The following is a 66,160-nucleotide window of genomic DNA, read 5'->3' as shown; positions in this document are numbered from 1 at the left end:
GCCATCAAGTTCACAGAGGTGTCCTAGCAGAATAACCACCGGTGTAGTTCCATCACAAACATATGAACATGTTTCACAGTATTTAAAAGGTGTACTATGTAACACATTCTTCAGTAAAATATCCAAAAACCACTAGGCCAGTGTTATATATTTTGTTCAGTTGAGTACTTACAATATCCCAAATGTTTCTAATTATTTGTAAATCGTGAGAAACTGTTATTTTAACCAAGGAACCGGGACGTGTGAGGGAGTCGCCTGTCGATTGCGTCATATCTGCGTTACCCTTGGTTTCCAGTTTTATTCTGCAGAAACGCTTTACTTAGCCTGACGTCGTCATACTCAATTCTAGTCAGAATATGAGTCTGATACTGCTCCGTTGGGCTGTGATTATGGGGCGTGTTTCAACCGAACCAGGAAAGATCTCAATTGGATAGACCTACAACCAATCAGAGCAACGGAGCGACGCACAACGTTAGTTGTCAAATGTCAACAGAACTCAACTGCACTGTGTTGCCATGTCCGCGGGTTGAAGCGACCCCAATTATGTGATATACAAACCCAGGAATGCGATTTTTAGCTGCCAGCCCTGCCAAAATAACACATATTTTACCCCCCAAATGCCTTTTTTTCCCTGGAGAACCCCCCCTGGAAAGCTATTGGGCTTGTTTTTGGCTAGTTTTGAGGAACGTTAGCAATTGGGCGGGTTTTGTTGTAAAAACTTGGCAACCCTGTAACTGCACGCACGCTGAATTAAGTAGCCTAACGTTAGAAGAACAAGATTAGTGTAAACGATCTTTGCCGGTGTTGTAAAAAAATTATTTAAGGATACACAGAGTACTTAACAACACGATCATCATTTCTGAGAGAAATAGTAAAGGTGAATGCATATACGAACAAGTTCTCCGTTTAGGATTAGAACAAATTGAACCCAAGCGGCTTTTGATGACGTGGATGATTACGTTACTGTTGATCATCTGTCCATCATCGTCTAAAGCCCGCCCTGACAATTTCATTGGTCCGAACAGTTTCTGTTCGGGCATAATTACTTCTCTACCTATCAATTCCAGACCGAACTGCCCGAGTAAAAATGTTGTGGGCGGGGCTAAGTTCGGCTGGCATCCAGGCTACGCTTTACTCTCACTGCAGTGTGAACAAGTGTCATAGCAGCCGCCGAGCAAATGCATAAAGTAACTTAATTTTTTCAACACACTCAGATGTATCTAATATGATGAACAGAGCTGCGTTAACTCATACTCATGACCGGAAAAGCGGAAGTGGCGACTCTGGCATAATAAAAGTCCTGCTGCTCGCGAGGCGTGTGTTGCGTTCATCTTAATAACAATCGCTCCAGCGGCCTTGCTCAGCTCCACAACACTCGGTCCTGCTCTGCTTCAGACTACAGTAACGTTAATAATCACATCCATGAACATGATTTCTGCCCGAGTCTTATCCCGATTCTTTTCCACCGGCTGTGAGGTGAAGACCACATGTCCCAAGATTCTGCGCTCAAACATGGCGTCATCAAACTACGCCTTTGTTTTGAACAGGCGACCTCTAGCAGACAGAAAAGTTACATTGTGCACCTTTAACAACCCGAAAGTGATTTTGTCTTCATTTTGAACAATATATTACTTCATACGTCGAAACGTTGCAAATTTTATGACTGAAAAGTGTGCTTGTGCTATGTTTCTACAAATACCTCATTTTGATATACAATGCAGATATACATTTTTAACTGTGGCTTACGTGTCTGAAAAAAAATTGGGGATACTAAATATTTATTTATTTCAGTCAGTGGTCAAAATATCCTTGAAATATCACTTGTTATTGTCTATTAATTAAAATAAAGGATATGATTTTGAAATAAAATGCAACAAAAAGTATAGAAAAAAAATTACTTTTTCTTATAACAAAACTTAAAATAAAATATAAAAGAACAATAGGTAACACTTTACAATAAGGTCTCATTAGTTAATGCATTAACTAATATTAACAATAAGCAATAGCTTCATTTGTTGCATAAGTTATAATTATTCTTTGTTAACGTTAGTTTAAAACTTTTGAATTTAATATGTTATTAAATGTTGAAATTAACTACGATTAATACATACATTAGAGGTATTTTTCATGGTCAGGTTAACTAATGGAGCTTTCATGTAAAGTGTGACCGAACAATAATCACAACATTACAAAGCATATGGCATGTCCAGATTAAAATGTTAAAGGTTGAAAATAGCCCATTAAGTAGGTATTCGGTGCTGCAATGAACATAATAACCAATACAAATATCTGAATGGCTGTTTAAAACAAAATAAAATTACTGTTCAGAAACAAATTAGTGCAGCTGCTTTGTTAACAGACTTCGTAATAAGTGATTATTCACGGTATTTTGAAGTGGCCACAATAACAATATTGTGCATGTTCATTATCCTGATATCGTGTACACTCAATACAGACACATGTTACTGCGGTGTAACGGCGGAACTTTCGGGAACGGTTACAATCGTGTCCAAAACATGTTACAGTAGGGTGACCAAACGTCCTGTTTTCCCAGGACATGTCCTGTCCTGGCCCTAATATAACAATTTTCTATCCAAGGGGATACCTTAAATGTATTGAAATTAATAAGGAATCTTTGAGTAAACTTCGAGTATCATTTGAGTAAGTTATCTCATTACCGGGCCGAGTGTCCTGGTTTCCGGTAATCAAAATATGTTTTTTGTATGTGTGCACATGTTACAGGACACACATACAAAGATTCATACAAACAATTTAGCAAATTTTTCCATCACCATCGTAAACTCGACTCAATTTGACCACTGATTCGGGGGTAAGTTAGGCTCAAGGCCGCAAGAAGGCCTAATCACAATTTTGGATGTGATTTTTGCTTTTACATAAGTTCAATAAAAAAAAAAGAAGTTAATATTGAGTGACTTACATTTCAAATATGGTGTTTCTACTTCTGTTTTCCCAAAAGCAAGCCAAAGCAGCATCACCCATCGTCTCCGAGGAACAAACAGTGGCGGACGGTGTGAAGTAATTCCGTGATGAATCATAATGTTTTTGAACGAATCGGTTGAGTTGATTCATTGACAAGAGAATCAATCGTCGGTGTAACGACGTGACCTGGCTGCAAATAAAGAGTCACTGGAAAAATTGGACACTTATTTAGTACTACACCGAAAAGAAAGCAATAAAAACAGTCGACAATGCATATTTTTTTAAATAATTTTATTTTCAAAATTGAATAAGGGGAGTAAACGGCACTGTTCGTTTAAAAAGGTTCCATTATTTCTCTGTTAAATGTAAGAATGGCCTGGCTCACAAAATGAACCCAATACAGCACACTGTTTTCAGATATCACAGATTTCTTAGTTTAAAAATTGAGTGTAGGAAAACCGAGCTATGCTCTGGTACCTGACGGAGCTCTGAAATTTGACCGAACCTAACAAATAGTGAAAGTTGAAACCTATTTATAGGTATATTTAAATAATTTCCTATATTTCCTCTGTATTAACGTGTACTGACCAGATAGATTTCATGAGCCAAACACGAGTGCTCTGCAAAGAACATCACACGTACAAAGATTAAATGATAGCAAGAGAACACTGATAGACATTCAGAACTTCTAGTGCGTACATCAGAACTACAGAACACTTAACATGGTTCACCACCTCCTTTTCCACTGGGCGCTTTTTAACGTTTCAAAAGCAAATTCAACAAGATCTCTCTCATTTTTTTCCTCACAGCTCTTTGGGTTAACTACTAAACGCCAGCTGAGTTGCATTGAGCACCCCAGACAATCCAGAGGTACAAAGAGGGCAACCATTATGACAGATCCTGTTTTTTTTGTGGCTCTTTATGGTAAATGCAGAAGAATGCGTGTTATTGAATAGGTCACTATCACAAGATCAAGTGAGGAAGAGAAAGAAGGGGCAAGATTGATGTCGGTGTTTGATTATTCTGAACCAACCTGAGGAAGCCGTAGTATTTCTCTGTTACCTTAGGGCTGACATAATACAAATCAGTGCAGAAAACAGAAAAACCACCCCTTGTACTCCAAAACATCACCGCATGTGTCAACAACCGACATCTGATGCCAGTGCGAGAGGATGCACTATGCATCAGAAGGCCATTTGTGACCCAGACTGGACGTCTTACTTTTTAAGCAAGACAACTTTTTTTTTTTTAAACGTATTACCTTCAAATGCTCCAAAACATAAGTAGGAGTCTGTAGCATAAATCAAAGGCCTCTCCAACTCAGACAAAGACCTTCAAATAACCACTTCCTGGATCCAACTGCATTGTGGGGAGAAAGTTCAACTGGTCCTCCAGTGTGTCACAGTTTGTTTAAATCCTTCATTTGAGGTTACAACGTGGAGTAAGCTTGATATTCTGTTCCCTTTCCTAGCAAAAGGTGTATAACAGTTGTTTTACACATACACTATAGCCTGCATAAATTCTCTGTTCTGACCTTGCTGTAGAAAAATAAGAACATCTATTTTTTTTTCTCAATATATTCCTCTTTAAAAGTTACTATAAAGCTAAGTGATAGTTACATTCAATCAATAATCTCGCCTCGCTCATTCTAGCCATGCTGTTCGGTCATAAAATTACTTCTACATGACCACAGTAGCCATAACCAACCCAGAGATTCAATGGGGAAAAGAACAAAAGGATGAGTTAGATTACATACTGCATTATCATAGACTACTATCGGGTGGATACTGCAACATGAACTGTGATTGGACCAGCACTCCGGGTGGGAGGCGTCAACATCCCGCACAAACCGAACATTCAGACTGGCACTTTCATATATGGTGAGGTTTGATACGGAAAATATCGGAATGAACCGGTCTACTTGTATTAACCTGAAAAGGCAATATTGCTCATTAGTGCACTAAAATGTGACGATTAATAATTGAAAGAATAACATGGTCTTGTCACAAGTCAAAACTGCTACTCTCAGCTTTTGTAATATAAAATGGTCACACTTTATATCAGATGCATTTAACTACTGTTAAAAAATGTTTGTTGTTAAAATGTACTTATTGTGTTCATGTATATTTTTTCCGCTATTGAGGTGAGATATGAGTAAGTACGGTTAGGTTAAAGGTTGGATTGAGTAGTAAGGGAAGGGTCAACAGTGTAATCACACATATAATTACAGAAATTGTAATTACATGCAGGTATTTTTAAATATAAAGCAAAACGTAGTATTTTTAAAATTTAAATTAAATATAAGTAAATAGTAGAGACAGTTAATATAAAGTGGGACCTTTAAGGTATCTTAAAAAATATATATAAATTACTTCTTTGTGTGCAAGATAATTTAAATGTATTATAATTTATAATATAATTTATATAATTTTAGTTTGTGTTGACCTATTTAACTACAGAAAAACATTCATGATGGCTAACAACGTCCGATCGACTGTCTTGTCGAACAAGCATAAATATCCGTCAAACAGTCTAAATGTCGAATTAATCTACAATCTGGCAAATTTTAATTGTAATATAATAAGGGCCAATAGACAGAATCTGATTGTCAACACTAGGCTTGTGTTCTGTGCTTTGGGCAAAGAGCTAGAAGTTGCTATAGTGCCTATGTCAGCGTTACAGAGGTAAGTGAACATATACATTCCTGCTTCTCAAGAGTGTCTTTCAGAGTGGAAGAAGTTTGCAAATGTCAGCGTTTGTCGATGAGTGGAAACCCGAGAAAGGGGGAAAAAACTCCTGCATTAAAGCTGTGCAAATATGTGATAATCTCTAAATGATAAACATGTTTGGTTGTCTATAGTTCTGGTTATTCAAACCAGCTTAGTGAACCATACCGAAAACACTGTATAACAGTGTAAACAACCATGTAAACCATTGTAAAACTAGAGGAAGCTATGGCTTAGCCTTAAGCTAATTTACCTGTATTAAGATCAAACACTATGTGAATAGATTTTTCCTCATCATAACCCTGCTGAGTACCGTAACTACCGTCGGTACATAATCCAGCTGTAATGATTCTGCGCTAAACAGTCCGAGCACCATTTCTATATTTTTGCCTAACTGTTAGATATAGTAAATCCGTAGCCTTTTCTTTAAAGTATTTACAAATGTATAACATCTCTAAAATAACTATAGTTTTGCGATTACTAAGGTGTCACCTGCATAAAAGATCGCCTGTTCCTTTAACAGTTTTACTAAAATACGAAGGGCGTTTTTAAACCAACTGTGACACAGCCTGTGGATCCAGCATTGCCTGCTTGGCAGACACACACACATACGAACACGTGCGCAAGCACATACACACACACTCACCCCCGTCCCACTGGAAAAAGGAAGTCTGTGAAGAGATCAGCCATTATGTGTATTAAGTTTAGCTTTTTTTCCTTTGAATATTAGAAAAAAAAAAAAAAGTATATTCAAAGCTACAAATAACAGACTACGCTTTTCATCTCATGCATCATATAAAATATTAGTTTCTCTTTCCTTTTGTCCATATATTTACACATTATTTTACAGGTGAACTGTACAATAAAAGTGGAATCCACGCGACATTCTTAAAAATATTTTCTGACCCATAATTACTTCGACGAGTAAAATGAGGAGGAAAGAGGAAGAGAGGCAGAGAGAAAGAGAGAGGCGCTTGTTGTCCTGCGGGACTTCTTCGAAGTCTTGAAGCACTCTTTCTGCATAAATTAAACCTGTGAAAGAGGGATGACGGCACACACTGGGCACACGAGACAAAGGGGATGTGATGGTGACAGTTCGCGGAAAACCAACCGGGGCGCCGCTGCTCCTTTGCCAGCCAGCTGAAAGTTCGGCGTTCGTGGTCGGACCTCTCCCAGAATTCAGTGCAAGCAGCCGTCGATCAACTGCCTATAGGTCGAAGAGGGCGTGGGGTGAAAAACGACACCCACTTAGGTCTGGCCCTTCACCTATAAGCAATGGAAGGGTCTCTGAGAGGGAACAGTACAAATACTGCTGTTTTTTTAGCTCCGAGCATCCCCCTCAGAAGCCCCCCAGCCTGCAAGACTGCTCAATGGAGATTTGGTTGTGTCCCTGATGTGCCATCGGCTACTGAGGTGGCGCATTGGAGCGGTCCGTCATGCTGTCTGATCGATGAGCTGCCAGTTGCTGCTGTAGCTGCTGCTGCTGTTGCTGCTGAAGCTGCTGCTGCTGCTGTTGCTGCAGCTGCTGCTGCTGTTGTTGATGCTGTTGTTGCAGCTGTTGCTGCTGTTGTTGATGCTGCTGCTGCAGCTGTTGCTGCTGCTGTTGCAGTTGCTGCTGCTGCTGTTGGGTTGCAGCTGCAAAGGTGCCTTGCTGCTGCAGAGGAAACGCTGCCTGAAGGATCAGCTGGGTAGACTGGTTGCCATGTAAGAGCCGAGGGGCCTGCAGGAGGAAATATGCATGTGGTTAGGATGTAGCAATATTGAAATCCTGCTGTTAACACGATAAGATGATCATTATTTTCGTATTATGGCTGATAAGCAATATGACCAACCAAAAAACTGGTGGATTGAGGCATCACAACATTATAATGTACCATATGAATTATGAATAAATATTCTGTTTGAAACAAAAAAAGTGCTCAAAATAATAGATGAAGAAGCTCTGGGATGCTGAATAGATTTGGGTTGATACACGAGAGTTGATGTGTGGTATGAAACAGAGTTTACTGTGCATTTCAATTAAATGCATATTTCAAATATATACTGTTCAAAAGTTTTGGTCAGTATTTTTTTAAAATAAATTAATACTATTATTAAGCGATGGTGCATTGAATTGATTAAAAGCCAAAGGAAATACATTTATACGTTCTTTTGAATTTTCCTCATTCATTCATCAAATAATCCTGAAAAAATGTGTGTTTCCGCAAAAATATTAAACAAAACAATATTTTTCAGCATTGATTACAGCATATTAGAATGATTTCTGAAGGATCACAACCCTCTACGCACACCTTGGCAATAGAATCACCAATGGTTAGTAATTTTTTTATTTTACTTGCCAGAGTTTTTTATATTTTATACTATATAGTGAGTATATAGCCAACTTGTGATGGTTAGACGACTGGGTCAGAGCGTCTCCAAAACTGCAGCTCTTGTGGGGTGTTCCCGGTCTGCAGTGGTCAGTATCTATCAAAAGTGCTCCAAGGAAGTAACAGTGGTGAACTGGCGAAAGGGTCATGGGCGGCCAAGGCTCATTGATGCACGCGGGGAGCGAAGGCTGGCCTGTGTGGTTCAATCAAACAGACGAGCTACTGTCGCTCAAATTGCTCAAGAAGTTAATGCTGGTTCTGATAGAAAGGTGTCAGAATAAACAGTGCATCACAGTTTGTTGCGTATGGGGCAGCAAAGCCGCAGACCAGTCAGGGAGCCCATGCTGACCCCTGTCCACCTCCGAAAGCGCCAACAGTGAGCATGTGAGCATCAGAACTGGACCACGGAGCAATGGAAGAAGGTGGCCTTGTCTGATGAATCACGTTTTCTTTTACATCACGTGGCCGGGTGTGTGTGCGTTGCATACCCAGGGAACACATGGGAAGAAGGCAAGCCGGCGGAGGCAGTGTGATGCTTTGGGCAATGTTCTGCTGGGAAACCTTGGGTCCTGCCATCCATGTGGATGTTACTTTGACATGTACATACTACTACCTAAGCATTGTTGCAGACCATGTACACCCTTTTCATGAAAACGGTATTCCCTGGTGGCTGTGTCCTCTTTCAGCAGGATAATGCGCCCTGCCACAAAGCAAAAATGGTTCAGGAATGGTTTGAGGAGCACAACAAATTTGAGGTGTTGACTTGGCCTCCAAATTCCCCAGATCTCAGTCCAATTGAGCATCTGTTGGATGTGCTGAACAAACAAGTCCAATCCATGGAGGTCCCCACCTCGCAACTTACAGGACTTAAAGGATCTGCTGCTAACATCTTGGTGCCAGATACCACAGCACACCTTCAGAGGTCTAGTGGAGTCCATGCCTCGATGGGTCAGGGCTGTTTTGGCAGCAAAAACACAATATTTCATATATTGGTCATAATGTTATGCCTGGTTGTTGTATACTACAGGAGAAACCGGTATATATTCTGCTTGTTCTTAAAAGCTGAATAATTCCAAATGAACTCTGTTGATTTGACAGGAAAATACAACAAAGAATATTTACTCGCATTGATTGTAGAGGGTTGGATCATGTGACACAGAACACTGGAGTATTGATTGTTTTTACGATGCTTTTTCATCCATTTTGAAGCATAAAAGCTTCAGTCCTCATTCATCGCTAGCCTGGTCTTACCCGACTCTCGTACATTTGATTTGTACTGAGTCTGGCCACTCTCCATTGACAAGCGTTAACTTCCTTGAAGGCGGGTACTCTGTTTAAGTTTAAAACTGTTGGATCTGCCCAGAGCCACTCTGGATCTGCCATAACCAATCGCTAACGTTTGGTCGTGACGCATGTCATCTCAAACTAGCGCACGACATCATCGTTCTCAGCCACTCCCTCTGTTCGCTGATTGGACTGGTTAAAATTTGTTCGGAGAAAACCTAAGAATATACCGCAATCCCAGATGGAGTACTGAAGGAAAATGAAAATTGAGCGGAAGTACGTCGGAGGGCGGAGCCAGGCTAATTCATCGCAACTGTCTGGAAAAAACAACCAGCACATTCTTCCAGATTTCACTTTTTGTGAAGTGAGGGCGAGTAACTGATGAAAATAAATAATTGACATTTATTAACTATATCCCTTTAATCAGTAAACTGACCAAAAAAGCTACAGTCAAAGAGCCACAAATGCTAAGAGGTTGTCAGTTCTGGTACCTGTAGGAATTGTGTTTGCTGCTGGGCGAGCTGAGCCTGGGCCTGTCCTTGCTGTTGGGCTGTTCCTGTAGCTGTCTGTGACTGCGTCTGAGCCTGCTGCTCCGGCGTCTGTGCCGACGGCTGCTGGGTGATGCTGATCGTTTGAGGCTGGCCCTGCTGCGGGGCAAACGCAGTCACCACCTGCCCCATGAACATGGTGGTAGGCACCATAACTGCACCACACGCCATCGGGCCGGTTACTAGCTTAGTGAGGAGCTGTGGGGCAGCAGGGAACCTGTGCGAGGCAGGAGGACAGGTTATTAGTTAGTTATGAGTTTCTGTTCAAATGCTGGGATCAGTTGTGCAGTGACATGGTCAGGGGTCCACAAGAGTTTTATTGTTTATCAGAAATTACCCAATACGTTTCCATAGCCTTCAAAGGAGCAACATATATACAGTGCTGCTTGAAAGTTTGTGAACCCCTTGCAGAATCTGATACGAATCATACGAAATGCATGTTATTTTTTATTTAGTACTGTCCTGAATAAGATATTTTACATATTGTTTACATATAGTCCACGAGACAAAAAATAGCTGTATTTATAACAAAAGACCCCTTTAAAATGTTTATGAACCCTTGATTCTTAATACTTTATGTCAGTGACAAATGATCCACGGCTGTTTTCTTGTTTTGTTTTGTTTTGTGATGGTTGTTCTTGAGTCCCTTGTTTGTCCTGAGCAGTTAAACTTCCCAATGTTCTTCCGAAAAATCCTCCAGGTCCCTGAAATTCTTCAGTTTTCAGGCATATCTTTCCAGCTGTGACTGTATGATTTTGACATCTTTTCACACTGAGGACAATTCTCAAACACACACTATTAAAAAAAGGTCCAAACATTCACTGATGCATTAAGAGCCGGGGGGTGAAAACTTTTAAACAGGATGAAGTTTTTCTTATTTTGTTTAAATATCAAGTTTATTCATTTAATACTGCCCTTCGGAAGCAACAGAAGATACTTAGATGTTTCCTGGAAGACAAATCTTGTGGACTATATGTGAACATCTTACGTAAAATATATTTTTCAAGAGAGTACTAAACAAAAAATAACATGCATTTTCACAGATTCTGCAAGGGGTGCAAAACTTTTAAGCAGCACTGTATACTCTATTAAGTTAGTCTAGTTTTCTAATGTGTGTATTTATCCCTATATGTGTGCTTCGTGTTTATGACGAGTCTCAGTGTGTGTTTGTAATAGTGCCACATGTACCGTATCTGCCGGTCTTGTGAGAAGGTGGCAACCGCGGCGCCGCTCGAGCTGTTGTTCTGGGCCAGGCTTGTAGCGATCTGTACCACATTGGCCTGCGTCGGCTGAGAGATCATCATGGTATTATACAAAGAGGCAGGCAGTGCTCCCTGAGGAGACTGCAACGTGTGAGATGACCTCTGAGACTGCTAAGAAACAGACAGAGATAGAAAGACTTGATATTAGATTATAATGGGATGATTACACACAATATAATTTTATATTATACATTTACTTTAATAGAAGGATGTTTTATCTGAAGATACCACAGACTTTGTTTACAGATCAGTCTTTGATATTTTTGGATTTATAACGTTAATTTAGCAAAAATGTATTTTTCACTTCTCTGAACATAGTAATGCAGCAGTGTTATTTTAGTATTATTCATATACTATTATAGTTTTTATTAATATTTTGAATTAGCTTTGATTTTTATACTTTCAAGTTTTCATTTTAACACAACATTTTTTTACTTCATCAGAATGGTACGAAACTTTGTAAAGGTTTCGGCACTTGTTGTGTGAACAAAAAAAAAAAAAATCAAGGACATGATTCGAAAAGGTTAAATGGTCCTGAAAAAAAGAGTCACACTTGTATTGTAAAGGGTTAAAAATTATCGCATTTGAAATGATTGGTAGACTAATTTAATCAAGTGGAAACTTTCAGAGCTGTGGCCAAACAAAATTTTATTGAAAGCTCATTTTTTGAGACATCAAGCTCCAATTTCTAACACAACTTGTGTGAATTTCTCACAATTTTGGAGTAAACGTCTTTTGAAAAATATGTATTTCATATAAAAACTAAAAATGCAATTTTTGTGCGTTTTTCATTACAATAAACTTAAAATTGTATAACTTTTTTCAAGTTCACTTGCCAAGTGTCTATAAAAAGAGACCAAATTTCAGTCTGTGCTCATTAGCATTCAAGATTCAAGATTTATGCATTCAAGTTGGAAATTAAATTTTTAGGTTCATGCTCAAAAAGTGAATCAATGGATAATAAGTACTGCAAAAATATGATTTAGTACATTAAAATACCCCAAAAATACAAAATATTAAAAATATATATATTATCAAACTAAAATATAGTACAATCCTTTCATTGAAATAAAAAATCTGTCATTTTTGACTGACACACAAACAGTACCAGAGGGTTAATTATGGTTAAAAAATAATAATAAATTGGTTATGTGCTTTTGTCATTTTTATTTATTTGTTTTTGTTTATTTATTAAGTTTAAAAGCAAGACTTATTTATTGAAACTTCATATGTGCATTTAAATATGCTGAATATATAATTTAATATAAACTTGTACATATAAAAATATTATGACTTGTGTTACCTAAAGGATTTCAATTATGGTCAAATTAAAACTTACATTTTATGTTGAAAATCATATTGTTTTGATGAATGCATGTGCATGATCTTAAAGCTGCACTATGTAACTTTTCCGTCCACTAGAGGTCGCCTATTCAAAACAAAGGCATAGTTTGATGACACCACGTTTGAGCGCAGAATCTTGGGACATGTGGTCTTCACCTCACAGCCGGTGGAAAAGACTCAGGCAGAAATCATGTTCATGGATGCGATTATTAACGTTACTGTATTCTGAAGCAGAGCAGGGCCGAGTGTTGTGGAGCTGAGCAAGGCCGCTGGAGCGATTGTTAATAAGATGAAGGCAACACACGCCTCGCGAGCAGCGGGACTTTTATTATGACACAGTCGCCGGTGCCATTTCCGCTTTTCCAGTCATGAGTATGAGGTAACGCAGCTCTGTTTATCATGTTAGACACATCTGAGTGTGTTGAAAATTATGTTATGACGTTACTCTGTGCGTTCGCCCGGCGGCTGTTATGACACTTGTTGCACACTGCAGTAAAGTGTTTCTCCAAAATAAAACCGAGAGTAGCGCAGATATGACGCAATCGACAGGCGACTCCCTCACACGTCCCGGTTCCTTGGTTAAAATTGCAAATTTCTCACGATTTACAAATAGTTGGAAACATTTGGGATATAGTAAGTACTCAACTGAACAAAATATATAACACTGGCCTAGTGGTTTTTGGATATTTTACTGAATTTTTATTTTACATAGTGTACCTTTAAGTAAATGTGAATGTCTAGTACACTTTTTTTTTACAACGTCTCTGTCCATTTTTCATAGAAAAGTGAAGCTGTCAAAGCATGCAGCACTAGTTTTCTCTGTCACCTGAGTTAGGGTGGCGCTCTGATCTCTGAGAAGGTTCTGTTGCTGTGGCGGAGCTTGCTGAGGATGCTGTGTGACAGTGTGTTGTGTCCCTGCATGTGTGGATTGCAGGCCGCTTTGCAGGCTCCCCGCCGGCACCACCGCCCCCTGCATGGACAGAGTGCCCCCTTGCTGCACGGACGTTCCCTGCGTCAGCTGTACTGAGCCGAGGTTGAGAGCGCCGCCTCCTGGCTGCAGGAACATCTACATACCCGAACACAAGGGTGTCAATTTGAGGCGGAGAGTGTACATTTCGACAAAAGCTAGGGGACACTCTCACCTGTAAGCCCTGCCCTTGAACCCTCTGCAGCTCATCCTGGATTTGCCGCAGTTCCTCTTGTTGTCTCTGGATGTTGGCCTCAATCATGCGTGTTCGCTGTTCCAGCTGCTCCTTGAGATGCTGCATTGCATCCATCTGTGTAGAAAACTGGATCACTGGCTAGAAAACAATGAACAGCACCAGGTATAATATTTTCAGTAGGCCTAATATATCTAATATTCAGTTTTATTCATTATATTTTATTCTCTCTCTCTCTCTCTCTCTCTCTCTATCTCTCTATCTCTCTATCTCTCTATCTCTCTATCTCTCTATCTATCTATCTATCTATCTATCTATCTATCTATCTATCTATCTATCTATATATATATATATATATATATATATATATATATATATATATTAGTGCTGGGGAAAATTTTTATCGCGATTAATATTATATCCCATAAAATATATACATATTACAATTTAAAATAACAGTTTTCTTCTTTCATATTCCCTTTTTTGATTCCAATATGGTAAAAATCAAACATTTAGATATCAAATCAAACATTTATTTTGTGTCTTTTAGCAAAACATTAGGTTACACTTTATTTCGATAGTCCACTTTAAACATTCTACTAACTATAAGTAACTTTGCAACTACATGTCAACTAACTGTCATTAGAGTATTAGTTGACTGTCAGTAGACTGGTAGGTTATGGTTAGGTGTTAGGGTCCGGGTTAGTAGAATAAGTTGAATTGTAGTTGCCAAGTTACTTATAGTCAGTAGAATGTCTGTTGGGGGACCAACAAAATAAAGTTTTAGTAAATATTAATCAGACAGTCTACAAATACTCTAATGACAGTTAGTTGACATGTAGTTGCAAAGTTACTTATAGTTAGTAGAACGTCTAAAGTGGACTATCAAAATAAAGTGTTACCAAACATTATGCTGTATCTGAATACCATGAACAAAAATGTGTGTAAACTATAAACTTTTACACTATTACATCTGTGATTATTTATCATTATTTATCATTGTTTATTGTGAAAATGTGGTTGAAAAGACTGGTTTGAGTAGCGGTTTCATTCATTCAAATGACAACAGTTTAGTCAGTCCCTTTCTCTGGGTCAGTGGACAAGCAAAGAATAACGTAAAACTCATTGATTACACGTGTCAAAGGTTCATCAGTTGTGAACATACATCGACCACCGTGTTTGCACTAGTGGCACCCGTATGAGTCGAACACTAATTTGCAAGAGTGCTATTAGTGAATGCAGTAATATGGATGTTGAATTACCTGCACAGTGGGCTGAAGTGGTTGAGGCTGCTGAGGCTGTGACACAAGAGATGTTGCCATTGTCTGTCCTGTGTTCTGAGAACTCATCGACTGAAGAGGGACGACACACAAGGTCAAAACACACATATATACAAGAGTGGACAATTTCATTTTATGTTATACTTTTCTTTTTACTAAGTTTTAGTTCATTTCAATGTTAAAATGGGTTTTGTGTGTTGACTCCGCTGTATTTCATAGAGTTAACTGATGATGACGACTAGTACCAACCTGACTGCTAATGGAGGACCTCCGCTGTGATGTCATCTCGATGGCTGACACCGATTGGCGTGGTGGTGTGCTATGGTCTGTCTGCAGCTTTGTCTGTGTGGCTACAGACACACAAACATACATGGGTCAGTATAAAATATGTGTAAACATCTTAACACGCAGTGGCTGAGTTGTCTACCACCACTGACTCTCTTTGCTATGGAATACATACATGTGGGGTCCGAGACGGCGGTGTGTGAGGAGGACTTGCGGGAGCTCCGTGATGAGGCAGAGGGTGTGCGGCTGCGATCGAATCGCTCTAGTGCCTCCTTCAGGCTGGAGGTGTTCAATTGGGACTCAGAGCCGGAGTCTTGAGACTGAGCAGAGTGAAACAGAGTGAGGTTAAAGGACTGTCCTGGGTTCAACACAAGTTAAAAGGTTAGTTCACCCATAAATAAAAATGCTGTCACTAATTACTCACCATCATATCGTTCCAAACCCGGAAGACCTTCGTTCATCTTCGTAACACAAGTTAAGATATTTTTGATGAAATGCGAGAGCTGTCTGACCCCTCAATAGACAGCAATTTAATGATCACTTTCAAGGCCCAGAAAGGTATAAAAACATCGTTAAAATAGTCCATGTGACTACATTGGTTCAACCTTAATTTTATGAAGCGACGAGAATACTTTTTGTGCATGAAAAACAAACAAAAATAACAGCTCTGTATTGGCTGACGCTGTTCACATGAACACCACAGCGAATGCATGTGATGCTGACACAGGAGCTGACCAATCTGTGGCTTAAATTGCTGTCTATGGAGGGGTCAGAAAACACTCGGATTTCATCAAAAATATCTCAATTTGTGTTCTGAAGATGGACGAAGGTCTTCCGGGTTTGGAACGACATGAGGGCGAGTGAACTAACCCTTTAAGATCAATCAACAACATGGAATAACATGTGGAATAATGTTGATTACTACAGAAAATAACTATGGGGAAAAAAACAATCCTTAATTAAAAGGGCAATGGAAATGTTTATTAAGCTAATGTATATAAAAAATGTGTAAAATAGCAAGTTTATTTACACAAATTATATATATAATTGAAGTATATATATATATAAACTAATGTGTAAATAAACTTGCTATTTTACACATTTGCCTGTTAAAATGTAATAAATATTGAATAATATATGTAAATAATGATTAAATGTATTCAATTTATATGAATAAATATGTATTCAAATGTTAAAAATTTAATTATTTAATATATCAACCCCCGGTTTCACAGACACGGCTTAAGCCTAAGACTAAAATTAAAGTTTGAACTGTTTTAGCTGAAAGCAATTTGCACTGATATTTCTTAAAATATGTCAGGGCCATTGTTTTGTCTCAAGATTCACACCAGTAATGTTTTTTTTCTAAGGCACGTTTATAAAAGCGACTTAAATGTCCTAATTGAACTGAGGCCTAATCCTGGCGTAATCTAAGCCCTGTCTGTGAAACCAGGCCCAAATGAAATACATAAATGCAAATTTGTATAAATATATTTAATTAATATTATTTTACATATTTGTCTGCTATATTTGGTGGATGAATGCGAATTTAGAAATAAATAAATAATGAATAAAACAGGAGCAAAATAACTTTCAATTAAAATGAAATAAAAATGACACATTTTACATATTTGCCTGTTACATTAGATGGCTAAATGGGGATTCAGAACTGAATTCAGTAAATGTCTCACCTTGTCTGCTGAGATCTCAGGAGGCGATTCCTCAATGCCCAGCTCCCTGCGCTGTTCAGCCCTCACTTCAGCATAACTGAGACAAAAAAACAATAGAGTTGTGTCTGAGTTAGGATTCAATGTAAAACCACAAAATGACAGTTGTTCCTATATTGTTAGTAGTTGATCCAATCAAACTTTAAATGTTCTGACAGCCTCACCTGACCACAGTGTGTGTGCAGACGATGAACTCCGGCCGTGAGTTCCACTGGTGGTAGGTGATATAGTAGTGAGTCTGAAGCCAGATCCACTGCTGGCCTTTAGTCAGAAAACGGTAATAGCAAGACTTGCCCTTACCATACTGCATCACTGCAGAGAGAGAGAGAGAGAGAGAGAGAGAGAGTAGAGAGAGAGAGAGAGAGTAGAGAGAGAGAGCAAGAGAATGACTTTACAGGACTTTAAGGCTTGAGTCTCGAGTGCGACACATTGAAAAAGCAGCGAGACGTGGCACAACGGTCATAGATGTCATTTAGCGCATATTTATACATAAAAACTATTATACACCTTACTGTCAACCTTACTTTGTTTCATTACGTCATCATCATAAGCCAATAAAATGATTGGCCCAAAGTCAGCTCGTTCTGATTTAATATGTGAATATACCGGTAATCTTCATACTGCGTTCAAGCAGCGAACATTACCAGCAATTTACTGGTAATGTAATAACATCCCTTATATTTTTTTCCACATTTTTTAAAAAGTCCTGTTCACACATGATCTGTGACTGGTAATTTACCAATTTACCGATAATTTACCATGTAAAGACTGTATGTGTGAAAGGGGCTATAGTTAAAAAGTCAAAACAATGTCATTCATTCATACATTTTAAACTTTAGAAGTGGGGAGACACAGTCAGGTACACACAAATACAAATAGTAGTTCAACTCACAGTGTTCATGGCACTTGGCCAGAGTCTCCAGGTCATCCACGTGATAGTAGTCGTACCCTGAAGTACCCAGAACCTCAAAGGGTAGGTAACCTATGATGGGGGGAGCCCTGCAAAACATAACACGTGCAACTTCACATCATCCGCATGCATTTATTCAGTAGGGTCACTCTCAAAAGAATAGTCAAATAGTCAAGAAACTCTATATAAAAGATGCTATAACCTAACAGCTTGTTAAATAATGTGAAACTCTTTGACTCTTTTGTGTTTTGCACATTTCAACAACACAGAAAAATCTTTGTCAAGTGCCTAAAAAAACACCCTTGTGTGCTTCATCCGGTATACAGCACCACCACTTCTATGACATTTAATTATTTATTTACATTTTTTTCCAGGTTAAACATTAGTGGAAAGTCTAACAATACCAACAAAAAGAGTTTACTTAATGCCCTTGCTAATGAATACCCTGGAGCCTTTGTCCATTGATATCTTGTCATTGGTGATATCAATGTTAAAAACATGTTGAATTAAATATACAATTATTATTGTAAAATTATTTTCAAGGTCAAAGTTCATACATCAAATGAGCTGTTTCAAGTTTTAAACATTATACTTTATTATAACTTATTCACCGATATGTTTAATACCCCCCAGTGTCTCCTTTATTGAAATGAAGTAAAACAATAAAAAAACACAAGCGCCAAATTGTACTTTTTAGACTAGAAATATCAAGATGTTTTATAGAAGAAAACTCAACTCAACTGAAATCAAAACTTGGAACAGATTTTCAGGCATTCCTTGAGTCCTATGCAAATGTTTCAGGATAAAAAGATCTGAAGCGCCACTAGCTTCTGCTAAACAACCGATAATGTGGAAAATCTTATTCAATCGCTGTAATATCCAGCATCTGTGCCGATTACACTGAATCCTTGATTTGAACTATATATAGAGTAGCAGCAGCGCCAGCAGCTATTTTTCCAAAACAACTTGTCTAAGTTCAATATAAACCTTTCCAAGCATAACAGTACTGGATTTTATAGAGAAAATGATGTTCATGCTATTCCAGATGTACAAGCCTTTGAGCCTTTGGGATGAATGTGAGCTATTGATAACTCTGGGACACAGAGTACGCTAACAGAATGCAAGCATGTACAATAAACACACCCCCAAAAACTGAGAAGACTCTCAAGCGGAGCATCAAGGCCTGGGGTATACTTGATTTTCCGTGTTTCTCTCCTTCTCAACTGCGTGCGAGCCTTTCAAAATGTACTCCTTTGGCCGCGAGCACAGAAAGATACGTTCTAGTGGAAAATATTATTGATTTTAAAGGGGTATTTCAACCCAAAATGTCATCATTTACTCACCATAATGCCATTCCAAAAAGACTGAAAGACTTTCTTTCTGAAAGTGTTTTTTTGTCCATACAGATGTCAAGGGTAATAAAAATGAATTGACATGAGGGAGAGTAAACGATGGCAATTTAATAGCAGTAAATGTACTTTACGGCATCCTAGCTCAAAATGTGTGCTTTACTGTCACATGTATTTCTATGTGACAAAAGTGCAATATTAAATGTATTATCTGCATTTGCAGTCAATTCAATAATATCCATCATTATTTGTCGCAGTCCTAGTTTTATTTATTCATTTATTTACTCCAATTTAAGGCCCTAACCCCAGCAAAAACATTCACCGGGGAACTCGTGGGCTGGGTGGACTGGGTTTGCCCAGGGCCGAAGTCTCTCAGTCTTTCATTCCTTCTGTCTTTCAAAAACTAGTAACACACTGACATAGTTACTGATGTAGTAATAGATCTACAGTCATGAAATCCGATCGCAAGTAGTCACAGTTGGTGTTTTTAATATGCTTTCAGACAAAAAAAATTGCAAATTCAAAAAAAAGACGTGGTGTCGTTTGGAAATCGCTTGTGTTTCTGACATCACAAACCACCATGTAACCAATCACGTCAACGTATCATCATTACTATGCTGCGAAGCAGGGGAGTCTCAAGAGAAGCCAGGTTATCCTGGCATATTTTTCTGTTGATATAGACTTGGTCGCCGTCGTGTCATAGCTGGAGGCGTGTCGTGGGGGGTGGAGTCGGCGTGGGGGAAAACAGTGGGGTTACATGGGGTTAACCCAGTTTAGCCTGTGTAGAATCCCTTTTGCCACTCGACCGAGCAAGATCTATAGAAAAACTGAGCCGTATTGGGTCAGATTGTCCATACAATATCTGTGACTGATAAACGACCCAACGGAATCAATGGCCAGAGGTGTCATTTTCTCATCAAAATACATGCTGCTCCGCCGACCCCCATATAGGTATGACATGCCAACTCCAGAAATCACCCAGTCTTTCGATGAAGACGTTAATTCAGTGTTCCTGAATTTAATGGATTTAAAGTATGCATTACAAACATTTAACGTTTTCAAATAATCATGTACGTGTCTTGTGCTATGAAATTGACATGTCAGTGTCACAATATTATTAGAATTACGTCAATAGCGAAAGTTTTTTATTTACTTTTTAATAGCAACCGTCTTCATCAAAAGACTGGGTGATTTATGAAGTAGCCTAGCTATTATATCGTGTAATATTTGTGTGTCGTATATATAGTGTAAATGTGAAGCTTGAAGCCCAAGCATGAGCCCAGCCCTTCCCATCATGAAATAAAAAAGACTTTTGAATGTTTTGTACATTAATAACCTCACGCATTATGTGGGTGTGTGATCGCTCATCGTGAAAAACTGCTTCAACGATAAATTGAGTCCCGTGACAAGTGTGACTTTATTGGCGTTTTGTTCAACAAACTTTTGCCATTGCAATTAATGAAATCTCTTTTTTTATCTTTACAAATAATACCAGCGTCATGTAGTGCAAATGTTTCATTGTAATGGACGTAATTGCAGGCTTTCGGAATTGACAAACGACTCCGTCTGTTTGTTTAGCAGTATAAAACTTCAGATCAGTGTTTTTTTTACTTACTAGAGGTGCAGAACGCCACATGGCAACTTTTCGGGGCTGCACCAAGCAAAAATAAATTGTAATCATTACAAAGAGTAAAGATAAAGCGTCTAACAAGGTCTACGTGCATTCATTCTAATGGCTTGTTTTCCACCACGGCATATGGCGGATATGACGTTTTGTGGGCGTTCCCAGTAATGCCGGGTACATTTAGCAATATAGCGGGTGAATTATGAATATGAGGTAAATTATGATGTTATGATGAACTATATGGCTTTCTCCACGGACGTTCTAAGTTGTTCAAAGCATTTCTAAGGGTGCTGATTTTTAGAAGGCAGACTGAGATGGCAAACGGGAACATGGTTTGTGTAACTTTAGCAACACATTATTAGCTGTTTGATAGCGTAGTCAAGCAAAAGGCTAATCATATTAATCCGACATTGTAAAGTGCGATACCTTTGTGCAGCGTTTACTACAGTAACTTGAGTAAAAGTTTACCAGACCGAGTGAGTCTCTGAGCTGGTGTGAGTGGAAGCGGGGCTCATTTGCATATTCATGGATCCGCGTATACTAAATGAAGCAAGGGTGTAGAGTTACATTCAAGCTATTTTAAGTCAAGAAGATTTTTTTTTTCACATGATTTTTTTTTTTTTATATGACAGTTTGGCCATCAAAGATTCGTTTTAAGGGATAAAATGATTCACTACAGGGGACTTTAAAGGGTTAGTTCACCCAAAAATGAAAATTCTGCCATTAATTACTTACCCTCATGTCGTTACAGACGGAACACAAATGAAAATATTCCTCCATTGGCACAATGTACTTTACACTCTCAAGACCCATAAAAGGTACTAAAGACGTTGTTACAAAGTCCATCTCACTACAGTGGTTCTACAATAACTTTATGGAGCGACGAGAATAGTTTTTGTGCACAAAAAAAAACTAAATAACGACTTATATAGTGATGACGATTTCAAAACACGGCATCATGAAGCTTCGAAACGTTATGAATCAGTGAGTCGATTCAGCAGTTTGGATCGCCAAAGTCACGTGATTTCAGCAGTTTGGCGGTATCGAACGACATGAGGGTGAGTAATTAATGACAGAATTTTCGTTTTTGGGTGAACTAACCCTTTAACATATGGTGTAAACAAGTCCTAAGTGGAACAAACTAGCAAAGGTACTCTTTAGTTTTACTGGAGAGGGAAGGTGATGCGTGCTTTTGACAATGAGCTCATAGTAACACAAAACCAGCCGTGAGAACTGATGAGGTTTGTACCTGTGGTCCAAGAAGAGGAATTTCCACTCTAAACTGTGTCTGGAGGTGAATTCCTCATTGGGCTCCTCTACAGTACACATTTCCTGTCGAAACAGAGATTATAAACAGGACCATTCGAACTTATGAGCATGTCTAGCAGACAAAAAGAAGGGGAAAAAAACGAGAACAGAAACCAAGTGACCTACTTCTCACACTGAACGTTTTGTAGGCTGGTCATTTATCAGTGTCTTCAAAAACAAAGCTAATTCTTGCACAAACATGTACAGTGTCTATCAACACCCACACACACATTCATCCTTTGTCATGATGAACATGTAAACAGCAGATCTCACTGAGGTTGTCACTGTCTGTCAGGCAAACGTTAGAAGTCACAGGACCAATGAGAAGGTGCCAAGTCGGCTTTGGCTCAACCTACCTTGATAAATTGAGGTTTGGCTAACCTCACAGTTGCTATGAAACACACTCTGTCTTCAAACGCTGGCCTCAGCGATCGCTGGATCACTCCCTCAAAGCCATTACGTGTTGAGTTAGGAACTAAAGACAAAAAGATAAGCGAATCTTCATTAATAGACGTTTTTTTAATAGAGAAATTATGAACAATAAGCTTATTTTCTATAGAATACCACTAGGGGGCAGCCCCTGCGAGGAAACGTCTTAAACACTGCAGGAGCTTGCTGTTTTAAATACAAAAAGTGTTTATTTTAACAGGTAGCTTCTGTTTTTTTAATAAAAATGTCTGTTAAATGTATTCAATATTTCATTGTCATATTCATTGTCATATTCATTTTACTCTCACTAAACTGGCCAATGTACACACACACACACACACACACACACACACACACACACACACACACACACACACACACACAAAACTGTCATGGTATCTCTCAGAGAAGTTATCATTCAAATGTTTGGGGGAAGTACAATATTGTTTTAAGAAATTTTGAAGAAATGAATACTTTAACAAATACTTTTTTTTTCAGCAGGACATTTATAATGTTACAAAAAATTTAATTTTAACAAAATTAACAAAAAACTTAACAAAAACTTTGAAACTTTGTCACTTTGAAACTTTTTCAACATTGATAATAAGAAATTCACAACCAATATTATTTTAGTAAATAATCTGACACACTGAACTTTTTCCATTATTCTTTTTTTTTTTACATTTATTAACTAGTCAAGCATTAAGCATATAAAGTATTTTTAACATAAAATATAATATGAAAATCTTCATTATGAAAACCTGAAGACCTGAAATAATAGTATTTAATTAGTATCCTAATATACACAATATTGCCAAAAGTTTTGGGACGCCTGCCTTTACATGCACATGAACTTTAATGACATCCCATTCTCAATCTGTAGGGTTTAATATGTAGTTGGCCCACCCTTTGCCGCTAGAAAAGCTTCAACTCTTCTGGGAATGCTTTCCACAAGGTTTAGGAGTGTGTTTATGGGAATTTTTGACCATTCTTCTAAAGCATATTTGTGAGGTCAGGCACTGATGTTGGACGAGAAGACCTGGCGCAGTCTCCGCTCTAATTCATCCCAAAGATGTTCTATCGGGTTGAGGTCAGGACTCTGTGCAGGCCAGTCAAGTTCCTCCCCACCAAACTCACTCATCCATGTCTTTGTGCACTGGTGCGCAGTCATGTTGGGCCATCCCCAAACTGTTCCCACAAAGTTGGGAGCATGACATTGTCCAAAATGTCTTGGTTAAGAGCCCAAGCCCAACCCCTGAAAAACAACCCCCACATCATAATCCCCCCTCCACCAAACTTTACACTTGGCACAATGCAGTCAGGAACCGTTCTCCTGGCAACCACCAAACCCAGACTCGTCCATTGGATTGCCGGACAGAGAAGCGTGATTCTTCACTTCAGAGAACACGTCTCCACTGCTCTAGAGTCCAGTGGCGGTGAGCTTTACACCACTGTATCCCACATTTTGCATTGTTCTTGGTGATGTAAGTCTTGGATGAGCTGCTCGGCCATGGAAATCCATTCCATGAGGCTCTTGAGCTAATCTGAAGGCCACACAAAGTTTGGAGGTCTGTAGCTATTGACTCTGCAGAAAGTTAGCGACTACTGCGCACTGTGTACCTCAGCATGAGCTGACCCCAATCTTTGATTTTACGTGGCCTACCATTTTGTGGCTGAGTTGCTGTTGTTCCCAATTGCTTCCACTTTGTTATAATACTTTAACAGTTGACCGTGGAATATTTAGTAGTGAGGAAATTTCACGAATGGACTTATTGCACAGGTGGCAACCTATCACAGTATCACGCTTGAATTCACTGAGCTCCTGAGCGCGACCCATTCTTTCACAAATGTCCATAGAAGCGTCTGCATGTCTAGGTGCTTGATTTTATACACCTGTGGCCATGGAAGTGATTGCAACACCTGAATTCAATGATTTGGAGGGGTGTCCCAATACTTTTGGCAATATAGTGTAGGTAAGATCTACTTTCAAAATTGAATTAAAATGTTTTAATTGTTATTGTGAATTATATTTTTGTCTTATCTTTTTCATCAGTAATTGAATTGAATACTGAATAAGTACATCTTAAAGGTCATGTAATTTTTTAAATGTTTAAATACCCCTATCAACTATAATTAAGTCTATGTGTAGGTCAATTCCCCTGGGGGGGAAAAGTGTAAACACTGCGATAAACACTCATGTTTGATCATCCGAATCAATATTGGCTCCGCCAATGTTGAGAGTTTGGGGTGAGGCTATCTGTTTTTAAGAACAACAACAACAAAAGAAATTACATTGATTATTTTTGTAATTATGTTTACTGACACCAGTCAAATTACACACCTCTAGCCACAAACGGTCAACTTTCTGTCTTAAAATCTGGGTCAGAAGCCTGTTTCTCCGGCACACTGGCTTCACAACACTTCCAAATTGAAATAATGATCTTTGCTCCTTCTACTTTCATAAGAAGCAATCAAGCAATCAAGCACTTGGCTGGGTAATTCAATAAATGGATCCATATGAAAGACTCGGCTGATGCCGCGGGTGCTCGTTCTGACACTCACCAGTGTTGAGGGACTTAAAGTTTCCGATGAACTTGACATACTCATAAACGGGCGGCTCTTTTGGGTCGATCGTGCCCCGGAGCATGTGGCAACAGAACTCTAACTGGTTCTTTGCTGCAGGGAAGCAAACAAAACAAAAACAAGAAAACAGCATTAATGAGCTCTCCTCTAGTGATCTGTTTTCACAGAAATGAGACAATAACAGAGAGCGAGAGACACCAGAGGAAACCGAATGAGAATGAAACAAACGATTTAGTCATGAGGAGATGGATAAACATGTATGAGAGTGACTCTTACTCTTTAGGTAGTCTGGGGTGAGGGTCTCTCCTTCCAGCATGTGTGTAGACAGGGCTTTATACACCTCTGAATGTTCACCAAGTGGAAGGAAGTTCAACAGATTCTGATCCACAAGATCAGACTGAAAACACAACAACAGACTTTGTCAGTATCTCTCATATTTACACAGTAAAGCTGCGTTCACAGCACACAGACAGTGTTTGAATTGCTGGAGGCAGAGTTATTTTGTCTAGTAAACATTCTGTATCAACCATTGTATCAAGGTGATGGACAGTTGCCGCATTGTGCCACTGCTCATTTACATATAATGTAACAAAAAAAATCGATTTTAAATAAATGTTCTCTATATACCAAAGCATCCAAAAAAAATTATAATGGTTTACACATAAATATTAAGCAGCACTACACTGATAATAAGAAATATTTCTTCAGCTTTGCCATGACAGGAATACATTACATTTTAAAATATATTTAAAAAGATAACAGTTCAATTGTAATAACATTTTTACAGGATTTTTGATCAAATAAATACTCACAGGTAGATGTTCTAATAAAGACGTAACACTTTCTGAGACGTAGATTATGTTGCCGTCCGTCATGATGGCCAGAAAGAAACCATCAAGTGCCTAAAAGAATAAAGCATTATTCTGTAGTTTTACGAGTAGGGGGAATACACATGAGTGTGTGTGTGTGTGTGTCTGTTTGTGCCAGTGAGAGAAAGTCCTCACCTCCAGCATCAGCTGGGTGAACTCCTCATTGCTAAGGAAGGGCGGCTTCCAGTCCTGACGGATTTCACTCGACTCCGACTGCGCAGCAATTTCTGATGGTAAGACAATATACAAACAATAAGGGTTCAGTTTCAAATACAGGAGGATGAACTTTACAACACAAGCTTTATTTCATCAGTTTAATAAACTAAATGTCTGATTAATTATGTTTACTTTATATATTACAGAATAAACTCACAGAATGTAATAATTATGTACTTATCAATATTAGCGCCCTTTGAAAATAGTTGAAATTAGTTATTTTAATGTTGATTTTGCTTCACATTTTAAATATGAGTTTAGTCAGTTTTAAGGGTGCATACAGTGCCCTCCACTAATATTGGCACCCTTGGTAAATATGAGCACAGGTGGCTGTGAAAATAAATCTACATTGTTTATCCTTTTGAGCTTTCATAACAAAAAATTACCTTTCATTGAAGTAAAACGATTGAAAGTGGGGGAAATCTCATTATGGAATAAATGTTTTTCTCTAGTTCAAGTTGGCACCGAAATATTGCAGCATCCATTTCCCAAGATAACAGCTCTGAGTCTTCTTCTATAACGCCTGATGAGTTTGGAGATCAGAGCCCATTCCTTCATCCAGAATCTCTCCAGATCCTTCAGATTCCCAGCTCTTCTCTTCAGTTCATCACTCATTTTCTATAGGGTTCAGGTCAGGGAACTGTGACGGCCAAGTCAGAAGCTTCATTTTGTGCTGAGTGACAAGTTTTTGTGTTGATTTTGATATTTGTTTTGGATCATTGTCCTGATGGAAGGCCAATTATAATATTTCTAGAATAAGCCTTCAGGTTTTGATTTTTTATCTGTTGGTATTTGCTAGAATCCATGATACCATGAATCTGAACAAGATGTCCAGGACCTCCAGCGAAAAAATAGGCCCACAACATTAAATATCCAGCGGTATATTTATCTTTAGGCATGGGGTACTTTTATTCCTGTTTGCACCGAAGCCATCTGGTGGGTTTGCTGCCAAAAAGCTGTTTTTTGTTTCATCTGACCACAGAACCAGGTCCCGTCTAAAGTTCCAGTCGTGTCTGACAACTGAATATGCTGGAGTCTGTTTTTGGATAAACAAGGAGGATTTTTCTTTTTTTAGGCTTTCTGACCCCAAGACTCATGTTGGCCTCTATGTTTCCTCATGTCTCATGTTTATACTCCTGTGGAACAGGAAGTTATGGCAGGACAATTTCATGCTCCTAGTCACCCGAGTGCTAAAAACAAATGTAAATATGAACGGGAATATACTTCAGAGATATTTTACTAGGGGTGCAAGTAATTGTGGGCAACATGTATTGGAGAAAAACATTTATTCCATAGATTTCCTCCACTTTCAATTGTTTTACTTCAATGGAATGTTCGAAATTTGTGAATTTTTTTGAATGAAAGAGCAAAGGGATTAAGAATGTAGATTTATTTTTACCGCCGCCTTTGCTTATATTTACCAAGGGTGCCAATATTAGTGGAGGGCACTGTATCACTCATTTTTATCTTATTAATCACTTTTAAATATATCTTATAATTTATATTAGAATAACTGTATTGATTTATTTGGTATTAGGTTTAGTTTTCTAAAAGATTTTAGAATTGCACCGAACTGTTCAATGTCTGACACACACACCTCTTTCAAAAACTGTTTCATCCCCAAAATGATACCAAAAGCAATCCTTTCATTTGAGGAGGACAGGAACAGCTAAAATATGTCCTTATTTCTTTGGTGGCGTCTCTTCAATCTTTTGCTTTTACTGCTGCACTAATATTTCAATTGTTGTACGCAGGCTTTTGTCTATCAATAAAACTATATCAGAAATATCTACTCCTACATGGTGAGTGAGAAAAGCAAACTGTGGTGGAGGTTTTACATGTCATCAGACGGCTCCTTCCTGTCTAAGTGGGCGGTTCTTGGCCAGAATACATCGATAGTAACTAGTCTGGCTTGTGAGATCAACTTAAGTCAACTAAACAATTACAGAGAAAAAGTTGGATGTTAAAAATGTTGGATACATTATTGATTGAAAATATGACGAAGAAAAAAAATTCGTTCTGTAATAGTTTATGGAGTTGACTTTAATTTTCAAAATTATACAGTGCATCCAGAAAGTATTCACAGTGCTTCTTTTTCCACATTTTATTATGTTACAGCCTTATTCCAAAATGGATTCAATTCATTATTTTCCTCAAATTTCTACAAACAATGCCCCATTATGACAAAGTGAAATAAGTTTGTTTGAAATCTTTGCAAATGTATATATAAAAAAAAAAAAAAATTCATAAGTATTCACAACCTTCGCTCAATACTTTGTTGAAGCACCGTTTGCACCAATTACAGCCTCAGGTCTTTTTGAGAATGGTGTTAAAAGCTTGGCACACCTTTTTTTGGGCAGTTTTTTTCCCCCATTCTTCTTTGCAGGACCTCACAAGCTCCATCAGGTTGGATGAGGAGATGTTCATCTCTCCAGTGATGTTCTATCGGGTTCAAGTCTGGGCTCAGGCTGGGCCACTCAAGGAAATTCACAGAGTTGTCCCATAGCCACTCCTTCGTTATCTTGGCTGTGTGCTTAGGGTCGTTGTCCTGTTGGAAGCTGAATCGTCACCCAAGTCTGAGGTCTAGAGCGCTCTGGAGCAGGTTTTTATCAAGGATGTCTCTGTACATTGCTGCATTAATTTTTTCCTCGATCCTGACTAGTCTCCCAGTTCCTGCCGCTGAAGAACATCCCCACAGCATGATGCTGCCACCACCATGCTTCACTGTAGGGATGGTATTGGCCAGGTGATGAGCGGTGCTTAGTTTCCTCCAGACATGACGCTTGCTATTCAGGCCAAAGAGAGGCCCTTCTCCCCCAATCGCTCAGCTCTAGGAAGAGTCCTGGTGGTTCCAAACTTCTTCCATTTACTGATGATTGAGGCCACTGTGCTCATTGGGACCTTCAATGCTGCATACATTTTTCTGTACCCTTCCCCAGATCCGTGCCTCGAAACAATCCTGTCTTGGAGGTCTACAGACAATTCCTTAGACTCATGCTGCCTTCACGTGCTATCGGAACTATCGTAAATACGAGTTTCCTAGGTAAAAATTGCACATGAACGCCCTCTGATGTCGTGTTTACCACTGGGAAGTTCGGAAATAATTTTGATACCCCAATTCCCGAGATGGGCGTGTCATAAACTTTAAACATGGTGGCGGGGAGAACTAGACTGCTGTGGCAGGTGTGGTTTTATTGTTTTTTTCCCAAAACAGCTAGGTCGTCTTGTCTTGAAATTAATGTAGTACATATTTACATTTCACGAGTTCACACTTACATCAAATTAAATAGAGTAAATATTATGCGTATTTGGCGTGCTGTCCGGGGGAGGGCTCCGGGCTCGGAATTTTGGCCCGAACCCAGAGTATCCCCCCCGTGATAGAGATAGTCTATAACTAGACTGTATTTTATTTTGGATTGTGTTGATGTCTAATAAGAGTTTATTAAAATCAAAGTGAGGAGATGGGGTGGTGGAGGGATGCTAAAATAAAAACGGTCAACGAAAGAAGGTAAATATGCTGTATATATATATACACACCTCTTATTATTGATTAAAGCGATTAGCTTGATGTGCTCCACATGTGTTTAATTAGGTATAATTATCTGAGGGTGCTCCACTTGTGTTTAATTAGTTTTAATTTTCTGAATGTGCTTCTCCCGAAATTTGTTTATAAAACATCAAGTAAGAGTAATCATATGAAGCATATTGTATGTTTGGTACACAGCGAAAATATCCTGCATTTGACTGAAATTACAGAATCAACAGAAAGCGGACTATCTGGAATGTTTATATGGTTGTCGGTGCATGGGACACTACATATGATGTTGGTTTTTAATACGATTTTCCCAATAACCTGGTGTCCACCATGATTCCTGTTCACTCCGACAACAAAGCACTTGAATGCAACAAGCTCGTAATCACGACTTCTAAAGTGGGAAATAGGACATTTCCGATAGCACGTGAAGGCAGCATTAATGGCTTGGATTGTGGTTGCCTTTCCAAATCATGTCCAACTGAATTTACCACAGGTGGACTCCAATCAAGTTGTAGAAACATCTCAAGGATGATCAGTGTAAAAACAGGATGCACCTGAGCTCAATTTTGAGTGTCATGGCAAAGGTTGTGAATTCTTTTATTTTTAATAAAAAGATTTGAAAAGATTTCAAACAAACTTCTTTCACGTTGTCATAATATTGCTTGTAGAATTTTGAGGAAAATAATGAATTTAATCAATTTTGGAATAAGGCTGTAACAATAAAATGTGGAAAAAGTGAAGCGCTGTGAATACTTTCCGGATGCACTGTAACTGGTCTTAAACACATGACTAATTGAGATCTAAAAATATATGGTTACTAATAATTGTTAGGGCGCTACAGTAACCTTTGTGCTTGCGCAGGAAGTCGATGCTCTTTTGTAGGATGGTAGACTTGTCCATCTTGCGGGTGTTGCCCGGCAACATAGTGCCCAGTTCCTTGATGAGCACATTGAACTGGTCTCGCCTCTTCTTCTCCGACTTGTTCCTAGATACTCTGTTGGTGGAAAAACAAAAGGTGAAAAATTCCACAGTGGAAACCAACCGTTGACTTGGGGATAATAAGATAATAACATAATTTCATTGGTATTTCAGAAGCTTTCAAAGTTGAGCTTTGACACGTCACGTAACTACCCATTAATTATCTTAAATTCTAAAAGTGATAATGGGACACTTTCTGATCTGAGAAAAATCTTGCAATGCTGAGAGAAGCGGTTTTACGGTTCTGTGATTGTATACAGAAGATGAGGGTGAATCTGTGCACTTATAACTAGGTCACACTCAAGTTTCTATTCCTGGTGCTAAACCACTTCAGATATACTACCATGAAAAAGGACTTGTCTATACAATACTCTAGTGTAATGAATCATGTTTTAACCACTCTTGCATGAGATAATGGAATGAAGGGTTGACTCATTAAAGAAATTTGTCTTGGGTAAGAGAAAGAAATTCCCGCTAAGCAATCATAATCATAATGTTTTGTTTTTCTAATAACCTTTTTGCTTTGTCCTTCTCATCTTCTTCCATCAACCCATCAAAGATACTGCTGTCATCCCTGAAAAGAGACCAATAGTAAAAGCGGTTAGACCAGCTTGACGAAATGTGAGCTCTACCTAGCTGTATGCCCGGCCAATCAAACACAGCTTCATTCCCCAGCCCCCACCAATCCCAAGGTTTGAGGGATTATTGCCCAAATATTAATAACGAGGAACTGAATCTTTCAAGCTTTCAAACAGGGCACAATAAGTCTTCTGAAATCATACGATAGCTTTGTGTGAGGAACAGACTGAAGTTGAAATCAATTACTCATGTTTTCTAAACCCATAAGACCAAAATTTCATATAAAACATTGTAAAACGAATCCATATGAAATGAGCGGTTTAATCAAAGTCTTCTGAAGAGACATGGGGCCAATGCCATGAAGCCAGTTTAGGTAGCTAGCCAGGTATGTTTCATTTTATTTTGCGCCAACCCTGGGTTTTAGGCACCATGAAAGTGGTTTGGCTTTTAGCTGTGTTCATCGCCATAGTAACTTACGCTCAACAACTAACCTCTAGATCTCAAACCAAAATTGAACCAATCAACTGTGAGCAAAGTGACACATGTCTGATGGCTCTAAAGACACTACCCGTTTCTACTCCAAATTAAAGGTCACTATTTAGCAAATGATTTTTAAAGACAAAATAGTCTTTTAGCAATGCTTATTTATAATAATAATAATAATTTTGAATGATTTAGATATTTATGTAATTATTATACCTGTATAATACCTGTAATCCATTACACATGTTCAATTATTATTGAGCACTTAGTTTAAATCCATATAAACATATAAAGGTAATAGAATCTAAAAGTAAATGGCTATAGAATCAATAAAGCTATAAAAAATAACTACATGTGAGCTTAAATGTTAAATTTTCTCTATACCCTAATCAACTATTTAAACTAACTTCAATACTTTTACTTGCACTGAAATGGCAAGATTTTTTCTTAGCTGCCCTCTTTCAAGTTCATAGACTTGCTGTGTAAATTTGTTTAAAAAACAAAATATCGAAAGGGCAATATATCGTTTTCCTTCTCTGTTCGATGTGAGAAACGATACGCTGGCATCAAATATCGATATTTTAATTAATAAAATAAGGCGCTCTAAATAGATTTCCCTGCTCCCAGCGTCACTACTTTATGGCTCCTCGAGGTGGCGCTCAACACGTGAATGAGGGAAACGTGGACTAGCCTCATGCTGTGTTCACACCAAACGCGAATAGAGCGTCAAAATCGCATCTACCGCGTCTAGTTGGACGCTTGAACATTTTGAATCCATTCGCGCATCCACAGCAAATTGGACGCGCGTATGAATCGAGCGTTTGAAGCGAAACAGACGTGCGTTCAAGGCGCTCCAGGAGAAATATGTCAAAAAACACCACTCTGCCTCTTTTCATTTTCATTAAAAATATTTATTAAACATTAATAGCCACACAAACGTGGTCCAGGCAACTCCTAGCTACATTTTCTTCACTGCATGTATATTTAAATATCCTTAAAAAATAAAGTCCTCAGTCAAAACGATTTGGTAGAAAACAAATTATAGATTAATGACACCAAAGATCGCCCGTTAGATCCACACAAGACAAACCACTACAGGACATCAGAGCCAGCGGCAAACGTCAGAAGGACTAGCCGAGGAAAGGCTGCTCTTGCCGGGGTTAATGAGTGCTGAGCGCCCGGTGATCGCCTGGATCTCACAACCCCAAAAACACAAGATTATTTTTTTTAAATAGGTGCTCTCTTTATAAATAAACCACATATTTGAGCTTTAAACAACTACATTCTCACCTGAAAAAGTCCTAAAACGACATTTTGTGACACAATAGTAGTATTTTTAAATTATGCAGGGTCTCTCATCACGTCACTTTACCACCTGACAGCAGCAAGCAGGCTCCTGATTGGTTAACGGGGTGCGAATTGACGCCAAAGTTCAGATTTTTCAACTCGGGCGTCAGATGCGAATTCGCTTTAAACGCGTGAAAGCACAAAAAGTACCACTCGCGCATAACGCGCGTATCACGCAAGACACTCAATTCGCGCAAACTGGACGTGCGAATGAGGCGGAATCACATCCATCGCACCGCAGGACCTACAGATGCGCGTCAACGCGCCTTTCCATTGACTTAACTTAACCGAGGAATTTTGTGGCAAAAGTATTTAAGTAAGCGCTACAATATCACAAAAGTTCAGTTTATAACATACATAAAAAAAAAAAACAATATAGATATAGTTTATTGGAACTAGTGAGCAAACAGTTTTTCCTACGACATGCCAAGCTTATTAGGCTTTATCGGCATTAAAAGTTACATATCATTGCTGCTTTTGCAGTGCAAATTTTGTTTGGAAAGATGAAAATAGTATGTTTTCATCAGTAATGTTATCTACGGGTCACTACATTACAGATTTCTGCTCATTCAAAATCAGACACAGATAACTGTAAGCAGATAAACACTAAGATTACATTTGTTTGAATGCATTAGAGAGAACGATTGCTTGTGTGAATAAGTGCTACCTGTTTAAAATGTGCCTTCACCTAATCATATTCAGTATGGAGAAGGTACAAAAAAATTCCTTGAACTATAACATCGCGCTCATGTCCATCGCCGTCATCATAACCTTTACATTCTTTCTGATTTGAGTAATCCATCTGTATCAAGCTAGTTAAATGTGTTTAATGTGTGAGTTCTGGCTAAAAATACAGTTATATTATGGGCCGTTGGCATTAATTGAACTTGTGATGGGGCGGTAGTCGCGCGCGGGACTGAGTGGAGCGAGTGAAAACCACAACGCTCCGACTTTTAAAAAATCCGCTCCTCACTCCATTCAAAATAATGCCGCTCCACTCCTCGCTCTGCTCCCACTCCACTCACATACTCTGGTTCAGGTGCATTGTTGGCGCGTTGCTATTTTGAGGCAACTGAAATCAACTGCGCTTTGACCAACAAAAACTCAGTCTTAAGTCAATAGCGCAGTATTATTTGTGTTATTTAAAGAGCGTGTTAGTAATATGTCCCTATAGGCGGGTCCACAAAGCACGTACACTCTGCTTATTACACACACAGGGACGCGCAGCACACAAACATTTTTAAATATTAAAAATGAAAGGATTAAAATGTTGGGGGAGCTTTGGTGGAATCCGGCTTGTCCGTTTCCTCGCTAGAGAAGCATTCAGTTTTTCCGCTCACAAATTCCGCCATAGTATAAGCACAACTGGTTTTTAAAGAGAATGGGAAATGAGACTCTGGTTGGTTTATTACATGTTACGCCTAAACACACCCATTACTCATTAGGAGAATAGGGACAACCCTTTTAGACCATGTGCCTGGCGCACCGACAATTTTTCCCAATGTTAAACTGGCAAAAAAGTGGATTAGGACACGCCCTAAGTGCACTTGCGCTTCAGACCATGCGCTCAGATCGTTAAAATAGAGCCGCTAATCTCTTAGGGTGCGTTCACACTTGTAGTTTGGTTCGTTTGGTCCGAACCAAAAAACAAAACATATAGTCCTGGTTCGCTTAGCGTTCACACTGGCATTTTTAACAGCGAACCTAAAGTTACCGAACCAAAGGCATAGGGATACGGTCACAACCTGATTGGTCGGCTTTTATGACGTATATTTCGCGACGGAGCTTGCTTACCGAACATTCAAAACAATGCTGTGTGCTGGATTAAACGCCATCATTTTATGCGTGTACATATGGTTTTATTTTTACCAGCTGAGAACTCACGAAGAGATCATAAAATGTTCAAAACATTCAAAACAGCAGCAGGATTTCCTCCATTGTATGCAGAAATGAAGATCTGCATACATTCATGAGGCACTTTACCTCCTCGTTGCTCCACGTTTGCCCTCTACTCATTTTGGATACACCGATCTTTCCGCGTCGTCAAATCAGCTGACTTGTAGCGTAGCATCTTGTGACATCACGTCCTGTTTTTGGTTCGTTTACATGTCTTTGGTCCGTGTTGCGTTCATATATAAATCGAACCGCACCAGAGTTCGCTTGGAAGCGAACCGAGACCCATCTTTTTAGCGGTCTCGGTCCGCTTGTTAGAGGTGCACCAGAGTTCGGATGGCAGCGTTCACATTATGTTCAAATTAATCGCCCTAACCGAGCAATCGCACCAGGGTTCGTTTTAATCGAACCAAACATGACAAGTGTGAACGCACCCTTAAACTCAGATCATAACCTAAGTTGACAAAGATGATCAGCGTCACGGTACCAACAAAGTCTGATTGAACTGGTTTGGTTTTGTCAACTCGAACCTAATCCTGTAACCCTGAGTTTGTTCAACTACCACCATGGTACAGGCCCATGATCACTTTATATAATGAACAGATTTAATTGAGGTTTTTATCCACAATAACACCGATCAACGCTAATTCATAGGACACATCAGATATGGTATCGGAATCTCAAACATGTTTGGATTTGTTTTACAAATCTATCATGTTTTATTAAAACATATCTTCATTTGTGTTTCCAAGATCAAGTCAATGAGGGCGAGTAAATGATTGAGCGAGTTAATGAGGAAACACAAAAACGACTAAACCAAGAAAATGTTTAAGCCATTTCTTCTGATGCCCCACAATATTTCATCATAATCAGATCAGGCAATAAATCATTGATTAAACAGGCAGTAGGTCAGCAGTGGAGGTGGCAGTGAGAGGCGGATATAAAGGTCTGTAGGGGCGCTGTGTGTGTGTGTGTGTGGATATATTTAGATACCCAGTGTTCTCTGACTCAGCTGCTTTGTGAGCACAGGACAGAAAGCGAGACCAGCTGGTCATGGCAGAGGATCAGAGAACAGTTTGTAATGGCTGTGATTTCATGACTGATGTCATAGCAGCTTCTCGGGTCCAAAGAAAGCAGTATGGGATTGGGAAGATGTAAATGACAGTTTCTGTACGATCATTTTAAGGTCATCTCAACATCTTAGCCTTGAGATAATAGGTCTTTTGCACAGGATGTTCAAATGTGTGTCTGTCTCTGGAACCGCAGAGATCACAATGACCTTCCATTTATGGTGTGTAGTAGAGTGTACGTGTGCACAAGTGAATTAGTGTTTTTTGTGTGCGAGACGATATGCAAGTCAACCATATGAGTGTGTATTTGCAAAGTTACGAGATTAATGAGTGCAAACAACAGGCTGGGCAAATAAACCAATGTGCATTTTGCTTTGCCACTGGGTGTCCATTACCAACATTTTTACATAAGCAATCCAGAGTTTGCCCAGTCCATTTGCATCAATGGTTGTGGGTGTGTGACTGTGTGTTTGAGTAAGGAAGCACCCACTACTCTAATAATGCCACATTATATGTTCAATATTATTGCTGCATGTGAAAACTGGATTTTCAATTTAGAATAGATGCAATACGCAGTTTTGCAAGAAACAGAAAAAGAAAAAGTGAAAATGAAAATAATGGACATCTATTAGTGAGTCTAAAAATACACTGTTGTCAACTGATTTGGTTGCCAAACAAAAAGATATTTATATCTGCTCTGTGAATACAAAGCCATCAGCTCAAAATGGTGCCCACATTCAAAACGAAGAGGTAAGATTGACCAAGAAAATTTAAACGGGACAATTAGTGAGAAAAGAGTCAGAAATAGCCAAATATTTTCACCTAATTTCAGTTTATATTGTGAACACAGAAAACACTAATCACGTAATTACTGTAAAAAAGACTATCAAATAAATGAGTTTTTCCTGTGTTGATTTATTTCCTAATTAAGCGTTAACAAAAGGCTTGTCTTTTATTAAAAAAAATATAAAAAATAGCCACTACATTATAGTCTAAAAGTCTGTTCAAAAGTTTAGGGTTGGTAAATCACATATGACATACATCAGTTCATTCATCCATCCATCCATCCATCCATAAGTTCATTCATACATCCATTCATACATGCATCCATCTGTCCATCCATACATACATCAGTTCATTCATACATCCATTCATACATGCATCCATACATCCATTCATACATGCATCCATCCATCCGTCCATCCATACATACATCAGTTCATTCATCCATCCATACATACATCAGTTCATTCATAGCTCCATTCATACATCCATCAGTTCATTCACACATCCATTCATACATGCATCCATCCATCCATCCATTCATACATCCATATATCCATACATCAGTTAATTCATACATCCATTCATACATGCATCAGTTCATTCACACATCCATTCATACATGCATCCATCCATCCATCCATTCATACATCCATATATCCATACATCAGTTCATTCATACATCCATTCATACATGCATCAGTTCATTCACACATCCATCCATTCATACATGCATCCATCCATCCATCCATCCATGCATCCACCCATCCATCCATGCATCCATCCATCCGTTCATTCATACATCCATTCATACATGCATCAGTTCATTCACACATCCATTCATACATGCATCCATCCATCCATCCATCCATCCATTCATACATGCATCCATCCATCCATCCATCCATCAGTTCATTCATCAATCCATCCATCCATACATACGTTCATTCATACATCCATTCATACATCCATCCATCCATCCATCCATCAGTTCATTCATCCATCCACTCATCCATGCATCCATCCATCCATCCATCCATCCATCCATCCGTTCATTCATACATCCATTCATACATGCATCAGTTCATTCACACATCCATTCATACATGCATCCATCCATCCATCCATCCATCCATACATCCATCCATCCATCAGTTCATTCATCCATCCATTCATACATGCATCCATCCATCAGTTCATTCATCCATCCATCCATCCATACATACATACGTTCATTCATACATCCATTCATACATTCATACATCCATTCATACATGCATCCATCCATACATCCATCCATACATGCATCCATCCATCCATCAGTTCATTCATCCATCCATTCATACATGCATCCATCCATCCATCCATCCATCAGTTCATTCATCCATCCATCCATCCATACATACGTTCATTCATACATCCATTCATACATCCATCCATCCATCCATCCATCAGTTCATTCATCCATCCACTCATACATGCATCCATCCATCCATCCATCCATCCATCCGTTCATTCATACATCCATTCATACATGCATCAGTTCATTCACACATCCATTCATACATGCATCCATCCATCCATCCATCCATACATCCATCCATCCATCCATCCATCAGTTCATTCATCCATCCATTCATACATGCATCCATCCATCAGTTCATTCATCCATCCATCCATCCATACATACATTCATTCATCCATCCATCCATCCATCAGTTCATTCATCCATCCACTCATACATGCATCCATCCATCCATCCATCCATCCGTTCATTCATACATCCATTCATACATGCATCAGTTCATTCACACATCCATTCATACATGCATCCATCCATCCATCCATCCATACATCCATCCATCCATCAGTTCATTCATCCATCCATTCATACATGCATCCATCCATCAGTTCATTCATCCATCCATCCATCCATCCATACATACATTCATTCATACATCCATTCATACATCCATACATCCATTCATACATGCATCCATCCATACATCCATCCATACATGCATCCATCCATCCATCAGTTCATTCATCCATCCATCCATCCATCCATACATACGTTCATTCATACATCCATTCATACATCCATCGGTTCATTCAAACATCCATTCATACATCCATCCATCCATACATCAGTTCATTCATACATCCATTCATCCATGCACGCATCCATCCATCATCCATCCATTCATACATGCATCCATCCATCCATCCATCCATCCATCCATCCATACATACATACATCGATCAGGCATAATATTATGACTACTGACAGGTGAAGTGAATAACTGATTATCTCTTCATCACGGCACCTGTCAGTGGGTGGGATATATTAAGCAACAAGTGAACATTTTGTCCTCAAAGTTAATGTGTTCTGGAGGCCCCACCTCACAGCTTAGAGGACTTAAAGGATCTGCCCCGACGGGTCAGGGCTGTTTTGGCAGCAAAAGGGGGACCACCCAATATAAGGACATAATGTTATGCCTGATCAATGTACATTCATTCATTCATCTCAAACAGAAAAGAGGACACATATTCGTTGCACATTACATGCATTTAGTACATTTTCCAGCCTTGGAGCCGTAATGCCATCACATTATGTATGAATTGCAATTGAATGCGTCGGTTGTATTTTAAGCCACACACTCAACTTTCATCATTCACTTCCAAATGCGTCACTGCGTCTGCCACTATACAGCTCGTGCTTGACACATTAGAGATTGTGTATCAGCTCATGACTGAATGACCCCATTCCACACCTGTCTTTAGGCTTGAAGTTGCTGCATCTAAATGACCCTCCACACAGGGACAGGACACACTCTTATTGTAATTGTTTTGAAGACACAATTAGTCCATCAGTCACTGCACGCTGATAGCGTGGCATTTTCTTTCTCTCACACAATCTATCTGACTGCTTTATGATCCAGTCGTTTTGAACATGCGCCTCATTTAAGTATACCAAAATGGAGCTAATTTGAACCATTAGAAGTAGAAAAATGTGATGACCTACATTTATAGTCCAAAAACAATGCAGGGTTTGTGTATTAACATTTCACCGTTCTCTCTCGGACACACGCACATAGAGGATGTGGATGGCTGATCATTAACTTTAATAGTGTTTGTGTCGTGAGAGAGACTGTTTTAGTCTGCTATCTTCCTGACTCCTGTAAAGCAAACACACCAACAGTTGACCACAACAATGCAATAAAGATGACAACTGACGCAGGAGATCTAGTTTCAAAGCACAGTATTGATCACAAAGCAAAAGCATACACAGAGGCGAATTCACCCTTCAGGCCAATCATAAAGCTGAATCCGCCATTTTGTCCGACAAACAAATCAGACAGGAGAGTTGGTAGATTAAAGGGTTAGTTCACCCAAAAATGAAAATTCTGTCATTAATTAATTACCCTCATGTCGTTCGACACCCGTAAGACCTCCGTTCATCTTCAGAACACAAATGAAGATATTTTAGTTGAAATCTGATCGCTCTGAAAGGCCTCCACTGGCACAATGCACGGTTCACTCTCAAGACCCTTAAAAGGTACTAAAGACGTCGTTACAAAGTCCATCTCACTACAGTGGTTCTACAATAACTTTATGGAGTGACGAGAATAGTTTTTGTGCGCAATATAGTTATATAGTGATGACGATTTCAAAACACGGCATCATGAAGCTTCGAAGCGTTATGAATCAGTGAGTCGATTCAGCAGTTTGGATCGCCAAATTTCAGCAGTTTGGCGGTTTGACACGCGATCCGAATCATGATTCGGCTCACTGATTCATAACGCGTCGAAGCTTCATGATGCCGTGTTTTGAAATCGTCATCACTATATAAGTCGTTATTTAGGGTTTTTTTGCGCACAAAAACTATTCTCGTCACTCCATAAAGTTATTGTAGAACCATTGTAGTGAGATGGACTTTGTAACGACGTCTTTAGTACCTTTTAAGGGTCTTGAGAGTGAACCGTGCATTGTGCCAATGGAGGCCTTTCAGAGCCATCAGATTTCAACTAAAATATCTTCATTTGTGTTCCGAAGATGAACAGAGGTCTTATGGGTGTCGAACGGCATGAGGGTAAGTAATTAATGACAGAATTTTCATTTTTGGGTGAACTAACCCTTTAATGTTGCTTGAACTTGAAAAAAGGTGTATACGTCTTTCCGCGGTTGAAACATGCCTTCTGATGTTTATTCATGTTTATTTAGTGCTATAACTAGTAAGGGATGTTCGTTTCTGAACTGAGGCGCTAATGTGTCACAACACAATAAAGAGCCAAAAAACAGTATTTATTATTTGAATTTCTTTCAAATCTTTTGGAAATGTTTTGTTTCATACCAAAAATAACCTTTGTTTCGTCTGTCGGTTCGTTGTCTTTGTTCCACAATGAATGTGTGGTGTGATGGTGCGTTCAAGTCCTCCTGGGATGTTCGTATTTACGAGGTGAGAAGTCGTGTTTACGACATCATGTGCGTTCAAGTCTCTTTGGTCGGAGCAAGATGGCGGTGTACCTTCTTTTAATGAATTTCACGAAAATACAGCAAGGTTTGTTAACTCTGCTTATAGAAAATGGAAAAAAAAGAATGCGTATCAGGTGAGTTTTAATCTTTTACGTTTTGAATTAATCTATGAAGCCACTGTAAACTGTATCGGTATATATTAGGCTAATTGTTATATTACAATGCTAGCTTACTTTGTTGTAAATGAAAAAGCTTGACTGTGTCACTGCTAAATACCCGTTATAATCAACTACAGACGTTGCATTCATTGAGTCCGCCATGTTTCTCTCTGACACGCCCCCAACTCGTACAGATCCAGGCTTAAAGAAAATCCCAAACTTCCCACTGGTATTTACGACTTCGTGGTGGCGTTCATAAGAGCCAATATTTGAGCTAGAAGCCAAAAGGATAACATAATTTAGCATTGTTGGCCTTCCTCATTGGCCATTGTTTTTCAAATAAGAACCAAATGGCAATGTCAATGCCCCATGCTCATTTAAGATCTATTCTGTCATCATTTACAGTACAGTTTATAAGTTTGGGGTCCAAATAAATAAAGTGAGTAAAATTTCACCCTAATTGAAACTTTTATTTAAGAGTTTTTAAAGCAACCCAAAACTGTTCAACACACATTTGACCTAGATATGCTCAATTAAATGTTTATCAGAAATGAAATGATATCAGAGATGTGGACTTGAGACTCCTGACACGAACTCAGATCGCAATGTTGAAGTCTTATTGCTTGACCTGGCAAACATTACAGTACTTAAAACTAACATTTGCCAGTTTTGACAAATCACAAGAAGTTGTGACTGAATTTCACCCAAGTTTCTGTCAGACGGTGTTTGGAAAGTGTCAAATATGTGTATGGGAGAAAAATATCAGGTATGACAATTCAAAACATCATTAACTACATCAGACATCCCAAAGAACATTGTCTGAACAAATTTGGTTGTATCAACAACAAAAAGATATGTGATAACTTCATAATGCTGGAATGTACGAGCCTGCTGGATGTTTAACAAGTAAAGCTGTCAAAAAAGCTTTAGGTTCACATGTGTTGCTTTACTGGTATAGTTTTACTTGCCCCACTTATATACATATTTTGAAATTTAAACCTAACATAAACTCTATAACATAAGATGGCTTGAGAATTAATGACCACTAAAAACCAGAGATCAGACTGTGGCGTGTCTTAAAGTCATAGAGGTTCAAATGTGTAGATATTAACAAAGGCAATCATGATAGAAGTCTAAATGTGTCCGTTTGCACTTCAAGGGTTTGGTTGTTTCACTTTAGCTTAACTGTACAGCAGGAAAGACCAGTCCCATCACTTCAGGAAGGGCGAACGTGAGTGCATAACAGCTTACCACATTTTAAAAAGTTAATTACAAACTTTGATTGAATCTTAACAAAAAAGCGCTATTATGAAAATTAATGACTTACCATAATTAAAAAAAAGTATTAAGAGTTCAAGTGGGGTATGTTTTTATATTATATTATGAATAATGTTAACTGCAACATATTAACCCTTTCATGCATGCATTATGGAAAACATTATCTAGATTTTTTTTTTAATTCTTTTTATTACTGTAATATGATGCTAAAATTGAAATCCATTTTAATTTTTACAAAATTCAGTTTTATTTAAAAATTATTTAACTTTCCACGTATGTGGAAACAAAAAGCCACAGATGACAATATGGAATGTTGTGCTTTTATTATGTCATTTTATGCTATGCATAAAAGCTCAGATATTTAAAACATTAATATTACAATATAACAACGATAAAACACAGAGTGTAGAAACTATAATGCTAGTTACATATATGTGGAAACCTAATAGCAATATGGGCTGGGCTTTGCTGGCACACACTCCTCATCAGTGCGGTCACTGTCACACACTGTCCTCTGGGATATTCTCTGTTATTCTGAAATGAGTGCTTGACCTGTGCTGTCCCTGTTTGGTAGGCAAAATGCTAATTTGTCTTGGTATGTATGTGTAAAGTTGCCATTTAATTCCATAATATGTCACTTTTTATGGTTATTTATGTTGATATATTTGTTAAATGTCTGTTTTATTACAATATAAGACAATTCAAAACATATTTGCAAAAACAGAACACATATACTAGCAGGTTACAGAAATCAGACTTTATGCAATCTGACTCCACTGTTGCATGACGTCCACATACATGGACAGTTCGTTTTTGGTGTATAAAAACGACATTTTACTCTAAATTTTAGTTTTTAAAATACTAACATATTCATCATACTTTACTGTACATACTAATATTTTTTTTTAGCTCAATTGACCTCCTTATGTAAAAGTTTTTCACAGATATGCCTGGTGCATTTGGCACATGGCTATCGCTGTCAGCCATCTTGGATTAATGATGTCATCATCAAGCAATGAATATTTGGGTTACAAGACAGTAGCCATTGTTAAAATATTGCTGTCAATCTACTGACACTGCCCTCAAGTGGTTTGGAGAGAATTACCAAGATGAATGAACCTTAAAGTTAAATTAACTGTCCCCAAATGTGGACACCATGCATGAAAGGGTTAAATAGCAACATGCAATAATTCAACTTTTCCGTTGGAGCAGAATCTTATCATATTTAATATCCAGTACCAGAATATTAGACATCTGGATTTGAAAATGCATGAAATCTGATACATACAAATTTGGTCACATTTTAGTTTAAAGTCAATTTTCCACTTTTATCTAACTAACTACAACTTTTGCCTCAATAAACATAGTGAATAGTTAGTAAGGTCGTAGTAAAGTTTAGGAAACGGGTAGGATTATGGGTTGTAGAATACGGTCATGCAGAATAAAGCATTAATATGTGCTTACTAATAAACAGCCAATATCCTAGTAATATGCATGCTGATAAACAACTAGTTAATAGTGAGAATTGGACCCGAAAATAAAGTGTTACCAATTTTTTTTTATTTTCACCAGTTACAAAATATAAAGCAAAGGGAACATTTATTGTGTAAATTATCTGGCATCAGATAAAATATTAGCTAATTAATAGTATGTGTATAATACATTTGTAATTTCTACATTATGATACACTCAATAAACTACTAAATATATATTTAATATGTAATTATTTCCTTAAAGGAACACTCCACTTTTTTTGAAAATAGGCTCATTTTACAAGTCCCCTAGAGTTAAATAGTTGAGTTTTACCGTTTTTGAATCCATTCAGCCGATCTTTGTATCTGGCGGTAGCACTTTTAGCATAGCTTAGCATACATCATTGATTCTAATCAGTCCATTAGCATCTCATTCAAAAAATGACCAAAGACACTTTCAATATTTTTCCTATTTAAAACTTGACTCTTCTACAGTTACATCGTGTGCTAAGACAAACTGAAAATGAAAAGTTGCGATTTTCTACACCTATATGGCTAGGAACTACTTTCTCATTCCTGCGTAATAGTCGCGGATCTTCGCGGCCGTACTATGGCTGCAGCGGCGCAATGATTCGTTGGTATTCTGTGAAACATGGTGGTAGTAACATATACACCTTCGACTTACTATCACAGCCCTTTACAACACACAGAACCATGGCTAATCACACAGGTAAATCCACAACACAATTTTTCGGCTGCAAGCCTGAAACTTTCTCTGCAACTACACAAACTTAGTGCCGGTCACATTGAAAGTTCATTGCGCTGCTGCAGCCATGGTACGGCCGCGAAGATCCGCGACTATTGCGCAGGAATGAGAAATTAGTTCCAAGCCATATAGGTGTAGAAAATCGCAACTCTTAATTTTCAGTTGCTCTTAGCACACGATGTAACTGTAGAAGACAAGTTTTAAATAGGAAAAATATTGAAAGTGTCTTTGGTCATTTTTTGAATGAGATGCTAATGGACTGATTAGAATCAATGATGTATGCTAAGCTTTGCTAAAAGTGCTACCGCCAGATACAAAGATCGGCTGAATGGATTCAAAAACGGTAAAACTCAACTATTTAACTCTAGGGGACTTGTAAAATGAGCCTATTTTCAAAATGTTCCTTTAACCAGCTTATACAATGTTATTAATACATTGTTATTATAATACATGCAATGCATGTACTATAGACTACTAGTATAAAATGCAACTCGGCATGCTGAGTGCATCAAATATTCAAAATTGTTTAAATACAAGAATAACAAATATAGCTGCAAGCACAAAGAAGGCACGATAAGTCATGAGTGCATGGCTGGGATCATCAGACCAACTGCAACAATGAGCAATTAAAAGCATATTAAGATGATTTTAGGAAAAAACGACTGAAAAATCAAATAAAGTCACTAGTAATGTGATTTAATGGTTTATCATTTTCGACCAATAGGTGGTGTTGATACAAAACTGATGTGGTGCGGAAAGTTTGATCGACAGGCGACCTGACCAATCATAATACCGACTCTGCTATGGTTCATAAGTTTGTGGTCCAAAATTTTTATATTTTCCATCACATGAAAAATAAATGTTCACCCTAATTGTAACTTTTATTCAAGTTTTTAAAGCAAACCAAAACATTTGACCTAGATTTGCTCAATGAAATGTTTATCATTGTGGACAGTTGGTGGCGCTAAAGGGATTGAGTTAGAGACTCCAAATTTGCTATGGTGACAGTTCAGAGTGTCCTGGATCTGTGTGCCAATTTTCATAACTTTCCCGCAAACGGTTCTATGGGCTGCCATAGACTACCAGAGCGGAAGAAGAAGAAGAAACGGAAGAATAATAAGAACGCCAACGGACACAATAGGAGCTTACGCACCTAAATATACAAAGAAAAACAAGTACTTCTCATTCCATGTCAGAGGTGTGGAGATTCACACATCATGCTGACTTTTTTCACTCCAAAAAAATCAATCAACATAAACCATGTGAAAAATGTATACAAGTTAAAATGGCTGCGTAAAATGCATATGAAATCCCCCTGTGTTCTGTCTAGATGTGTTTAAAGGCAAAAACGTGTCCTGTGTGAAGGGCCACTTAGAGCTCACGAGGGTCTGAGAGATGAGAGGATTTACGACTCCTCAAAAGAGTACGGTAAGAAAATACAGATTGCGCAAGCACCATATGGTGATGGTTTTAAGTCCCTGTTTTCGACCGTAGGTGCCATCTCCAGTTACTTCACCTGGAAACCTTTGAGAGAGGAAAATGGAGCTGCTGCTCCATTCAGCGTGACGGTAATCCAGAGATTAGCCGGAAAAATTCCACACCGCCGCCACACAATGGCCCAACTCACTGTCACTCAACAGGCCCGACCAGTTAGAAAAAAGCTGGGCGCATCGAGGCTGGCCAGAGTGGGCATGTTTAATGTCATTCCATTCACTGTTGTCACTATAGCAACCGTCTATGGGTGTGTTGCATTTGCATGTTAGAGGAAGGGAAATGAACATAGATATTAAGATTGTTTAAAAGGAGCGCTTCATCTCTGCTGCACCGTTAATGTAACCATGGTTATGATGTCGGGCAAAAGATGCTGTTATGGGGGTGCAGGACAGGAACTGCCTTGGTTTCAAATGAACTCTGAATATCATTTAACAAACCAGCTGACTGAAAATAATAATGGTGATGTTTATTACTGTGCTAATACATGAGATTCAGGCTATTGGTAAGAGTATCAATTCTCCAAAGGGTGGTTTGGGGTCGACCAAGCACTTACCGGTCTATGCTGGAGGTCATTTTTGTAGTGTGTTCAGGGTCGCAGTTGTAGAGAGAGGATCTTTAAGCGTGAGGTAGACATTTGTACATTAACCTGGGTAACAAAATGACAAGAACAACAAAACAAAAAAAAACAACAACATTTATTTAATGCCATTTAAATGTGTTTATTCAACAGGCACTCCTTAAAATACATTTTTAAAAACTTCTCTACTTTTACACTTCTACTGTTGTATTAGGGCTGTCATGATACCAAACATTCAGCAGTCGATACAAATACCAGTTCAACAAAAAATAAATGTAGTAGTACAGTTGTGGTCAGAAGTATTGGCATCCCTTGGTAAATATGATCAAAGATGGCTGTAAAAATAAATCTGCATTGATTATCCTTTTAATCTTTCATTAAAAAAAAAAGAAAATAGATAAAAAGTGGGGGGAAGCTGACATTATGAAATAAATGTTTTTCTCTAAAATACGTTGGCCACAATTATTGACACCCCTAGAATTTTTTATGAGTACAATATCTCTGAAGTATATTCCCATTCATATTTCTGGTTTTTTTTAGCGCACCAGGGTGAGTAGGATCATGAAACGGTCCAGCAATGACTTCCTGTTCCACAGGAGTATAAATATGAGGAAGCACAAAGGCCAAATTCCCTTAATCATTCATCACAACGAGTAAAACCAAAGAATATAGTTCTGATGTGCAGCAAAAGATTGTTGAGCTTCACGCACACACACAAAAAAAAGTGACTGTAAAAAAATAGCTAAAGCATTAAAAAAAATCGCAAAAAATCCTCCTCGCTCATCCAAAAACAAACTCCAGCATATTCAGTTGTCAGACATGACTGGAACTTTGGTCCTGGTTCTGTGATCAGATCAAACTAAAAAGAGTTTTTTGGCAGCAAATCCACCAGATTGGTTTGGTGCAAACAGGGATAAAAGTACCCCATGGCTCACGGTTAAATATACCGCTGGATCTTTATTGTTGCAGGCCTATTTTTTTTTTTGCTGGAGGTCCTGGACATCTTGTTCAGATTCATGGTATCATGGATTTTAGCAAATACCAACAGATAAAAAAATCAAAACTTGACGCTTCTGCTAGAAATCTTATAATGGGTCGTGGTTGGATCTTCCATCAGGACAATGATCCAAAACAAACATCAAAATCAACACAAAAATGTGCCACTGAGCACAAAATGAAGCTTCTGCCATGGCCGTCCCAGTTCCCTGACCTGAACCCTATAGAAAATGAGTGATGAACTGAAGAGAAGAGCTGGGAATCTGAAGGATCTGGAGAGATTCTGTATGAAGGAATGGGCTCTGATCTCTTGTCAGTCAAGTCAAAGTCAAAATGTATTTCTATAGCACATTTCAAAGCAACAGTTGCACCAAAGTGCTGTACAGTAAGACCATGAGCATATCAAAAGAAAGCATAAAAAGAAACAAGGCAGGATACAAAATATAAACACATTAGACCCGATACAAAAAACAAAACAAAAAGTCAGTCAGGTGTTCTCCAAACTCATCAGGCATTATGGAAGAAGACTCAGAGCTGTTATCTTGGGAAAAGGATGTTGCAAAAAGTATTTAATAATGGAATGTAATCATTCCAATGTGTTTTGGAGAAAAACCTTTATTTCAGAATGTGACCCCCCCACCCCCACTTTCAACTGTTTTACTTCAATGAAAGGTTAGATTTTTGTGCATTTTTTAAATAAAGATCAAAAGCATAAATAATGCAGATTTATTTTTACAGCAATATTTGATCATATTTACCAGGGGTGCCAATAATTCCAACCACAATTGTAAGTGCTTGCAAAACAGAATAAAGACATAAATAAAGTAGATAATGCTTGACATTTTTCAGGTATCTAACAGCATCAAAGTTTCAGAATTAATTAGAAAACATTCAGAATTATATATATATATATATATATATATATATATATATATATATATATATATATATATATATATATATATATATATATATATATATATATATATATATATATATATATATATATATATATATAAATTAACCATAAGATCTATTTAGTAGCATTTAGACAGCAAGGTCTAAATGTAAAGATCTAATCCATTGTTTTTGTTCAATCGGCCTCCTCGAGTCGGCGGTTGCGCCGGCACGATCGGCTCTCCTTTTTTCTTATCAGTGCCCAAGAGACTTTTATCGTTGTCGTTTTTTTATCATTCAGGCAAGTGTTATACATGATTATAATCTGTTAAATTTTAAGAAACAAATTGTGTACAGTCACAAAAAAAACCAAAATGTTTTTCTTTTTGCAAAATAAAGAAAACAAACATGATGCGCGATCTGCAGCCTCTCTGTCAAAGATGTTCATTAAGATAATCTTCAGAAAAGGAACTCTAGCTTAGTGAATACTTGTCTCACAAACATGAGACATATGTTTAAAGAAACAATGAAATCAAAATGAACCATTCTTATTTTTTTTATGAAATACTGCAGTATTGATTCTAACTAATTTCTCTGTGCACATCATTGTTTTTTTTAAATTTCCACCTAATCATTCATCAAAATAACTTCCCCTCCCTCTTGCAGTGACATGCAGTGCCGTGTCCGAATCCACATTTTTTTTGCCATAACATGCAATAAACCAATCAGAGTCTCATCTCCCATTCCCTTTAAAAGCCAGTTGCGGTCACGCCATGGCGGATTCGCTATTTACATGGCGGAATTTGCAAGTGGAAAAACTGAACGCTTCTCTAGCGAGGAAACGGATCTGCTCGTCCAATGACGCCTGCTCGCTCATCAATACTGCAAATAGGTAGGCTAATTCTGATACATGCAATGACTATCCATTATGGCATGTAGGTAGTTTTTATATTTATGTACACAATAACAATCTTTTACATTTTAATCCTTTCATTTTTCATATTTAAAAATATGTGTGCTGCTGCGCATCCCTGTGTGTGTAATAAGCAGAGTGTACGTGCGTTGTGCACCCGCCTATAGGCGCACATTAATAACAGGCCCTTTAAATAACACAAAAAATACTCGTTTTCAGTGGCCTAAAATTACACCGCGCCAACAATGCGCCTGAACACACCGCGTTTTCAGACCAGCACACCCACGTGCTATTGCTGTTTAAACAATGTGGCGCTGAATGTGAAAATGATAACTGCGTCGGGCTGAAACTAGCAAAAAACACTTGAGTCGAGTCTGGAGTCGCATTGCGCCGGGTGTATGATAGGGCCCTTTGACTGTGTTTATATACTGTTTACAGCATAAAGAATGACAGTAACTTTAACTAATACTTTTTTTGTGTAACTAATACACTACCTTGTAGAGAAGTATTTTGCACTACCGTGGTTAGAATATTGCCATCTCTTGTAAGATGAATTGCTTGCATTTTTCCTCATTTGTAAGTCTTTTTAGATAAAAGTACTTGACTAAATTATTCATTTAAAATGCAACAATGACCCGTGTGGAATAAACACAACAATACAATAATTCATTCCAAAGCAAACTTACCTCCTGGCCTGCTTGCTCTAAGGAAGGAAGAGAAGCTTGCCCCAGGATGTAGGATGAGGACAATCGGTGGGCAAGACAGAAGGTGCGTGTGAATATGAATGTTTTGGTGTGCAGGGTCAATCAGAGGATTCAGAGGTCAAGATAGAAAAGCCTGCTGTGGGTCCCTGTGGGGTTTATGTGCTTTCAGTCGGGTGTGAGACAGGAGGCACCACATGTTAGCACTAGCCCCCTCCTAAGTAAAAACACAAACAATCTGCTTATTATGATTACACATTTTATACGTAAGGAAAGTAGCATGTTCAATGTACAGTCAAACCAATAATTATTCAGACACCAGATATCATTTTTACTAGTGAGTGCAGGACACTATAGTTCATCTATGTAAGTGAGGATGGCAAAATAAAGTAATCTGTGACACGTTATACCCAAAATTCTTCATACAGTGGACTGTCAGTAAAATGTATACAAATTTGGGGCCAAAATTATTCTTTGACCAGACCATGTTTTGCTTAGGTCGCATTAGCAATTCAAGAAAAAAAAAAAACATTTTACACCACAGACTGAACAAAATTAAGCAATGCTTGGTCATTGGTTGACCTAAATTGGTATTATCTTGTGTACTTAAATGTAACAGCTGACAGCTGATTGGTTGATTGTAATCCATTACATACCTTTCTATCAACGTTATCTGACATTATCAAGATGTTTTTGTTCTGACACAGTTTATCTTTGAGTTCTTATCATATTTTATTACCATTTCCTAAACTATAGCGAATAAATTGTGATAATCCTGAGAAAATGTTAAAGGAGTCTGAATAAATGTAGGTTTGACTGTATGTATTCCATAAATCATTTTAGGTTTAGAAGAAGTTATGCTTAATTTAAGAAAATGTATGTCATGACATAAAAAAAAAATTAAATTGTAATTAATTCCCTTGTGAATAAATATATAAGTATAGCTGGCGAAGAAATAAATTATTTTGTACAACTGAATTGTAATTGATGAAATAATTTGGAAAAGAAATAAACTCACTCATGTCATTATTTCGGCAATAGCAGCAACGCTCCTGAACCACTGTAAATCTGCTCTTAAATCTGAAACACAAACAGAAACTCTAATTAGTCAACAAAAAAAAAAAAAACATTTGAATTCATAAAACTAGGCCTTCAGGTTCCAAGATAAAACCCAGTAAGCCTGGGCAGAATCATGACCTTGAAGTTAACCTATCATCATTATAAACATTCTGCAATGCAAAGAGAAAAAAAAGCATAATAATTACTGCCATACCCAAAATGATGGCTTAACTGACATTTAACATTTAACCCTGGAATAGCTCTGTCCATCCCAAACCCAACTATTCATCCTAATACTGCAGGGTATTTCACAAGGCCACAGATGTTGGGATGTACTGCCAAGCCTGCTAGACGACTTGGCAAGACTTTCTTCACCAAAGACAAACATTCAATACTGTAAAACCAGGGCCAAAGTGCAAACGTTAGAACATACAGAATTCACAGTCATCCCCAGTTCCCTGCAGTCTGATGTGCACTGTACTGATCTGAGTAGTCAATCACATTAACTTGCTGGGTTATAAAAAAAAAAAAGAAAAAGATAATTCACCTAAAAAATTATTTACTTTACATTTACTTTTATTGTATAAAGGGGGGAAAATATCTTCTTTTGCCTTCCACAGAAGAAAGCAATGCATAAAGGTTTGTAATGTTGTTTTCTTTAAATGTGTGTATCCATTTTGGTGAATGCATGAAAATAAAATAATACAAACAATAAATAAAAAATAAAATAAGATAAGATACAAAAAAATGAAATATAAAATAAGATGATAAATAAAATAAAAAAATAAAACTACATATAATATATAAAAAAAATCTAAAATGGTAAAAATATATAAATGAAAAATATAAAAAATAAATATATATAAAAATAAAATATATAAAATAAAATGTAAAAAAATAAAAATATAAAATAAAAATGAAATATATAAACTAAAAATATAAAACTACATATAATATATAAAAATATCTAAAATGGTAAAAATATATAAATGAATAATATAAAATAAAATATAAAAAAATACATAAAATAAAAATGAAATGTATAAAATAAAATGTAAAAAAAAAAAAAAATATATATATATATATATATATATATATATTTATATATTTTTCTTTTTTTAACTTTTCTTTTTATATATTTAATTTATGTTTTATATATATATATATATATATATATATATAACATAAAAAAATTTAACATTAAAACATAAAAAATAAAATGTAAAAAAAATAAAATATAAAATAAAAATGAAATATATAAAATAAAAAAATAAAACTACATATAATATATAAAAATATCTAAAATGGTAAAAATATATAAATGAATAATATAAAATAAAATATAAAAAAATACATAAAATAAAAATGAAATGTATAAAATAAAATGTAAAATATATATATATATATATATATATATATATATATATATATATATATATATATATATATATATATATATATATATATATATATATTTATATTTTTCTTTTTTTAACTTTTCTTTTTATATATTTAATTTATGTTTTATATATATATATATATATATATATATATATATATATATATATATATATATATATATATATATATATATATATATATATATATATATATATATATATATATTTAATATATATATATAAAACATAAAAAAAATTATATATAAAAGAGAAGTAAAATATAAAATAAATATAAAAAAATAAAATAAAATATAAAAATAAATGAATACATCAATTAAAAAAAAAAAAAAATTATATTATATTATATAAAAAAGAACAAAATAATTGTATTAAATAAATCAAATGTATGAGTGCCTCCCTACATGAGTGCATAACTCTTTGTACTCCTGTATACAACTCTGGTAAAATGAGAACGGGCATTGGTTCTCTGTGGAAATCACCCAGCAGGACAGAAGCCGTGAGAGTGAGCCGGGTGAGACGTGATGAAGCTGTAGTACCCTGACAAGCTGCAGGACGTGTCCAGGGAAGTGCATGTGTCATTAAGGCACACACCCCTGAGGGCAGTCTATATATAGCAGTGGTGCTGCGGTATTGCCTTCACATCATTCATATTAGGTTTCCATGTCTTGAACAGGCAGAGCACAATGATCAACTTCTGAATAGAGACAACAGCATCCTGTTCTTTTCATTGATATCATCATTTTCATCAAGCTAAAAAAACTAATGCGATGTTCATATAACAATTTACACAACTTCAAAAACAAAAGTAGCCGCTTTGACCCAGTTCAGTCCTTTAATTTGGATCATGATAAAAGTTGGGTCAAAGTGTGTGTTAGGGCTGCTCGATTATGGAAAAAATCATAATCACGATTATTTTGGTCAATATTGAAATCACGATTATGTAACACGATTATTTCACATGACTTTGGGAATGTGTTGTATTTATTAAAAATACACCTTTCAACAATTCAATTGAAATTGTAACATTTGTTGTACTTTTTGAACTATTAAAATAAATAATATAACATATATTCAAATCAAAGTATAAAAGTATTCACGTAAAAATGATAACCACAAATAAATAAGATCAACAATATGGTTCGGCTATGCTTTTCATGTACGTCTAACATTAGTTTTCAGGTAGAGGTCTTCACGGGTCCAAAAATTCATACCCGAACCCGAAGAGACCCGTAATGTGCTTAACGGAACCGACCCGGACCCGTCTATTATTTCAAAAGCTGGACCCGGACCCGTGAAGATCCGAGAAATGCCAAAAACGTAGTACCCGGAACCGACCTGGACCCGTCTATTATTTAAAAGCTGGAACCGAACCCGGCGTGAAGACACAGACCCGACTGGACCCGTTTGTCACATATTCCACAATAACTGATATTAACAAGTCAATAAACAAGTTATGAAAAATATAACTTTTTGTCTTACCTAGCCGTCGTCTCCCTTCCTTGTAACGTTACTTGTGATGCATTACATCCTTGCCAAAAAAGTTAAATCCATGTTATTCCTCTCTTGTTATTCCAAGCATGCTTAATTCACTCATCATTTCAGCTTTAAAAGTCCACTTTATGTCACGGTGACGGATGACAAATGCGTCTTTGCAGATTTGCATTTCGACTCGAGTTAACTCGCATAATAACTTTGACTGTTTGCCTTTTTGAACTATAATAGCGATTGCTCGTTCGGTGGCCGCTGACGTCCGCATTATTTATTTGCTATAATCTCTGTGAGCGAGCCTGACCACCAAAACTTTAAGAAATAAGACGGTTCATTCATATTATTATTAAAGTCAATCACAGCGGAAGCTCGGGTTGCCATAGAAATGACACGCGCTTGATACTGCGCACATGCGCGGTGGCTGGAGCAACCTGAAATATGAGCTTTTTTACGCAATTTGAGCATCATAGAAAACATTTGTGACAGTTCAACTGAGATTTTGTTGCTGATTTTAAATATATTATTTAAATATAATTTCAAATCAAACTTCAACAGTGCGTCACACGTAGACAGCACTTACTTTTTTCTCATGTTTGTCCACAATATGCATGAAGGATGCCCGGACAGAAGAGGTGCCGTGGGTTTAACTTCTTTATATTCGTTGTTTTTTAGCTTTTTTCACACATCACTCATGAAGGTAACCATTATTATTACCGTGCGCTTGCAGAGAGAGCGAGCGAGCGAGAGAGAGAGAGAGAGAGAGAGCGAGCGCGTGAGGCGAGCGAGCAAGAGAGAGAGAGATCGCTCGTGTTTTTCTTCTTTCTTTTTTTTAAACCTTATTTCCCGGCTCACACTTTTCTTATCCTAATTTTACAGTTGCAAGTTACAAAAAACACACAAGCAGTGCTGACTGACTCTGATCACGGGCAGGTGTTCTCCGAGTCCGGATCGACTCGGGTATTGCACACAATGTTAAACAGACCCGGGACCCGTAGTAATAGATTGGGACCCGACCCGGACCCGGCTGATCATTTAAAATATAGACCCGAACCCGTACGGGTCCCGGGTCGGGTTCCGGGTCCACGGGTCTCGGGGGCTCCGTGAAGACCTCTATTTTCAGGTACAGAAATGTATCAAATGTAAAATAACATTGCATATTTGAGTGCATAAATTAAAGATTAATCCTATTAAACTTACAAAAGCTATTCAATCAAGAGCGGTGAGTGATGTCCTTGTCTTTTGTTGTTTGACATTAAACAGACAGCAGTAAAGGCTACTGCCCCTTTAAGACCTCGCGTCTTCTTTATCGACTGTATAAAGTTCACTTAAGGCATATACAGACTATGTCTGCTAAGATACTCATCAAGATGGACATGTTGACATACGTTTTGTGTGAGTTTGTCCGTTTAAGAGCAAGACTTGAAAGAGAACTCAATATTTGCGCGCTGAGAGACGTGTGCGCGCTCTCGGATGACACAGAGACACATTTTCTCACAGCGCGCGCGGCTTCTCATTCTAAACCTAAACCCTAAAGCACTAAACCCGGGTGATGACGGTGAAAACGACTGGTCATATTCGAAAATATGGCAGCACTCGCAATCTCGCATGCATTGAACAAAGTTTACAAAGAGAGAATTATTTGAAAAATATGAAGGAAAAAAAGGACGTTTACACGGCTCCCCTGCTCTCGTCAGTTTTTGTTTCTTTATTAGATTGTCATAGGTCACTCTGTTTAATTTTCAAGTGGTTAAACAAATTCGTGGTGTTGCCTTGCGTTGCAGCCACTACCATGTAGAAAATCTTAGCATGTTTCTGCTCGTCGTCTGATTCCTCGAAGCCAAACTGTTCCCAGACAACGGAGTTGGTTTTGCCTTTTTTGCTCACCAAACGCTGCTGTAACTGCCCTCCTTCTGCCATCTTTACTCGCGCCGAGTTTTTAAATTCCAGCGGATGATATGCACACGAGACTCACGACCTGAGATAGATTTGTGGGTTCGAGAGGGGCGGATGTGCGCGTGCGCGTTTCATTCAGAACGCAAGGCAAAATAATCGTTTTTTCTCGATTGTACCATTTTGGTGATCGTTGGGAGGCAAAATCGAAATCGAAATCGAAATTCGATTAATTGCACAGCCCTAGTGTGTGTGCTTTTCAAGATTATACTACTATCAGAATACATCAGTTCACAGACTGTCTATTGGCAAACGCTCTCAAATAGTTAACATTTAGGCTGTTTTCATGCATGGTGTGATTGTCTAGTCTGAACCAGAGTTTGATTCCATCCTATTTCCCATGCAAGTCTCTTTTTACACTGAATTATTTGGGTGCAAATTATTTAAGTGATGTGCCTGTACCATCACCAAGGACAACTGCGGCAACTGGTAACCACTATAACTGGCTAACAACTCTGCATATTATTATTAAGAAGAAGCTTTTAAAATATGTTTTTAGTCAAGAATGTCCTGGCCCAGATGGTTACTGTAAAATAGTTAAGATAAAACACAAACAACAAAAAACACAAATAATTAGAATACAAATAAAATGTAATATAACGCATAAAAAGCACAGTGAAATAAAATAATCAAAGAAAATTAAATAAATAAATTAAATTAAATTATGTAAAACAATAAAATAAATAAGTAAAATAAAATAAGTACAATAAACAAATTAAGTTAAATAAAAGAAGTACAAAATTAAATAAATAAATACATTTTAAAAAATTAAGTAAAACAATAAAATAAGTACAATAAATAAAGTTAAATAAATAAGTAAAGTAAATATAAAATAAATAAATAAAGTAAAAATAAAATAAAGCAATAAAATAAAATAAAGTAAAACAATAAATAAATAAATTAAGTTCAATAAATTTTATTTATTTATGTATTTATTTACAGGGACAGTGCAAATTAATGAACATTTCTGTCAATATGCCAGAGTTAGCCAAAAGGCTATTTTTCACCTGCAGTCCCTAAAAATATATAAATTATTTTATATAATAATGAATTGGTTTGAGTGAAGCCAACTCAAAATAAACAAATTATTTAAATAAATAATAAAATAAAAAAATTTAATAAAAAAATAAAGTAAAAATAAAATAAATAAATAAAATAAAGTAAAACAATAAAATAAAGTAAAATGAATAAATAAAATAAGTACAATAAACAATAGAAGTAAAATAAATAAAATAAAAATAAATAAATAAATAAATAAAGTAAAACAATAAAATAAAGTAAAATAAATCAATAAAATAAAGTTAAATAAATGAATTGATACAATTAAAAAATAAAATAAAATAAATATTGCTATCTGAGATTGCTTCCCATAAACCTGACCACCTTTCTAAGACTTTGCACCTCTATGATTTGCTCGCCTAACTTCAGAAAACCACTTTCACACCATCCAAATGAAACAAGTTCTGACGTCAAACAGACGCCAGGTCCTCTCTAGTGTGAAAGCAACACTAGTACAAGACACAGTGAAAACTCCTATAAAGATATTTGTTTTTTGCATACTGCAGAGAAAAGCCTTCTGTCAGTCACACAACACCTTATCTCATTAGCACTCATGAAATACAGCCTAATGCTAGAACACATTCTGTCTTTGTCCTCCAGCCAGAAACAGTCAGTTGTTCTTGTTTACAAGCTTGTACTTTTTGGGCATTTCAATGGTCTATAAAAAGGATAAAGCAAAAAGATTGACGTAACGCTATAAGTTAGCGTGACTTATCAGCTGCCACGCGGTTTGAGCAACAGTTCTGGCGCTGGTTCATTTTCGTGTGACATTCCCACATGGAGCAGAACGGACACGCATACCTAAACGCACCCACAGATTCTTATGAGCTCAAAGAAAGAAAAAAATATATATCACATGCAACTGGGTCATTCTTCAATTGGAGTGTCGAGAGACAAATTGGAAAGAAAAATGGCTTGTTGTTTTTTTTAAATAAAATGTAGGCCTATATCTTTGTATTTAAATTGTGTTGTGTCTTGTGTGATAGAGGACACTTTGAGGACATTTTGATTGTAGTCTTTTAGTCAAATGTTTGTGCATCACACTGGTAACATCACAGACTGTAAAACACAAAACTGTCTGAAATGTTCAACATGCATTCATAAGAAAGAATGAAAGTAGTCCAAATAGGATTCCCCCTTTTCTTAAAGGAACGACATCCATTGTTAGAACACAAAAGACATACATTTGGGAACACAACTTTTTCTTAAAATATAATACAATTTATATATTTTTAAAAGCAATTGCATTAAATTGTACATGGTAAATAAAATCTATATTCATAATAGAACCACTTCATTTGTGTATTTCACTTTTTGCACAGTAAACCCTAACGCTCAAAATAATGAATTGGTTTGAGTAAAGCCAACTCAAAATAAACAAATTAGTTCAATCAAAGAGTGTTTAGAACTTTCTTTTTCTTTTAAGTTCACAAAACTGACGCATTTTAAGTAATCTGAATTGTTTCATTGTTTTGAGTTTTATGAACTTGTTTCTTTTATTTTAGACTAACTTAAATTGAACTGAAACTGGGCTGATATTTCTATTTCCCAGCATGCTTTGCCATCACACTCAAAAGGGACAGTAAACGCTAAATTGTGTCACCAATTAGCAAGGTAACATTTATTGAATTAGCTAGTTAAAGCTAGGCAAATTTTCACTACTAAAAATTTAAGTTGAGATTACATGGTAATTTTAAGTTAAATGTATGAATTAGCTTACTCAAATATTTCAAGTTCAGAGCAATTCAAATGTGTGAATGAGTGAATACAAAATGCTTACTTAAACTTAAAATGTCTTAACTTAAAAAAATTAAGGTAATCCGTTACATCAAATATTTTGAGTTTTGTCAACATATTTGGGTTTAAAAGTGTAGTGGGAACAGGCAGATTTTATTACACGTGAAATCTCTCCAACTTAATATGGTCCATGGTCCTCAGAGGTGTGGTGACCAGATGCTAATGATGGTTAACACACAATGGAAATCTCTCAGATCTACTATGAGTGTCACATGCAGGTCTGGAGCTCCAGTCACGCCACGCTGCACACCAGCTATGTCCCCCTACTGATCACTACATGTGACTACTGACCCAGACAACACACTAAAAGAAAATAAACGACATACCCACTCAGCTCACACCCAATTCAGCCCCTCCTGCAACATTTATAGGACAAAGAAAGAGAAAGCCGACACAAAAAAAAACAAAAAACAAGAAACAGGCACAAACTAACATACAGTAACATACAGTAAGTGCAAATGAGGAAAGACAAAAACTTCAAATGAAAGCACAGACCAACAAAAAAAATTACTAGGAATTTCTATTCGAATTTGGAATTATCGTATTAAACTTTGGGATCAGTAAGTTGTTTTTCTTTTCAACAAATGAATACTTTTGTAAGGGCCCTATGATTTCCGCAATGCTGAAAACGCGGAATCCAGTCATAAAAACAGAATTTACAGTATAACACGGAATTTCATGGAATTTGTCGATTTCTTTATGAATAAATAAAAACAGATCAGTACACTTTATGAGCATTTTACCATTTCATTAGAGAAAAACTATCGTCATATAAACATACAGAAACTCAAAAGGTCTTCATGACCACCTGTCAAAATAAAAATTTGGTTTAAATGGAAATTGTGACAAGAAATATTTATTACTGTTGTACAGTAGAATGTATCCATGTCTCAATGCAATAATAATACTAACACTAATAATAATACATTATTATTAAAACTAAATTTGTTTGTGCAGCACTTTGACAAAAAAGTTTGTTGAATTTCATATGATTAAAAGATAAATTCAATTCATGTTTTGTGCCTTCAAATGTTTGCAGAAAAATGTAACAACACAGAATTTCTGGAAGAAATTTTTTTTCCTAGAAAATAAATGATTTGTAAATTATTCAATTGTTTTTATGAATGTAATTAATTAGACTTGCTTTTTGATTATTAGAATTTAATTAAACCATAAAATGGAATCCAGAGAAAACAGAATTTGGTTAAAAAAAAGTTTTAATGGAATTTGAGGGGGGAAAAAACATTAAGATAAAAAAAAAAGTTTTGATAAATTGTTGTTAAATTGTATAAGTTTCATGATTTAAATTAATTTGACATGCCAATTTGACTATTTAAAATCCAAAAAAGAGTCGGAAAAAACGGAATTCGGGAAAAAAATTAAACTTTCATAGGGCCCTATTTTGTTCATCAATGCATTAAACTGTCAAAAGTGACAATAACTACATTTAAAATGTTACAATGTTTACCCACAGTTACCCAAACAATATTAACACAACTGTTTTCAACATTGATCATGTTTTTTGAGCAGCAAATCAGCATATTAGAATGATTTCTGTAGGATCATGTGACACTGAAGACTGGAGTAATGACGTCGTCACAGGAATAAAATAAAATAAAAACATTAAATTAGAAAACAGTTGTTTTAATTTGTAATAACTTCACAATCCTATTTTACTGTATTTTTGACCAAATATGCAGCCGTGGTGAACATATTTTGAATGTTGGTGTATAGGATTCCAACAAAACCCAAAATAAAGCTAGATCTTTCTAGCACATATTCCCAACAGGACTATTATGAAACCAATAGCATAACATATCCCTACAGAACATCAAAAGGGATTTAAAACAAATCCGTCAGAATTTTAAAACACCCACGGCTCCTTTTGAGATTCCCTTTAACTGTCCAGAAGCGAAACATTATTCCAATACACTGCACATCGAGTTCTAATAAGGACGACATATACAATATACAAAGGATTCAAAGACTTAAAAATATATAGAAACACACTAATCCTTGTCAAAATTTTGGACAAAAACAAAATGGGAATTTTCTAAAAGGATTACAACATAAAAGTTTATTATTAGACCATTATAAACAGCAATATAATAAAATATCCTTTTTAAAAAGGAATTTAAAGGAATTTTTCCCTTCAACTGTCCTGGAGTAAGACAAAATAATAAAGCACACTGTAAACCCTAACGTTTAAAATAATTAATTGGTTTGAGAAGAGCCAACTCAAAATATACAAATTAGGTCAAACAAATCAACTTTTATGAGTATTTAGAACTTTCTTTTTCTCAAAACTGACACATTTTAAGTAATCTGAATTGTTTCATTGTTTTGAGTTTTATGAACTTGTTTCGTTTCATTTAGACTAACGTAAATTTAACTGAAACTGGGCTGGGATTTCTATTTCCCAGCATGCTTTGCCATGACACTCAAAAGGGACAGTAAATGCCAAAATTAAGTGTTATAATGTTTGTTTGTTTTTTGTGCAAGATTAATGTTAAGTGTGAGATTTAGTAGTGTTTAATGTTTTGTTTTTCTAGTTTAGAAGAGTTTCTGTTATATTGGGGTTTTTTTTGTAGGGTTTCCATCATGGTGACGAGTGGAGCATGAGCTTAGTTTGAGAACAGATTTATGTTAAATGTTTTATATTGCGGTCCTCATTCAGCAAGTGCTATGCTATGCTAATGCTACCAAAGCATTTTGTTTCCAATTAGCAAGGTGGCATTTATTGAATTAGCTAGTTAAAGCTAGTCAAGTTTCCACCACAATAAATTTGAGATTACATGATATTTTAAAGGTGCACTATGTAAAAATTGTTCAGTATTAAGCCAGTGTTATATATTTTGTTCAGTTGAGTACTTACAATATCCCAAATGTTTCCAACTATTTGTAAATAGTGAGAAAATGTATTTTACCCAAGGAACCGGGACGTGTGAGGGAGTCGCCTGTCGATTGCGTCATATCTGCGTTACCCTCGGTTTCCGTTTTTATTTTGCAGAAACGCTTTACTCACACTCTAGTGTGCAACAAGTGTCATAGCAGCCGCTGAGCGAACGCACAGAGTAACTTAAATTAGTAAACTAAATGTTCAACACACCCAGATGTATCTATTATGATGAACAGAGCTGCGTTACCTCATACTGACGACCGGAAAAGCGGAAGAGGCGCCGGCGACTGTGTCATAATAAAAGTCCCGCTGCTCGCGAGGAGTGTGTTGTGCTCTTCTTATTAACAATCGCTCCAGCGGCCTTGCTCAGCTCCACAACACTCGGTCCTGCTCTGCTTCATACTACAGTAACGTTAATAATCACATCCATGAACATGATTTCTGCCTGAGTCCTATCCCGATTCTTTCCTACCGGCTGTGAGGTGAAGACCACATGTCCCAAGATTCTGCGCTCAAACATGGATCAAACTACGCCTTTGTTTTGAACAGGCGGCCTCTAGCGGACAGAAAAGTCACATAGTGCAGCTTTAAGTTAAATGTATGTCTTACCTTACTCAAATATTTCAAGTTCAGATTAAAATGTGCAAGTTCTGCTTGCTCAAACTTTCAATTTCTTAACTTAGGAAACTGATTGCCTCAAGTTTTGCCAACTTATTTGGGTTTACAGTATAGAGTTTTGTACAAAGACTACTAATAATACATATTCAGGACTAAGAATATTTTTTTTAAATCCTACGGGAATTTCAGTTAATCGAAGAGGATCATTTTGGCTTCCATTAGGATCATTTAGGATTGGTTCCAAATTATGACAGGAATGCTCATAATTGGGTTCAGCAGTGTTGAAGGCACGCAAAAAAATCCTAACAGATTTCATTGAAATTCCTTTAGATGTGTTAGTGGGCTGTGAAATGAAGATATCTGGCATTTAGACGCTTTCCAGATATGAGTCACAATAACTGAAAATTACAGTGGAGTTTCAGTTCAACCAGAATTGCTTCAAGAGGAATCCTCAGACTCTGTGCCGCAGATATTTCCTTAACACATAAATCATGTCATTTGCACATACAAAAATAGAAGTCCAAAGGATTTCTTTGAATAGGGAGGTGACACAGAAAGGGAGAGGGACATGGAGGATTCTGGGAAAAACATGAGAAGGGTACATGTGGAGAGGCGATGGAGAACTGGAAAAGGATAGGATAGAGTCAAATATTTTCTGTTCACCAAGATATGGAATCAATTTCACAAAATATTTGACAAAAAGCAAGGCATGTAAAGCCGTGGAGGAGGGTACGAGAGAGAGAGAAAAGGGGTAAGGCGGCATGCAAGAATAAAAAAATGAGGGGGAGCGCTTGTGAAAAAAAAAATCTATCAAGGATAAAACAAGACAAAAGCAAAAGAAAGAGGAAGTAAGGCAGTCCCCAGCATTTCCTGCAGAGCGGTTGTGGCGTTAACAGTAGGCTGAGCAATGGTTTTGTAACTGTGATGTCAGTAGATGCTTCACTGACCTGCTGACCCAGTGACCTACTTTTGCTTCTCTCGCTCACTGTTCCTCTCTTCCACCGCGACTTAATCACAGCTCAACAGGCAGCTGCAGCCAATCGTGCGGCAGACTGAGTCACCACACACTCACAATCGGCAAATCAGGAAATCAGGAGTAGCTCACCACTAACAAACAGCAGCCAATAGTACGCCGAGGAAGAAAGAAAAAGGGGTTGCCAGCCAATCAAACGCAGTATACAAACTCACAGCTAACCAACGTCAAGCAGGATGAACAGCGAACAAGATCAAGAAAGGAAGGAAAATGTGGCAGAAGGAAAAACCCAATCTTTCAAACTTCTCCTGTGAAGAGTGACATTTACCTATTAGACCAAAGTCAAACCAGATCTGCCTAAAGCACTAGGTTAAAACCAGATAACAAACACATGACAAACAAACAAATTCCTCCTCCGCGCTCTCACTGCTCTGCTCTCAAACAAATGAGCTTTCTCTCTATCACACAAACCCAAAAACTATCCTCAGGTGCTCTGTATGCTATAAACTGCTCTATCAAATATTTTCACACAATTGCGCACATCTTGAATTGTACACATACTCAGTCACAGATGGACGATATACATGTTTCTTTGCAGTTGCATATAAGGATTCCACTGCGCTGTCATTTGCTTTTTATTTTAGCTCTTAAAGGGACAGTTCACTCAAATTAATTCAGTCATTATTCACTCATCTTCATGTCGTTCCAAACCGGTATTACCGTTTCTTGTGTAAAGCATTAAGGGAGATATTTATAAGTATGTCCAAGCTGCTCTTATTCCATTCTGTGGTCGACATTCATTTTCATTGCATGATCATAATTTATTTGTATGGGTGGAAAAACTGGATTAATCACTTTAAATAAAATATGTAAATATTTTAATATGTATTACTATATCTCGAATGGATTGAGATCTGGGGAATTTGGAGGCCAAGTCAACACCTCGAACTTGTTGTTGTGTTCCTCAAACCATTCCTGAACCATTTTTGCTTTGTGTCAGGGCGCATTATCTGCTGAAAGAGGACACAGCCACCAGGGAAAACCGTTTCCATGAAAGGGTGTACATGGTCTGCAACAATGAAATTTAATAGTACGGTTGGCGAACAGCTTTGGAGAATCTGATGTTTCCCCATTCAAAGAGATAGGAGCTTGCAATATGTAATTTAAAGGCACAATATGTAATTTTCGCCACTAGAGGTCGCTTATTCAAAAAGTTATAATGCTACTTTGAGACACTGCAGTGAGCTAGATGGATATTAGGCATGGTAAAACATGGTACTCGCGGTAAATCAACAAAACGAGACTTAAACAATAAGACTAACTGTGTTGCGCTGTATAACAATGATTACTTTTCTGTTGATGAATGTATCCAAACAGTTGCTCACCTGTCTAATAAAACACATAATATATTGAAGCGTCTTTGGTGTTTCCATGGTTTCTACAAAACAAAACCGGAAAATCGAGGGTAATGCGGGTATGATGTCATTGGAGGCGACGCACGGACACGGTCCAAATATTTAAGATTGTTCTAGTGGTTTTTGGATATTATAATCCAAAAATCTTAAATATTGTGCCTTTAAAACAGCAATGCAATTTGAAATCGCAATAATTTTAGAGGTTTCCTTTTTAAAAAACATTGACGCATTATTAATAATATCTAGAATTTCTATTTTTCTAGTATATTATTTTCACCAACAATATGGTCAAATCAAAATCATTATATTAGGCTATTGTCTGTGTGGAGGCTATTCCAATTTAGTTATGGCACATGCATTTTGATTCTTTATTTGCACGTCATTGTTGTCCAATGACTCATTTGCATTATTTAGACATTATTTTATTTCTTTGTAAAGCAATAGCTTTTTTTTTTTTATAAAGAAAGTTGGCCATAGGAGTGTCAAATTAATTTGAAAACTTACACTGGTTCAAACTACACTGTAAAAATCCAACTTATGTTTTGTATGACAAATTCAGCTTTTAAAGTTTATTAAACTATTTAACATGAAAAAAGTTTGTACAACTAATTGACCCTAAGTTGAGAAAACTCCAAAAATGTTCTGCAGATGGTTGCCTTAAACTTTTAAGTTTGCTCAACTTTTTTTTTTTTTTACAGTGTAGGCTATTGTACTGTATATGTTTGATATATGTTGAAATGCTTAAGACGTGGATTTTAAGGGTGAGCTTTTTGTTTTCGTAATCAAGCTCTCAAAACGTATATCAAAATTTGGATTTAGATTTATCGGCCAAAAATCGCTTTGAAATATATTTTCATATCGGTGCATCCCTA

General features: G+C 37.1%; 1 protein-coding gene across 3 annotated transcripts; it reads right to left on the bottom strand.

The window, feature by feature from the left end:
• Positions 1 to 6,346: 6,346 nt before the first annotated feature.
• clocka (clock circadian regulator a) lies at positions 6,347 to 50,707 on the bottom strand. Of its 3 annotated transcripts, none has more exons than XM_079831164.1 (21): positions 50,595 to 50,707; positions 47,079 to 47,171; positions 31,241 to 31,300; positions 30,594 to 30,742; positions 26,133 to 26,224; positions 25,941 to 26,030; positions 25,405 to 25,525; positions 25,108 to 25,221; positions 22,473 to 22,591; positions 22,058 to 22,140; positions 17,818 to 17,924; positions 17,090 to 17,237; positions 16,890 to 16,965; positions 15,374 to 15,518; positions 15,163 to 15,263; positions 14,896 to 14,985; positions 13,616 to 13,774; positions 13,300 to 13,539; positions 11,056 to 11,237; positions 9,811 to 10,084; positions 6,347 to 7,386 (listed from the first exon to the last, which is right to left on the bottom strand). In XM_079831164.1, the coding sequence occupies exons 2-21, from the start codon at positions 47,096 to 47,098 to the stop codon at positions 7,072 to 7,074; spliced, it is 2,685 nt and encodes an 894-aa protein (XP_079687290.1). In that variant the 5' UTR covers positions 47,099 to 47,171; positions 50,595 to 50,707; the 3' UTR covers positions 6,347 to 7,071. The 3 variants fall into 3 exon arrangements, with proteins under 3 accessions (XP_079687290.1, XP_079687289.1, XP_079687291.1); XM_079831163.1 differs by having other exon boundaries at positions 6,941 to 7,386; positions 11,056 to 11,240; XM_079831165.1 differs by having other exon boundaries at positions 6,941 to 7,386; positions 11,056 to 11,240; positions 13,616 to 13,750.
• Positions 50,708 to 66,160: the final 15,453 nt, after the last annotated feature.

Source organism: Gobio gobio, assembly GCF_949357685.1.
Source record: "Gobio gobio genome assembly, chromosome: 12".
Classification (NCBI taxonomy): Eukaryota; Metazoa; Chordata; class Actinopteri; order Cypriniformes; family Gobionidae; genus Gobio; species Gobio gobio.
This window is presented reverse-complemented; position numbering and strand designations above follow the sequence as displayed.

What these genes read in the sequence shown, in the direction of transcription:
- clocka (XM_079831163.1), bottom strand. Translation starts at nt 47,098, where the DNA reads ATGACCTCCAGCATAGACCG. An exon ending in TTCCTCTTCTTGGACCACAG is followed by an intron (nt 17,925 to 22,057) that starts GTACAAACCTCA and finishes TATGTTTTGCAG; the next exon opens with GGCTCCCCCCATCATAGGTT. An exon ending in CGCCGTCTCGGACCCCACAT is followed by an intron (nt 15,264 to 15,373) that starts GTATGTATTCCA and finishes GTGTGTCTGTAG; the next exon opens with CCACACAGACAAAGCTGCAG.